Here is a 72089-nt window from a genome sequence, read left to right on the forward strand (position 1 = left end):
TCTGTGTCTGGTGTCTGAATTTGGCAAACAAATACGCTATTTCATATGTAATAGAGCGTCTGAATGTAACTAATAGCTAAATCTATCATCGATCGATCTGTAAGGCGTTTGACGTCGTTTAGACCCTGTAATCTGCGATTTAATGTTCTCAGATTTAATTTCGAATTTTCTGATTTTTGCCATTTTTGGTTTATATGATTAGATCATGATGGGTATGATATGTTAAGATCAGATTATTTGTTCTAACATGTTCTTATGTGTTAATTGAACATGGTGGATGGTTATGGCTTATGACCTTAGGTTAATGGTTTTGTTTCTATTAAATACGGCTCGAGTTCTAATTGTAAGTACATTAGATTAGTTTTTATTTTTCATTCGTGTAATGTACATGAAGACATGAAGATTTGAAGATCACGTAAGGGTAATCTCACATGGAGGCCATCCAAGGAAGCAATACAAGAAATAAGACATGTAATAGTTAGCTTGTATTTAATTTTCACCTTAGATTGACCTAGATCTTTGTCATTAGCTTGATGAAGATCACATTGGATAAAGCTATAACCAACCACGTTTATTTATTGCACTTTACATATATATGCGCATATGATGAATGTATGTGTAGAGTATTTTACAAAGATACATGCTTAATTAGATTAAGGATGTATGTATTAGATACGACACTCATGCCATGCTTTCTAAACAAAATAAAATCTGTAACGACTCAAGATTTTAAAAATGAACAAACGATTATGAGATTCTCGTGTTTATGAAACATGGAATAAAATACAAATTTTCTTTATTTCTGACATGGGGCGATTTTGTCAAAAGCGAGTTCATTGAACTTGTAAGATTGTGGGTTTTAAGCGAGACCATTGTGACTCCCTCACTACCTAGAAATCTAACCATTGACGAATATTGATTTGAATTATTTTATTCAAGGAAAAAATGGGAATCTCTTTATGATGGGATCATGATCGTATTAAAATTAACAAAACCCTAAAGTTAATATTAAGTTGATGGAATGCCTTCCAGTAAGTCCAATGTGTTAACCTTAGATCAATAATGAGTGGGTTCGCCAAAGCGAAGTACTCCCATCTATCGTGGGAGATTTGTTGAAGTATATTGATACTTTTGACTATTGGTTTTGACTTAACTAAGTTACCACAATAGGATTGTGAACTTAGAGGCATAGAGTTTGGAGAGATTTATTAGATAAATATGAACAAATATTGTTCCACCAAGCTATCCAAGAGTTATATAGTTAATTGACAAATGTTGTCTACCTAAATAATCATGTTTTAGGAGAAAAGCCAAAGCTGACCTAACGCATGGTGAAATATGAATCTTGGCTCACTAGAAAAGAAATAGAAGATATTCTTTATGAATTAATAGTTAGGGCTATTGACTTGATTAAAATAGTGGAAGATATATATTCTGTATATATATATGAATAATCACTTGAACATAATTTAACGATCATCTGTAGACTAAATTATTTTATGCACTTTAATATTATGGATATCAAATGACAAATAACGCAAATAATTTCTCTATGTAATAGTCCTTGAGAAGGATAAGCTGACATGAAATAATTTCCTCAATTGACATGGGAACTTGAGGATTGTCCTCAGGTTCAAGGATGCCACTCAAACCCCTCCCTCATTTCTTCTATATGAGAATGAAACATGTGCTGAACAAAATGCTTATGAGAAGCAAACTGATTATGCAACTGATGTTTCATGTCTCATGCTTGTAATTACGAGTGTGGAGCTTTAGAAGCAACAAGAGCATAATGATGCTTATGATATGATTGAGCACCTTCAAAGTATGTTTGAAGGATAGGCTCGTCAGAAAGATTTGAAAATAATAAGGCATCATACTTTTGCATTAATGGTAGAATGATATCCGGTTGGACCACATGTTTTAAAGATGATAGGTATATGTACCTTGATATTTTGGGTTTAAAGAATAGTCTAGAGACTCAGCTTGATTGGATCAAACAATCTTTGGACAACTTCTATTCTTAGTTTGTTAAGAACAAAAGGAATGAGATAGAAAGAACACTCACTGAGTTGTTAAGCATGTTTAGAACTGCTGAAAATAACACGGTAAAGGCATGAATTATGTTCATATTGGTGATGTACACATGGAATGCAAAAGGGAAAGGAAAGTGGACAGGAAAGGTGAAGATTTGATCTTATTCGGTGCCAAACCAAAGTCCAATCCCAAAGGGCTTTTAAAGTCTGATAGTGGTGTTGCTAAAGAAGATGATTGTCATTTCTGTGGAAATAACCAGATGATTGGAAGTTAAATTGTCGAGCTTGTTTGAAAGATCTAAAGAAGAAGACCAGCAATGGTTAAGCTTCAGGTATCGGGTCAAAATTAAAGCAAAAGTTGTTGCTCTAGTTGAAGGAACTCGATACCTAATTTTGCCCATAAGGCGAGATTGAGAACTTGATAAATTGTTATTACGTGCCTGCCTTTAGCAGATACATTAAATCAATTTCTTGTCAGAACAAGAAATGTTATCATTTTAATTAAATAGACAATAGTTGTTTATTCTATTTTAATGATAAGGCTTATAATGTTGCACAATTAGTTAACAATATATATGTTCTAAGATGACTCGAATCAAACATTATTTCTAGCAATGTCGTTAAGCCATATCAATGAGAAACGCATTTCTAAGTTACATATAGATGGATACTTGGATAAGTTTGATTTTGAATCATACGGAAGATGCGAACTTTGTCTCATTGGCAAAATGACTAAAGTTTCTTTTACCTGATCAAGTGAAAGGGCCACTGTATGATTAAGACTTATACATAATGATGTATGTGGTCGAATACGTATGATGACAATGGGTGGCTTATACTATTTCATAACATTTACTGATGGTTTCAGTAGATATAGATATGTGCCTCTTATGAAGAATAAATCTTATTCTTTTAAAATGTTGAAAGAATATAAGGCAGAAGTAGAAAAGCAAACAAGGGAAAGGTGTAAAAATTTATGATCAGATCATAGAGGAGAATACTTAAGCCTCAAATTCAAGAGTTTCTTGAAGGAGTGTGATATTGTATCACAACTTACTCCTTCTGAAACACCTCAATGGAATAGAGATTCTGAGAGGAGAAATCGTACCTTGTTGGACATAGTGCGATCGATGATGAGTCAAGTGGATCTTCCATTCAGTTTCTAGGGTTATGCTCTAGAAACGGCTGCATATACACTTAACCAAGTTCCGACTAAAGTAGTTCAAAATACTCCGTATGAGATATAGAGTGATAAATGTCATAGCATGTTATTTATGAAAATTTGGGGGCGTGAAGCGTTTGTAAAATGTTTAGCCTCTGACAAGCTTGGACCAAAATTAGATAGATGCTATTTTGTGGGATACCCAAGTGAGACTAGGGTATAGTTTTTATAATACTTCCGAGAACACGGTGTTTGTTGCTCGGGCCGTTGTATTTATTGAGGGAGAACTACTTTCTAAGAAAATCAGTGGGAAGATAATACATTTCGATGAAGATCGAGAACCATATGATAACATTGAACCAGAGTTAGAATAAGATCAAGATGTACATCAAAATGTTAAAAGTAATCATGTCCAAGAAATACAAGTTATTCATAGATCTAGTAGGATTCACCATGAGCCCGGGAGAAATTATGAATTTCTTTTGACTCAAGATGGTCATGTGATGCTTGCGGATAATGATAAGCCTCTCACCTACCGAGATGTTATGAACAGTTCAGACTCCGAGAGATGGCTAACGGCCATGAACTCCGAGATGGAATCCATGTATCAAAATAAAGTATTGAATTTAGTTGATCCACTCGAAGGGGTAAAACCTATAGGGTGCAAGTGGGTTTTCAAGAAGAAAATTGACATGAATGGTAAAGTATAGACCTATAAGACGTGACTAGTGGAAAAAAGTTTCAAACAAATTCATGGTATAGACTATGATGAGACTTTTTCACCGGTTACTATGGTCAAGTCCATCAGTGTAACACCCCCAGATCCGGGGTCGGGGATCCGGGTTGTCACGGTCTTTCTTTCCACAATATCACTTCACTTAATTAATAATAAATAACCTTATGCTGTGACCCCACACTAACACACACCACAACCCGTTATAGTCTCAGAGATGAAATTTAAATAAGTACAAGTCTTTGAATCCACAATTTAAAAGTTATTACAACCCAAAATGATTACTTGATAAATTTACAGTTAATTGCCATTATCTGCCACAAGTTATAATTATACATAATTGATTCTCAAAAGTAGATGGTCTGATCTACAATAGATCTACCTCTGCAGCTATAGCAGCTACAACATCAACGGGAAGACGCGGAACACTTCCCACGCGCTTGCGCTGGGTCTGCTGGAGTCTGGCCATCTTTCCTAACTGTTGTTGTGTGATGAAGAAATAAAGCAAGGGTGAGCAGCAAGCCCACCAAAATAATATGTATAATGATTTACAATATATGAGCCTACTCATAATACTCATGAAAGTCTTGGTCAAAAGAAATGAACCAAGTTTGATATCTTAATGCGATGAAGTCGCAAAATATTCAGTATATATATACATATATACTTTTCAAAATATTCCATGCATAAAACACACAGAGTTCCAGTGTATAACTGTATAAAAATACCGTTGCAAGGTGATCTCATATATCTAACCTTGTCTCAACATTTTTCTAAAAATCTTTGTCATGCATAAGATAATCATTTACTAGATATAAGTTTAAAAAAAATGAAGTTACAAGATACTCCAATATACTTTATATCCAAATACTACTTGAACTACCACCGTTCAAGTTATAATCAGTTTCAAAGTTCATCACCCAGATGAGACTACAAGATAAGACTTGAATAGATTCAATCTTTGAAATATCATTATAAATAATGAAGTTACGAGATACTTCATTAAGTCTTGATATATATCCATATATATATATATATATCTCATACATTTCCTGAAAATCTCTGTCATGTAAAGTATGAACAGAGTTATAATATCCAATGAATTTTGGAAAGGAAAAGAATTTTGGCATAAACCAGATATCTTGCTGATCAGGCAAAGATACCAATAAGTAACCTTTTCTACTAGTAGATGGATGAATCCCCCACCGGTCATCACCCTGGCCACATAAGGACCTTGTGCTGGACCGCCACCCGGCCTCTTACGCGTTGACGGACTGCCACCCAGCCACTTACACTTTGATAGACCGTACCCCGGCCTGTCGCTTATGCCGACTCAATTAGATGGGCTTACTTCCCGAACATTGGGCAAGTAATCAATTCATTTATCAAAACAGCAACCTTGTTGCGAATATAAAATACACCACAGAGCCGGATTCCCCAGGTTTTGAGCGAGTATTTAAATCCCCTTAAAAGGAAGATCTTAAATATAAAAATGAGTTTTGGGATCCGCTCTAACTTTTAAAAATCATTTTGAAGACTCGAAAACACTTTATAGAGTGTTTGGAGTAAAGCTGATTTAATGAAGTAAATCAGTCCCCAGAATATTTAGAAAATGACTGAATATTATTAATTAAATAATATTCCCATAAAGAATAATCTTTATAAAATAATTGAAGTAGAAGTATTAAAACTTATACTTGAAACGAGTATTAAATAACCAAAGATATACTTATATGAAAGTATTATCTTTATTTGAATAATCGAAAATAAGTTTGATTATTGACACCATATTCTTTAATAAAATAAAGAATATATTGCAGTAATAAGCGGAGTCATAATACCTCGAATGAATATTATAAATAATATTCATAAAATAAAGGAGTCATACATCCTCAAATGAATATCCAAGTAATATCCAATAATAATATAAAAGAGTCATAAGCCCTCGAATGAATATTCGAAATAATATTCAATAATAAAATAAAGTTAAAGTTATCGAATAAACCTTATTCGATTAATAGTTTTGAAAACTATGACCATATATATATATATAAGTATATATATATATATATCCATATATACAAAATCTACTCGGGATCCTCGACTCCCGGTTTTAGAAAATATTTTCACCTTTGGGTCCCTGTACTAAGGGTATATGCAAATTACCGCTATCCTCTAGCATAGGTATTATCAACTGAATCAACAGATATATATGGAAATAATACGAAACAGGCATGCATATATATATACCATAGCAGCATGCTTCAATATATTGCAACATTTGCTAATTAACCAACATGCATCTATCGCAAGATAATGCATATACATATATACATCACAACAACAGTTATAACGGGTAGAAAACTTGCCTGAGCGACTTGGGGTGATAAAAGGCTCGGAACGAGTCTGGTAACCTATAAACAACAAGTAAGTTAGAATTAAACCAAAATCACTTGTAAATCTATACTTTAACTAACTTAGACTCTAACGCTTGTTTTGCGCTCACTGATTCGCTTAAGTCACTCGGGTACCCTCGGCTCCACCATTTTTAATAATTTAACCTTTACGAGTTTTAAAGCGATTCCTTCGCGAGTGTCTTACCAACTGCCTAAAACACTTACCATAAATGTTTCATACATTAATTAACCCTTTTTGGTCTTTAACCTATGTTTCAAAGTAAGGCGAGGGAAAAAGTTTCGTTCGCGAAACGCCGTTACTTGAAACGGTCGTTTCTCCTAAACCGTGCATCGGAATCGAACGAACTACATATCAAAACGAAGCTCGTAACATGAGCTATCTAATCATGGCAGTGGTCATAATCTAGCAGGGGGTTCTCGGGTCCTAATGTTATGCACAAAAACAGTCTAAAGAAAATCGGACGTTACGACGGCTATGTTTACGCGATTTCCAATATTTTAAACCATTCAAAACCCATTCCAAATCAAACTCAAATCCAACATACAACCAACATCCATCCTCATCACATCATAACAACCCCAACCAATTCAATTTAATCATTCATACTTATGCCTAAGCTTAACTTTAATTATACTTAAGTTCTTTTAATCAAAACAACAACATTTACCAATCCAACAACATCCCAAAACTCACTAATCTCTACATACACAATCATCAAGCCTCTCATGAACTAAAATACTCATATTATGCTCTTAACATTCAATAACAAAGCTTGGTTAAGAGATTATACCTTCCTTGAAGCTTTTTAACACAACACAAGAGCTTTGAATGCCTAAAGAACCTTGATCCTTGCTTGTATCACCTTAATCTTTCATAAAAATTCAAGAAAACTAAAGTTATTTCTTGAAGGTTACTATTCACCATCTTCTTCCTTGATTTATAGAAAAAGATTGGCTTGGAATTAGAAGCTTAAACTTATAGGAAGTATGTAACTATCCATGGGGAAGCTTAGATAATTACCTTGCTAAATAGTAAGTGGTGGAGCTTGGATCTTCAAATTTTAAGAAAGAAGCCGAGAGTTAGCTTGGGAAGAAAGAGGTTTTTGTGTTTTATTTGATGAAAATGAAATGGTTTGCTTGGTTGGTTGATTTTTTGTGTTGTTTTTGGTTAATGACTTAATTAACCTTGATTTTGTGTGGTTATAATTCAACCACACTTCCTTCCCTTCTATGTCATGCCTACATCACTTTGTGATGTCATCACCCCTCCTTTGTCCTCTTTCTATTGGTTGGATGACATCACCCCCACTAATCCCTTTGATTAGCTTTTAATTGTTTGCCTAATGACCGCTGATCTGTTATACGGTTCGCTTAACTTTCGTTTTCGTTTATCGTTCGAGGGATCATACCCGGGATCTTATTACTTAGGTTCCCTTAACCTTTCTCAATACATTAAATTCCTTTTTATGATCCTCTATTATAATCCTTTAATTTAAATCCTTTTTATCCTTTACCTTATACTCAATTCTCTCCGTATCTTGTGGATTTCCGGGAAAAATCAAAGTGTTCGGAATTGGATTCTGACGATCTTTACATACACTTATATACCACATAGAGTACTAATAATATCCCATAAGATCAATAACAGAACCCCTACATAGCGTGGCATGAAAAGTTTTCTCGTTCAGCAAAAACACTATTCATAAGGGTTTCAAAATTTCTCAAAAATTGGGGTTATTACAGTCTCCCCTCCTTAAAAGGATTCCGTCCCGGAATCAGATAGAAAACAAATGGGGATACTTTCTTAGCATTATACTTTCTAACTCTCGAGTCAATTTTCCCACATTGTGGTTCTACCACCAAACTCTGCCTAGTTTGATAATCCTTCTCCTAAGCACTTGTTCCTTTTCACTCTATAACCCTTCCTGGTTGCTCCATATAGGTTACGTCGGGTTGCATATCTATGCGCTCATATGCCTCTATTTATCTGGCATCTGAATTACACTCCCTTAACATTGATACGTGAAACACGTTACGACCTGCTACATGTTCGGGGTTAGGGCTAGCTCATATGCTAACTTCCCAAACGTCTTAATATATCCAAGGGTCTAACAAATTGTAGACTTAGCTTTCCTTTCTTTCCGAACCTCATCAATCCTTTCCAAGGGATACCTATAACATTACTAGGTCCCCTATTTCATACTCTTTATCCTTTCGTGTCAAATCAACATACTTATCATGTCCATCTTGGGCTACTACCAGCCGTCCTCTGATTAGATCTATCATATCCTTGGTCTTTTGGACTACTGCGGGTCCGAGCATCTTGCGCTCTACAACTTCATCCTAACATAAGGGAGATCGACATTGTCTTCCCTCAAGGATCTCATAAGGCGACATCTCGATAATGACATATGATCTATTGTCGTAAGATAACTCAATCCGAATTAAGTGATCATTCCAAATTCTTTCAAGTCTATTGCACAGACTCTCATTATTGCTTTTAGCATTAGAGCTTCTGCTTCTCAATACCCATTCTTTTCCAGTTCGTAATCGCTACTACCTTCCGTTCCTAATATTATACTGGTTATACTTTTGCTCGTTAGCGTTCTATAACCTTTTAATAACCACGTCAACCTTAGTATCACGAATGTGTTCCCATTCCGCATACTATCACAATTTTATTACTCCTTTTTCAGTTGTTTCTATTTTCCAAAATTTGATCAATCAAATAGAAGTAAAGGAATTTGTTGAGAGATCACTATGATCATGAACACTTGTTATATCGCATAGTTAGTACAGAAGGTGGCCAGCCTTTAGTACTTGACAAGCAATTAAACAATAGCTGGTATCCTACTCGGCTTCTATCACACAGATAGATAGTCATTCGGCAATACCTCCCCTTCTGGAAGGGTTGTTCTTCTCAGCTTACTTGAAATGAAAAGAAGAGAAAAGAACGAATGGAAGAGAATTGTATATATGAAAAATATACTGCCATAAAATATCTGGCTTGGAACCTACCTCTGAACTATAGAGGTTTGTCATAGGAGAACAAAACATATGTATTTATATCAACATCAAGTATTATAGCATCGTATTTCCCATGCCTAAATATTTCTATTCCGTCCATCATTCTATGGACCCATGCTCTTCATCGAGCTTATACACAATCACCTTTGAAACTCCCTCGACATCGAAAATTGAATCTGGGATCTCATTCTATACATCATCGTTACTAGAATTCTATGCTCGCACCGCAACCTTCCTCGTATAATAATATGACTCTCTTATTGATAAGAAAGAATAATTATTCACTAGGTAGATACTCTACTTAATTAGTCTATCAATGATAACTTATACACTACCACGACCCGATTAGTGGTACTCAATCTTAACACCCATTCCAATACAACTCTCATGGTTGTAATCAGCTCATTACTCGCAGAATCATTGCTGCCTTACTATGGTCCACCACTGACCTACTGTCGTCATTCACTTTTCCATAAAATCTTAATATCTAACCATACGGAGTCCATACATCTCGTATCTAATTCTCCTAAGGAGTTAACATAACCACCAATCACAATTCATGAAGAACACTCCAAACTCTGACGTACTTTCATGACATGAAGTAGATAAAATTGCAGAAGAGTTTCAATCAAAGCAACGATAGCAGGTTAATACCATTCTTAGTCATATGCCTTAAATAGAAGACTTAACTCAAAGGTTCGTTTAGTCCTTTTTGAAACATGGTCCTGGATTATTCTCAAGATAGTACCTCCTAAGATAAATAGCCCGTTCCTGGCGATTACACGAATTAAACCTTTACCAACTACTATTACGGTTGGGTATTGCACAGTCATCAGAAGGAATGTCAATCTTCCAAACCATAATTCAACCTTCACATTTTTAACCATCATCACTGTATTCTTTTGGCACACGCGCCTATAATTATCCACTTACCTTTAAAGTGCCGGCCACCTCTTTGGCCTTTCCTGATAGTAAAATTTCCTTACAGTCAATGTCATTTTAACCACCTCCAAATAAATTTTCTACCTTATTTCCGATCACTGCTTGAGTGAAGATGTTTTCCTTAAAATCAGATGGGAAAAAGAGAGAAAAAAATATATATATATATCACCATTTTTCCATAAGTTATTGCCTCAGTCTTTAGAGGCTAATCACTGTCAAGACTGACTCTCAATCATACTTAGAACATTTTTTTTTTCTTAAGTCCTAATTGCCCTGAACAATTTCGACCATTACTGGTTCGATCCATACTTTTTCATGGTTTAACACGTGCCCCACTTGGCATCATTATAATTACGTCATATTTCCTTTATCCACATTTCTATTCTTGAGAATTTTGAATATTACCTTTTTCCTTATAAAACCTCTAAGGTTATCCTTCAATCGTTCCTCCTGTATTCCCTAGATACAGGGCATATCACAATACCATTTACTAATAGTAGAACCATTGTCTATATACTTCTGCAAAATTTCTCCACTGATTCTTAAAGGTTGTTGTTACCTTAACCCTTTCCCAATCATACTGTCAAAACTCATACTGTCCCTATTAAGGGTGACATGCCAACCTTTATGCAGTCCCCTAGGATTCATTTTAAGTTACCAATGTTCTATCCTTAATTCCACCTTTAAAAGGTACCTGCATCCTTCCACGAATAAATCAAGTCATATTTCCTTGATAGATTATCATATTCAGCATTCCCACCTCGATAGTCTATACCTAACTTCATAATAGCATCCTTATTCAAATTGAGGTCAATTCATATGGCCTCCAAAAGATAACAATGGTTATCCGCTTGTCTTGCCTAATTTGGTAACGATAACAAGGATGTTCTGGAAGATATTGGTCGTGTTCACCGTGAACTTCTTCTTAATAATTCCTTATTTACTTTTGTTGTTTATCTCAACAGTCACCTCAATGTTGGGATATCTTTCATACCTGGCGTCTCCCTTTCTGGGTATCAAGCCACCTGTCTTACATTTCACCTTCTTGAAGGTCACTTCCTTCATCCAATTTTTTCTAATTTCTTACTTCCTTATCCCCTTAGTCTATCCGCGTCTCATTATTTATCCTTCGAACTATCTCAAGGTTTCCTCAAATCCTCCCAACTTACAGGGGTAAACTATATATATCTCTTATGCCTTCAACCATCAACTTTAACTCATGGTGAATCACCCTCATCCTGACGAATGCATACTTTTCTATTTCTATTGCTCCGAGTCGTTAGGGTTTCCTCATACCCAACTCCCTTATCATACCTCAAACTCTATTGCCGTTATATTCCTTTCCACTTCAATTTCTTTTTTTTTTATTTTCCTTTCTCTTATCATTATTTCATGAACCAACACAACATAAGCATTGATTTCAACATCCCGTCATTCTGGATTCGTGCCCTTAGAACGAATCTTGATAACTTTTACAACTTAGATTCACAATTCATCATACTCGTCTGCCTTTGTTCTGGCTCTAAAGCTTTTACACTATCTTCATAACTTTGGGAAGTACTTTCCTGAAAACAATTGACTGAACTTTAATCAGTTTATTATAACCTCTGGCTCCGTGCCTTTCTTGGTCTTTCACCAGCGGGTGGCCTCTCTCTTAGGAGGGTAAGTGACAAAAACAGTCCTTTGTGGTTCGTCAATCATTTAGAATCTCAAATGATTCCTCTATTTCCTTTAGCCAGGCTCTTGCCTCGGCTGGGTCAGCTTGTTCCATGGAACTCTGAGAGCTTAGCGACTTAAAGGTCCTGAAAGAATTTCTCACCGTACTGTCTCCTCAGGGTGGTGGTTGGGGATAATAGTCTAAGTTCTCTTTAGACAGGTCCATGAATTGTCGTATAGGGGTACCATCTCGGGTCTCTTTTCCTTACTCGACTTTTTGTTTCCTTAGTATGAAATGTTTCATCCTACTCCCCATAATTGGGGTCATCTTTTAATTTAAAATCCTCATTTTCCACTCCATTATGTCATGGGTTCCTTCTATCTTGATGGCGACCTCCCTGACTATCACGTTCAGGGTTTGCTCTAAATCTTATTCCTCAAACTATGGCTCTCATCTAAGTTCTCATCCTTACGCTCTTGAACTTTCGGAACCCAAATTCTATAGGAATACCTCATTATTCCCTTATCATCTCTCTCGGTATTAATCTCATATCTATTTGTTGGCTCTCTGCCTTCATTCATCACTTTTTCTGGCACAATATGTTCCTTTCCAATAATTCGGGCTGTATTGCAATCTCAAACAGCTTTTCGGTACCGGCTCCGGTTACCTTCATATCTATTTCCATTTTTTTTTTTCAAAATCTCTTATCAACCCTCCCAAAGTCATTATCATCTTGAGTCTCTCCTTTTTACTAAGGGCATCAGCCACCACATTGGCTTTCCCCGAATGATAAAGAATCTCCCAATCATAATTCTTGATTAGCTCTAACCGCCTCCTCTGGCGTATGTTGAGCTCTTTCTACGTAAAAAGGTACTAGAGCTCCTATGGTTTGTGTAAATCTTGCACTTCTCTCCATACAAGTAGTGCCTCCAATCTTTAGGGTAAAACTATTGCCACGAGTCTAAGCTCATGGGCGGGGATATCGAATTTCATATTACCTTAATTGTCTTGACATGTACGCGATTACCTTACCGTGCTGCATAAGCACACACCCTAAGCCCTTGTGCGAAGCATCACTACACTTCACAAAATCTCCTTTTCCATCCGGCAATGCCAGCATAAGGGCCATCACCAACCTCTGCTTCAGTTCTTGAAAGCTGTTCTCGCATTTCTCTGTCCATTCGAACTTCTCAGTCTTACGAGTAAGCCGCGTTAAAGGGGCTACTATCTTTACAACTTGAACGAACCTCCGGTAGTGACCGGCCAATCCTACCTCTGGTAGTCGACCAAACCATGGTCATCAATTCATCAGTGGTCCTTTATCCAATCCTGTCAGGATACTCCATGGGATCCTCCTCAACAACTATCCCTTCTAGGACAACATCCTCAACCGCTAAATCCTCAATATCAACATCATCCGGTCCTGCATTAGGACACTCTATCGGATCCACAATCCGATCTCCAATTAGTAATAAAATATCATCGCGATGTTGCTCCTCAACCTCAGGGTTCGGAGTCCCGCTACCATATACGATAACGAACTACGCTCCTATCACGATATTTATAAGGGTTCCCATAAGGGTTTTAACTGTCAGTGCTACGTTAGGTAGCCCGACTATGAACTTGGCAAGAGTTCTTATTATCTTAGTTAACTTATTATCTTAACGTCCCATCATCTCTGAGGTTTATAACGCTTAGCTCTGATACCATTTCTGTAACACCCCCAGATCCGGGGTCGGGGATCCGGGTCGTCACGGTCTTTCTTTCCACAATATCACTTCACTTAATTAATAATAAATAACCTTATGCTGTGACCCCACACTAACACACACCACAACCCGTTATAGTCTCAGAGATGAAATTTAAATAAGTACAAGTCTTTGAATCCACAATTTAAAAGTTATTACAACCCAAAATGATTACTTGATAAATTTACAGTTAATTGCCATTATCTGCCACAAGTTATAATTATACATAATTGATTCTCAAAAGTAGATGGTCTGATCTACAATAGATCTACCTCTGCAGCTATAGCAGCTACAACATCAACGGGAAGACGCGGGACACTTCCCACGCGCTTGCGCTGGGTCTGCTGGAGTCTGGCCATCTTTCATAACTGTTGTTGTGTGATGAAGAAATAAAGCAAGGGTGAGCAGCAAGCCCACCAAAATAATATGTATAATGATTTACAATATATGAGCCTACTCATAATACTCATGAAAGTCTTGGTCAAAAGAAATGAACCAAGTTTGATATCTTAATGCGATGAAGTCGCAAAATATTCAGTATATATATACATATATACTTTTCAAAATATTCCATGCATAAAACACACAGAGTTCCAGTGTATAACTGTATAAAAATACCGTTGCAAGGTGATCTCATATATCTAACCTTGTCTCAACATTTTTCTAAAAATCTTTGTCATGCATAAGATAATCATTTACTAGATATAAGTTTAAAAAAAATGAAGTTACAAGATACTCCAATATACTTTATATCCAAATACTACTTGAACTACCACCGTTCAAGTTATAATCAGTTTCAAAGTTCATCACCCAGATGAGACTACAAGATAAGACTTGAATAGATTCAATCTTTGAAATATCATTATAAATAATGAAGTTACGAGATACTTCATTAAGTCTTGATATATATCCATATATATATATCTCATACATTTCCTGAAAATCTCTGTCATGTAAAGTATGAACAGAGTTATAATATCCAATGAATTTTGGAAAGGAAAAGAATTTTGGCATAAACCAGATATCTTGCTGATCAGGCAAAGATACCAATAAGTAACCTTTTCTACTAGTAGATGGATGAATCCCCCACCGGTCATCACCCTGGCCACATAAGGACCTTGTGCTGGACCGCCACCCGGCCTCTTACGCGTTGATGGACTGCCACCCAGCCACTTACACTTTGATAGACCGTACCCCGGCCTGTCGCTTATGCCGACTCAATTAGATGGGCTTACTTCCCGAACATTGGGCAAGTAATCAATTCATTTATCAAAACAGCAACCTTGTTGCGAATATAAAATACACCACAGAGCCGGATTCCCCAGGTTTTGAGCGAGTATTTAAATCCCCTTAAAAGGAAGATCTTAAATATAAAAATGAGTTTTGGGATCCGCTCTAACTTTTAAAAATCATTTTGAAGACTCGAAAACACTTTATAGAGTGTTTGGAGTAAAGCTGATTTAATGAAGTAAATCAGTCCCCAGAATATTTAGAAAATGACTGAATATTATTAATTAAATAATATTCCCATAAAGAATAATCTTTATAAAATAATTGAAGTAGAAGTATTAAAACTTATACTTGAAACGAGTATTAAATAACCAAAGATATACTTATATGAAAGTATTATCTTTATTTGAATAATCGAAAATAAGTTTGATTATTGACACCTTATTCTTTAATAAAATAAAGAATATATTGCAGTAATAAGCGGAGTCATAATACCTCGAATGAATATTATAAATAATATTCATAAAATAAAGGAGTCATACATCCTCAAATGAATATCCAAGTAATATCCAATAATTATATAAAAGAGTCATAAGCCCTCGAATGAATATTCGAAATAATATTCAATAATAAAATAAAGTTAAAGTTATCGAATAAACTTTATTCGATTAATAGTTTTGAAAACTATGACCATATATATATATAAGTATATATATATATATATATTTATATCCATATATACAAAATCTACTCGGGATCCTCGACTCCCGGTTTTAGAAAATATTTTCACCTTTGGGTCCCTGTACTAAGGGTATATGCAAATTACCGCTATCCTCTAGCATAGGTATTATCAACTGAATCAACAGATATATATGGAAATAATACGAAACAGGCATGCATATATATATACCATAGCAGCATGCTTCAATATATTGCAACATTTGCTAATTAACCAACATGCATCTATCGCAAGATAATGCATATACATATATACATCACAACAACAGTTATAACGGGTAGAAAACTTGCCTGAGCGACTTGGGGTGATAAAAGGCTCGGGACGAGTCTGGTAACCTATAAACAACAAGTAAGTTGGAATTAAACCAAAATCACTTGTAAATCTATACTTTAACTAACTTAGACTCTAACGCTTGTTTTGCGCTCACTGATTCGCTTAAGTCACTCGGGTACCCTCGGCTCCACCATTTTTAATAATTTAACCTTTACGAGTTTTAAAGCGATTCCTTCGCGAGTGTCTTACCAACTGCCTAACACACTTACCATAAATGTTTCATACATTAATTAACCCTTTTTGGTCTTTAACCTATGTTTCAAAGTAAGGCGAGGGAAAAAGTTTCGTTCGCGAAACGCCGTTACTTGAAACGGTCGTTTCTCCTAAACCGTGCATCGGAATCGAACGAACTACATATCAAAACGAAGCTCGTAACATGAGCTATCTAATCATGGCAGTGGTCATAATCTAGCAGGGGGTTCTCGGGTCCTAATGTTATGCACAAAAACAGTCTAAAGAAAATCGGACGTTACGACGACTATGTTTACGCGATTTCCAATATTTTAAACCATTCAAAACCCATTCCAAATCAACCTCAAATCCAACATACAACCAACATCCATCCTCATCACATCATAACAACCCCAACCAATTCAATTTAATCATTCATACTTATGCCTAAGCTTAACTTTAATCATACTTAAGTTCTTTTAATCAAAACAACAACATTTACCAATCCAACAACATCCCAAAACTCACTAATCTCTACATACACAATCATCAAGCCTCTCATGAACTAAAATACTCATATTATGCTCTTAACATTTAATAACAAAGCTTGGTTAAGAGATTATACCTTCCTTGAAGCTTTTTAACACAACACAAGAGCTTTGAATGCCTAAAGAACCTTGATCCTTGCTTGTATCACCTTAATCTTTCATAAAAATTCAAGAAAACTAAAGTTATTTCTTGAAGGTTACTATTCACCATCTTCTTCCTTGATTTATAGAAAAAGATTGGCTTGGAATTAGAAGCTTAAACTTATAGGAAGTATGTAACTATCCATGGGGAAGCTTAGATAATTACCTTGCTAAATAGTAAGTGGTGGAGCTTGGATCTTCAAATTTTAAGAAAGAAGCCGAGAGTTAGCTTGGGAAGAAAGTGGTTTTTGTGTTTTGTTTGATGAAAATGAAATGGTTTGCTTGGTTGGTTGATTTTTTGTGTTGTTTTTGGTTAATGACTTAATTAACCTTGATTTTGTGTGGTTATAATTCAACCACACTTCCTTCCCTTCTATGTCATGCCTACATCACTTTGTGATGTCATCACCCCTCCTTTGTCCTCTTTCTATTGGTTGGATGACATCACCCCCACTAATCCCTTTGATTAGCTTTTAATTGTTTGCCTAATGACCGCTGATCTGTTATACGGTTCGCTTAACTTTCGTTTATCGTTCGAGGGATCATACCCGGGATCTTATTACTTAGGTTCCCTTAACCTTTCTCAATACATTAAATTCCTTTTTATGATCCTCTATTATAATCCTTTAATTTAAATCCTTTTTATCCTTTACCTTATACTCAATTCTCTCCGTATCTTGTGGATTTCCGGGAAAAATCAAAGTGTTCGGAATTGGATTCTGACGATCTTTACATACACTTATATACCACATAGAGTACTAATAATATCCCATAAGATCAATAACAGAACCCCTACATAGCGTGGCATGAAAAGTTTTCTCGTTCAGCAAAAACACTATTCATAAGGGTTTCAAAATTTCTCAAAAATTGGGGTTATTACAATCAGGATTTTGTTAGCAATCGTTGCTTACTTTGACTATGAGATTTGGTAAATGGATGTCAAAACTGCTTTCTTATATGGGAGCCTTGAAGAGGATGTATATATGATACAACCTGAGGGTTTTGTCAATCCAAAGTTTGCTAAGATAGTTTGTAAGTTGCTTCTATCTATTTATAGATTGAAGCAATCCTCAAGAAGAATGAATATTCATTTTGATGAAACGGTGAAAAAGTTTGGCTTTATTCAAAATGGAGATGAACCATGTGTTTACAAGAAGGTTAGTGGGAGCCATGTGACATTCATAGTATTATGTGTAGATGACATATAACAAATAAGGAATGGTATACCTTCTCTACAGGCTGTTAAGACTTGGTTGAGAAATAGTTTCTCGGTGAAAGACTTAGGCGATGCTACCTATATATCAGGGATTAAGATCTATAGAGATAGATTGAAGAGATTAATTGACCTGGTCGAAGTACATACATTGATAAAATGTTGCATCATTTTAGGATTCTAACAAAGAAATGATATGTTTCGATGTCTCATGGGATAGTGATCTCAAAAGATAATTTCCCCCTAAATCATTAGATGATAAGGGCCGTTTGAGAAAGCTCCATATGCTTTAGCAATTGGATCTATAAAGTGTACAATAATATGTATTTATCCTGATATCTCGTATGCTTTGAGCATGACGAGCAGATACCAGTCTAATCCAAGTGAGGGTCACTGGATAATTTTCCAGAATATTCTTAAGTACTTAAAGAGGACTAAAGATTTATATTTGGTGTATGGAGAAGATAGGGAACTGGTTGTAAAGGGTTACACTGATACTAGTTTCTGAACTTAATTTTTGGACAGACAGGGATGATTACGTGTTTATGTCTGTTTTATGTTTTGTCTATATATAAGTGATGTTAGTTGGAATAGTTCACATCAAGAATATTGATGATTCTATAAAGGATTCCGAATATATTGATATTTTTGAAACAGCCAAAGGAGACTGTTTAGGCATGTCCTTAGACGATATCACCTTATTAATGAGATTAATGATCAAGGAGATATAAATGTAAAGTGCATAGTAATGATAGTGTTGCAGACTCAGTTACTAAGGTTTTGTCACAGCAGAAGCACGGTGGTCATACTAGTTCCATGAGTATTAGATGCATGGGTGATTGGCTCTAGTGCAAGTGGGAGATTGTTAGTGTTTGTGCCCTAGAGATAACACTATGATGTTTTAGTTTAATACATTAGGATTATTAATGTTTATGTTCTATCTATTATTCACTTTATAATATATTAATTCTTAATTTACTGCGATATAAATGTTAGATTAATAAATGTCCTTGGAATATGATATGCAATTCTATATCTCCAAGTCTGTGACTTAGAAATGAGATTATGAGAATAGTATCAATATTCCTAAAATTCCCTAGTCGAGTATTATTATTAAGGGACAATAATAATGCATTAAGACTGGTGTGTTTGTTGGCTGATGATCACATCTCATTGATCATAGGTATAGTGATACTAAAGTAAAAAACACAGGCATATGTAAATGTACATGGTGTTGGACAGACCCGATGTGAGATTCTACATGTCTATTGTGTCATAAGTAATTCTCACAGTGATAATGATGTAATGGTCCTTACACCCGAAGTCATTATATTTCTATACTAGAATTAAAATACATTGATTCCATTAAAAGTTATCCTTGACCGTGTAATGATAAAAGTGGACATTGGGTAAATTATGAATCGTATGACAAATATGAATGATCTAGATGTGATTTAACCCTCCTATTTTAGGAGTGATATTGTTGGCCTCTTGTGTGAGCTCTACTATGAAATGCGTGACCACACTTAAATATTGATTTGATATGATAGTCTACTCATTGATCAAGAAAACTTGAATTAAACTATGATGAGGATGACACATTATATGTCTCTAGTTTAATCTATAATATTTGGTTAAAGGGATTATATTACATTATACATTATTCATGAAAGGTTTAATCGATCACCGATTTAATTATTATTACTTGGGTAGCAATGATGTATTACTAGATGCCACTCATTATTTATAATTTAAATATGAGATATTTAAATTATTGCCAACATAATAATAACCTATAGGGTCGCACAAAGAAATCATGGAGGAATATTTAATTCAAAATCAGATTTGAATTAAAAAAGGAAATTTGAATTATTTATTATTAATTAAGTTGGTCTTAATTAATGGGAAAAATGAATTTCGAATTTGTTTATTATTAAATCCGAAATTCAGTTGTTATTTAGTATTTGAGTTAAACTTAATTATTAAATAAATAGAATTTCATATTTTAATAAACTCTAACTTGGATTAGAGTTAGGACTATTTTTGGCCTCTCTATATAAACATCCTTGAGGCTAAAATTAGGGTTACATTTTTATTAGATAAAAACATAAACCCGAGCAGCTTAAGGTGAGAGAGTGAGAGAGGGGAAAACAGGTCCGTTCTTGGTGCTAGTACACACCTTCTCTGTACCAGCTTTCGTGTGGATACCTGTACGGCGTAGATTGTTATGGGTGGTGTTCAAGCTAGGATCTCCTTTTGACAACCATAATCGTAAAGCTTCTTAGGGTAAACAATCTGATCTAGGAATTAAATATCAGTTTTTCGCATGGATCCTGGGGTGGGTTTCGAAAATTCTGATTTTTCACATTTTTAATTACTGTTTCCGTTGCGTTTATGTGCTTGAAACCCAACACTAAAGAGATAGAATCTATCACAACTTGATATTCTTGCTAAAACAGTTTCTCTTTTTCTGCATCACTGACATTCATTGACTCACTAGCAATGGTCTCCATCCTTATTTCTCTTGTACCTGCTTTTCTCTCTGTTTTTGTATCGAGGGCTCCCCTTGGCTTCCCACCATCACACCCTCACCTTCACCTACTAAGGTGGGACTCCACTCACTCACTTTTGCCAAGCTGGAAGAAATAGCTTGCAGAGTTTCACTCATTTCCTCTCCTTTTGCCTGAGAGCAACTCACCCTCTAACTCTATTCACTCCCTTCCCTCAATCCTAAGAGTGACTGTACAACCACTAGATCATATGCACTTGTAACTGAAGTTGCAATTGGGAGTGGTGCAGTGATATTCAATAGATGAGAAACATCCGTCGAAATAGTAGTTGAAATTTTCAACGGATGACTGTTGTTAAGCACATCCGTCGAGATACAGTCACTAGTAGACATATGAAAAATATCCGTCGAGATAGTAGAAATGATAGAGTTTGGAGTAGAAACTATTGTTGAATCTGTGGTGATTGATTTGAGATTATACACAATATTCTCAGTAGAATCAGAAAGAAATGGCAAGTGAGCCAACAAATCATCTAAAAGATGATGCTCACTTGCTTGAGATTTTGGCTTCTCTATGGGAGTTAAAGATGGAGAATCAGGAATTAATGTGTAAATCATGTCCACATCCAGAGAATTGGTGGGTGAGTTTTGAGTGTAAGGTGCTTCTATAACTAAAGATTTTGGCTATGACTCCATATTTATTGGAGCCACATCAATCTGACTTTGAGAAGGTGCATGAACTGAGTCTTTGACTGCAGCAGGCACAGTGTGTGCACCCTGTGTATCCCCAATGGTTTTTGATTTCTTCTTTCTGACATAAGTTTGGGGTGAGCTTGTGTCCCTAACACTTTTGGCCTGTGCTCTTGGCTGTGAGCTTTGTTCAATAGTCACATCCTTATAGGAGGATGCAACGAGCAATGAGCTAATATCCTTGTTAAGCACTACAGTTTGTTGGGAAATTGTAGTGTGGCTAGGCTGGGATGCACTCACCTCTCCATCCTCATTCTTAGGACTTCTTTGATGATCACCCTATCCCTCACCAGCCTCACTTCCCTTCACACTCCCCTCTTGGCTTTGTGTGGATTTTACAACTAGTTTCTTTTGGGAGAAACTAGATGGGGCTTTCTTTGATTTGGATTTGGAGATTTTTGATTTTGTGGCTTGGGTAGGCATCTGTTTGGTCACAGTCACAGATGCAATTACCACAGTTGATTGCAAAGAAGTGATAGGTTGAGAAGTAGTAGGGACAGAAACATTTACCTCACTTACCTGAGGTTGTTCCATGATAGGCATGTACACAAGAGGAACATTCTTGTGGTGATTTGTCCTGTTTAGATCAGCAATAACTCTTCTCTCTTGGACCCAACAAGCTAACTTGTTTGTTGGGTTCTTAATAGAGAGATTCTCGAAAACAAAATTAGCTAGCATCATAAAGAATCTAGCATAATAAATATTCTTAGACCTCTTCTTAATATCCCCTAATTTACTCCCTAATTCATACATAACAGAAGTACTAAAATTAAAGTACTTATCACTAAGGAGCATATAAAGCATGTGAACAAGTGAGTAAGATACAACATCAAAATTACTCACTTTGCTAAAAAAATACTTTGATAAAATAATCACACAAGAAACTCCGTTATTTTCTAAGGCCTAATCTTCTAACTTCACCTAACTTAGTGGCAGTTAGAGCATAACCCATAGAGACTAGCATGTTACTCACATCAGTGTCTGTGTGAGGAGCAAGTGTGTTATTTTCAGGCAATTTAAAACACTTTTCAATAGTATCACAATTAATACAGTGTTCAGTACCTTTGAGAGTGAAGGTAATAGTTTTGTCCTTAGAGTTGAACAATGTTGTAGTCCAAATTTCCTCGACAACTTCACAGTAGATGGTTGGGGGCTCAAGTATGGCATAACTCAATTTTTAGTTTAGTATGAAGTCCATCATCTTGTGATAATCTTCAGATGCCGAAATTTGCTTGTTCACCAGAGCTACAAAGTTGTTCTTTTCATAGACAAACCCCGTTGAGGACAAGATTTTAACTATGGGTGCCATTGATGTGATTGAAGTTAGTTGCAGAAAGATAGTATTTGCTTTGGAGAAGAAGAGAGTTAGAGAAATTGCTTAAGAATGATAAAAGTGAAAAATAGAAATGAAATTAGCTTTTATACTTACTCAGAAATAAACTGTCAAAAATTAAAAAGTAAATAAATTAGCCAATCAAATTAGCCCAAAATAGTCGTTTCAAAAATAAAGGAAACTGTCAAAATTCTAAGATTATCCGTTGAAATATACATACAAGATGTAAGTAAATTCGACGGATGATGCTCAAAATTAACAACTAAGATTGAGTGCAATTCGACGGATAATGATAAACGTACCTAGAGTAATAATTGATATTTCTACGGATAATAAAATTCAACGGATGTTCATTTTCAACGGATAATGAACATCCGTCGAGATATAAATTCTGACTTAGCCAAAACTTTATCTTTGACATGAAATATCAAATTTTACTCTGGTTGTATTATAATTTACTTAGACATATATATAAATTAATAGTAATTAAGCATACCTAACTCACTTACCAACCTAGTGAAGGTGGATTCATCAAGTGGCATGGTAAAGATGTCTGCAAGCTGCTTCTCACTTGGAACAAAATGAAATTCCACAGTACCATTCATAACATGCTCTCTAATGAAGTGGTACTTGATGTCAATGTGCTTGGTCCTTGAATGTTGATTACAGTGGCACTTGTGTTGTCACAGAAAATAGGTATCCTATCCACTTATAGACCATAGTCCAACAGTTGATTTTTCTTCCATAAAATCTGAGCACAACAACTACCAGCAATAATATATTCAGCCTTAGTTGTAGAAGTAGAAACTAAATTTTTCTTTTTACTGAACCGGGATACTAGCTTATTTCCTAGAAATTGACAGGATCCTGTTGTACTCTTTCTATCAATTTTGCAACATGCATAATCTACATCTGAATAACCAGTTAGATCAAAATCGGAATCTCTAGGATACCAAATGCCAAGTTTTGGTGTTCCTTTGAGATATCTGAAAATTCTCTTAATAGCTATGAAATGAGATTCTCTAGGATCAGCATGAAATCTAGCACAAAGACATGTAGCAAACATTATATCTGGCCTACTGGCTGTTAAATATAAAAGTGAGCCAACCATGCCTCTATAACTTGAAATATCCACAAACTTTTCAGTAGTGTTTAATTCAAATTTAGTTGCAGTGGCCATAAGAGTTTTTATAGATATGCAATTTATTAGGTCAAATTTCTTCAAAAGATCAAAAATGTATTTGGTTTGACTGATGAATATTCCATCACTAACTTGCTTAACTTGTAAACTAAGAAAGTAAGTTAGTTTTCCCAACATGCTCATTTCATATTTACTTTGTATTAGTTTGACAAACTTTTTACAAAGTTTTTCATCTGTAGAACCAAATATAATATCATCTACATAAATTTGAACAAGTATACTAGAGCCATTAACATTTCTAAAGAATAGAGTTTTGTCAACAGTACCTCTTGTAAAGTGATTTTCTAAAAGAAAATTTAACAAAGTATCATACTAGGCTCTAGGTGCTTGCTTCAATCCGTAAATTGCTTTCAAAAGATAGTAGACATATTCTGGAAAATTTGGATCTTCAAAACCAGGAGGCTGACTAACATAGACTTCCTCCTCCAAATCTCCATTTAGAAAAGCACTTTTAACATATATTTGATAGACCTTGAAATTGGCATGGGCTGCATAGGCTAAGAAGATTCTGTTGGCATCAAGTCTTGTAACAGGAGCAAAGGTTTCATCAAAATCAATTCCTTCTTGTTGACAGTAGCCCTTAGAAACTAATTTATCTTTGTTCCTGACTATTATGCCATTTTCATCCATCTTGTTTCTGAATACCCACTTAGTGTCAATATGATTCTTTCCTTTAGGCTTGGGTACCAGCTTCCATACTTTGTTTCTTTCAAATTGGTTTAGCTCCTCCTGCATAGCTAAAACCCAATCAGGATCTAACAAAGCTTCCTTTACCTCTGAGGCTCTTCCTGAGATAGAAAGTTGCTATATAGACATTCCTCTTAAGTTGCTTTTCTTGTCTGCACTCTTGAAGATGCATCACCAATGATCAGTTCAAATGGGTAATCTCTAGTCCATTTCTTCTGTTGAGGTAGATTAGCTCTAGATGAAAAGGCCTCATTGTTGTCTTGATATGTGACAAAGTTTTAATTAGAAGAAACATCCCCTGAGTTTGTGGATCTTTGACTTGTAGCTGGGGTCCTTTCTGATTGTGATCTGTATTGGCCCTCAATTTCTATTGATAGTTCAAAGGATGTTGAGTTTTTCCTTTCAACGGATGATACAGTCTGTCTTTCAACAGATGATGTACTATGACTTTTGACGGATGTTGAGTTGTGTGCTTCATTGATTGTAGAATTTTCTGCATTGTCCTTAGATATTTGTTCTTGATCACTTTCATCATCACTCTCTTCACAAATCATCTCAACATTGTCAAATTTGAGACTTTCATGAAAATCTCCATCTTGCAGTCCCTCAATCTTTTTATCATCAAACACAACATGTAGATTCCATAATAATTTTGGTTTTGAGATTGTAGATTTTATATGCTTTTCCAACTGCATATCCAATAAAAATGCCTTCATCTGCTTTGGCATCAAACTTCCCATGCTGATCAGTTTGATTCCTTAAGATATAGCATTTACAGCCAAAGACATGAAGAAAGTTTAGTATTGGCTTCTTATTCTTGAACAATTAGTAGGGTGTCATGCATTTTACTTGATTAACCAAAGAAATATTCTGAGTGTAGCATGCAGTATTTACAGCTTCTTCCCAGAAATATGTTGGTAACTTTGATTCTTCTAGCATTGTCCTTGCAGCTTCAATATGAGATCTATTTTTTTTATCCACCACCCCATTTTGTTGTCCGTTGAAAACTCATGCATGATCCCATTCTCTTCACAAAATGATCTAATCACAGAATTCTTGAACTCAGTTCCATTATCACTCCTGATTCTTCCTACTTTGAAATCCGGATGATTGTTGACTTGCCTTATGTGATTGATGATCATTTCACTAGCTTCATCTTTGGATTTTAGAAAATATGTCCAAGAGAACTTGGAAAAATCATCCATAATTATTAGGCAGTATATTTTCCTTGAGATGGACAATATATTGACTGGTCCAAATAAGTCCATGTGCAATAGTTGCAAAGGTTCTTCAATTCTTGAATCAAGCTTCTTTCTGAATGATGCTTTGATTTGGATTCCTTTCTGACATGCATCACACAGTCCATCCTTTGAGAATTCCACTTGAGGAATACCTCTTACCAAATCTTTCCTGACTAGCTTATTCATAGTCTTGAAGTTAAGGTGTGATAGCTTCTTGTGCCATAGCCAACTTTCATCTTGACTTGCCCTGCTAAATTGGCAAGTGATAGATTCAGCATTTGATGAGTTAAAATCAGCTAAATACACAATCCCTTTTCTCACTCCAGTGAGAATCACTTTGTTGCTTCTCTTGTTGATAACAACACAGGCTTCAGAATTAAATATTACTGAGTTGCCCTTGTCACAAAGTTGGATGATACTTAACAAATTATGCTTGAGTCCATCCACTAGGACAACTTCCTCAATGATGACATTATCCTTTGAAATCAAGCCATATCCCATAGTATAACCCTTGATGTAATCTCCAAAAATGATACTTGGACCAGCTTTCTCCTTGAACTTAGTGAGCAGGGTAGAATCTCCAGTCATGTGCCTTGAGCACCCACTATCCAAATACCAAAGATTCTTTTTTATTTCCCTGCACATAATAAAATCAAATCAAGTTGATTTTGGTACCCAAGTTTCCTTGGGTCCTATTTTGTTAGCCTTTTTCTTAGGTTTCTTAGGCTTGTCCTCATTTGACTTAGGTATTAGAAGTTCATCCTTAGTCAATTGAGTGGAGTCCTTGAAACCATTCATCATTGCAGAATTATCATGCACAGGTTGATTAACATGGAAGGGCATATTCTGTGCAAACATGTTATTCTGGAATGGCATGCTAAATGGCATTTGTGGAATACTAAATGCAACATAGTAAGGATTCTTAGCAAATGACATATTAGCAAACTGTACATTCAAATTATGTGCAGGCCTAACAGTTACAGGCATTGTAGACATGCTTGGAAATGAAGGTGGTGCAGACATGGGAGCAGACATAGCAAGTTTGCAATTAAAAGACAAGTGATTAACACTACCACACTTAACACAGATTTTTCTTGTGCATATTTATCAGTTGTGTAGTTGTTATGGTTGTTAATTCCTACCTTCCCATTTCTATTATTTTTCCTTTTAGATTCTGCTTTTACTTCAATTTTCTCCAATCTGTCTTTCAATTGCTTGATAGACAGATGCCCTACATTGACTCTCTTTTTCTTGTTCACTTGACTTGTTTCTCCTGGAACAAAGTTCTTTGAAACTGATCCATATTTCTCATTTAGCTTAGCTAGTTTAGCTTTGCTAATAGGCTTTTTCTCACTCAACGGATGATCCTTTGGATCTTTCGACGGATGACATTCATCATCCGTCGAATCTACATCCGTAGAAAGTCCTTATACCAAATTAGAATCTAGTTTCTCCTTGCTCTTTTTCCAGGCTTCATCACAGAAGGATTCTATACCTTGAACTTTAGTACTTTGAGCATGGACATCTCTAGATGATTTTCATGCCTTAATTACTTCATGTTCTCGTTCAAGCTGCTTTCTTAAAATCTCCTCTTTCTTTAAGGATTCAGTTAGTTCATCTTTGTAAATCTTGCATTTAATCTTTAATTTTTCAAACTCAACAAATTGAGTCTCTAGCACATTATTTCTTTCACTTAAAAACAAATTGTTCTCTTTAAGTTTGGTATTTTCTTTAGTGAGAGGCTTGAGTGTGACACGCAGATGGTATAATTCACTAGACATATCATTTATAGCATCATTACACTCAGCTTTAGATAAATATGCTATATTAGTGGTGATTACCTGATTATTGGATGAACTGACCCCTGTTTCATCTGATTTGGCCATAAGTGCTAGATTGACATAGCTTGTATCTTCATCCTCATCTAATCCATCTGCAACCCAGTCATTTTCTTGTGTGATGAAAGCCTTTTCTTTTTGTTTGAGTAACTCGAAGTATTTATGTTTGTAATCAACAGACTCAAACTTCTTTTTGCCAGAATCAAATTTTCTGCATTCAATAGAAAAATGACCTGCCAAGCCACACTTGAAACATCTTATCAACCATGTTTCTGTTTGACTTGGCTGCTCCAAAATTCTTCTTAAATTTGAGCTTGGCAAATATCCTGGATAGAAAAGCAAGATGCTCATATATGTCATCTATGTCATCTTGACTAAGATTGTCTTCATGTTCAGCTACTAGCCTTTTTACCTTTCCTTCACAAACTCTGAGGTTTGGTGCAAATTCAACAGTTTCAACCTTTGTCTCCTTCTCCTTTTCTTGCTTAGCAACTAATACAATGGATCCTTCCTTCTTTCTTCCTTTCTCCATCTTTTCATCTTGCTCTATTTCAAGCTCATAAGTCTTTAGAATCCCATACAGTCTATCCAAGGTGAATTCCTTATAATCTTAAGAATTTCTCAATGAGACTGTCATAGGCTTCCATTCCTTTGGCAGATATCTAAGGAATTTGAGGTTTGAATCTTTTGTTTGATAGATCCTTCCATGAAGTTTTAGAGCATTCAGTAATTTTTGAAATCTAATGAAAATGTCAGTGAGTGATTCACTTTCTTCACTGTGGAAATGCTCATATTGCTGAATCAATAGTTGCATTTTGTTTTCCCATACTTTCTCAGTTGTGTCACATATAACTTGAATTGTGTCCCATACATTCTTAGCAGTTTTGCAGTTTATGATGTTGTCAAACATGTCACCATCAACACCATTAAACAAAATGGTCATGGCCTTTTATCCTTATGAACTTGTTCAATATCAGGATCAGACCATTCTGCTCTAGGCTTTGGGACAGATGGTCCATTTCCTATAGCAGCTCTCATAGGGACATGTGGACCTTTCTCAATGCAGTCCATATGCTTCATCTTGAGATAGGAGATGCAAGTTCATCTTCACTGTCCAATGATGATAGTTATCTTTGTCCAGAAATGGAATCTTTACTCCAACATCTTTTCTGCTCATCTTGTTAGTTGTTGTGATCTTTAAACTCTTTGTTCTTCAAGTGCTTTCTATGATACCAATTATTATTCCCAAATAATATAAACAAGAATTACAGAAGGGCGGTTGAATGAAATTCTGGCTTCTTTTGGATTTCAAGAACGGTTCTACTACAAATAAATAACTGTGTTTGATTTTGCAATAGTGCGGAATGAAAGTTAAGTAGAAATCAAAACACAAAGCATTTAAATACAAGTATTTAAGAACTTTCTGGTGGATTGAACTTTTCCACTAGAGATATATGTTAAGTAGAGAACTCTGTGTTACAAAATGTACATAGCTGCTTACAAGTTGAACAATAAGAACAGAGAAATTCTTTACAAATTTTGCCTTATCTATTTTTCTGGTAAAATGCTTACTAACTTGGATACTATCCAACTTGCTACCCTTGGTTTATATATCACCAAGTTACATGATAAAAAGACAAGATAATAAGATAAATTATTTCTAGTCTAATTTTATGTTTCTATACTTCTCTTTCCAGCATCTTTGAATATCTTCAGTTTAGCATGAATGTGGAAATGCTTCTTTATTCTCTAAAACCTGAATTAGGCTGCCACATTCCATTTGTATGCAACCAACGCATGTGACTGTCAAGTCACTATCAACTGCTCTTTTGAATCTCATCTTCCGTTGAAACTTAGATTGATCATCCATTGAAACTGAGGTTGATCATCCGTCAAGACTTATGTTGATCATCCGTTGAAACTTTGTGAATCATCCATTGAGACTATCATCTTAACATTTGACTCCATTTCATTTATACAAGATTACGAGGCATCTAGTAATTACAGTTAACCATCCTATCTTGCATATCAATCTAGTAGTCAATATGACTTAAACATTCTACAACATCTAGTTCACTAAGTTACTTTAAGTATGCAGAAATGTGCTACTAATCTTATTGTTACATAAGCTACTCTTTCAACGGATGTTGAACTAATCATCCGTTGAAAGCTACAATTTCACTTAAATAAAATCTACTAAGTATTTTGTTCAAGTTATCATCAAGTACACAACATATTCCTAACACTATCACCATGAATGATCTCCTTGTAGACTATATTAAAGGACTTGTTAACATCACTCAAGAACTACTTCCCACAGATATGTCTAATCAAGACTATCAAGAAATTCTTTTGTCCTACAAAGAAGATGTTAAAGATCAACATACAAATATTGCAGATGAAGCTGAACAAGATGGTAATGTAGATTTCTGGCTATCAAATGACTTCAGCATTGAGATGGAAAAAGCTTTGGCCAGATTCAAAAAAGAATACGTCACAATTTTGAGCAGCAATGCCAAAACACCTACTCCACAAGAGGTATATGATACCATCATAGAAATCTACAAAGCACATTTAAAAGCTTTCCACTTTATTGGAAGAGCAATTGAGATGACTCTAGATGGTTATCAAGGGAAGATCAAGGAGATTACGGGTGCCAGAATTGATGAACTTGTGCCATCACAAATAGAGATAAAGAATAAATTCAATAAATTTGCTCAAAAGATGGTCACTTTCAGTCTAACTGGGGTTGAGACTAGCATCAAACATCTCAAAGAATCATTTCTGCCCTTGCATGATGTTATCCAAAAACAAATATCAAGCACAATGACATCAAGGTCAAATAGGATCAACTTCATAAGGCTAGATATGAGCCTTCAGTCTTGATGATGATGGAAATTAGAAGGATGGTGCAGGACATTTTTGGTACAACTATCTCTATAACATCTACAACTGTTCCTTCCACCTTTTCATCTCACCAAATTCAAGTTCTCCAAACTCAATTCAATGAAATTCAAGCATCAAATGCATCCTTGACATATCAGGTCTCTCAACTAACAACTCTTGTCCAAATTCAACAGCAAGACATCAAATCCTTGATAGACTCCCAAAAATATTTTTAAATTCAGACATGTGTGTTTTTGGGAGCTATCATGGGTGCATTGAAAGTCCCTCTTTAGGAAACTCTCCAAATGGTAAGGACCCAGATTCTTCATACTTTCAATTTTCCTGCTACCAAGCCAAAGAGGGAAATGATAGAGCTCAAGCTAAAATCATGTCAAAATAAGGATGATATTGGAATTGAAAGACTCAGAATGACAGCTAAAGGCCCTTTTCTTGACAAGGAGTTTGGTGATTTTATTGAGGGCCTAAGAGTCTCACTCAACCTCAATCATTTCTCTTACAAGAAAATTGTAAACAACAATATCAATTTCCTTAGAGTGGTACTAGTCATTAAATAAATTTTAAAGGAAAAGAGAATTATGGTGAATGTAAATGACTTTGGAGTTGATAGGTGCATGCAAGTATCTCTCTCCCTCTCTCCTTTCTAAGATCAAGAAGAGCCTCAGAACTGGATATATTCATCAATAAAGTCAAGGTGATGAGTCTAGAGGACACTCTTTTGCTACATGAACTAAAATCAGGTCAACACGAAGATTTTACTGAAGCCTATCTGAAACCTAGAAAAAGAGTGGCATACATATGCCCTAACACTAGGAGACGCAGACACTTTCAAATACCTAAGCATTATGTCATGACAAATAAGAAGCTAGTGATGACTATTGAGACTGAGTTGAAGACCAAAAAGATCAAGACAAATAAGGATGTTGATATGATCAAGATCTTTGCAAGATACTTGAAAAATGCAGATGCCATGCTACCACAAACCAAAATTAGATAAAGATGATGACTTGGATGAAGATGAGCAAAAGAAAGATGAACACAAATCTTTTGGCATAAATCTAAGTCAATCACGAAAAAGAAGTAGGAGTCATAAGGAAGCAAAATGTAGCAAGAATGAGCAGAAGAAAGGTAAAGATGAAGACAAGAAAAAGGGTAGAGGAGATGATAAAGATACCAAGAAAACACCTAAAAGCCAAGTATTCAAAACTATACAAGCCTCAACCCAAATCCCTAGCCAAACACAAACTCAAGACATTCAAATCTCAAAGCCTAAATATCTTTACAAACTCACAGCCAACTCCCTACTAAAAATACCTATTCAAGCCAATCAAATCTTTCTGAAGAAACTGTCAAAACCTCCATCATTCAACCCAACAACCAAAACTCACTTCAAGTCTACTAGAATAAAACCAAAGCAAATAAAAGTTGAAATTTTTGTTCTATGGAACTGTTGTGCAAAACATGCATGTACTATAACAAGACTAAGTCAAATTAACAACCCTATGAATTAGCTGTATGATAATCTAAATTTGTATTTTATATTGTATTACTTGAGTCTGTAAAAATGTCAAAGATTAGACTGGAGTATTATTCTGTAAACAATCTCAAGTCTAAGAATAAACTCTAGAAGAAGTGTAACACCCCCAAATCTGGGGTCAGGATTCTGTAACCCTATGAATTAGTTGTATGATAAACTCTGAAGTCTAACCTTCTATAAATTTACATTGTCTAAATACAATTTCATTACCTCATTACTAATTTCCTTGTATTGATCACTCTTACACCTCCAAATTTTTTCAGCTGGAATCTCACCACTTTTGCTGTCTATTAAAAGCTATTCACTTTTGTCCTCATTTGATACTGAAAGAAATAAGAGTTCACAAAGCAAAAGTGAGCCAAAAATGCCCAGAAAGTATCATAAATAGTTTCCAGGTATCAGATCAGAAAAACTCCTGGAAACGATTATTGAATGATTTTAAAAATGTTTTTATATATTTAAATAGTTAAGCGAACAAAACATCGACCCTCATTAGCCTTTATTCATAAACCACATTTTTTTGTAAAAGAACAGTGAACGTTTCAATATTTCATTCCTTAGAATCAAATCTTTGTTTGATCCTGTAATTATGAACTATTCAAGAAGGAATGTCGTTAATGGCGATCAACAATAAATTAAATTGGACACTAGAAACCAACATATGCACTATAACCTGCTGATCAGTTAGGATACAGTGCAGATCTATACCCAACTGCATAGACCCAACCAACATATGGGGTACCCAGGCAACTATGGCCTAATAATCAAGGAACCAGCCATTTATGGCCCTTAGGGTCCAGCTCATCACCGGCCTTCATCGTAACCATCCAGTCCGTGGAGTATTTTGATGTCAAATCACTTTGATTTCAAAACATCCCAAATCAGGGTTCGCAAATAACCCGAACAAATGGGTACTTGCTCAAGAGATCAATCGATAATTAAGGAACAAGATCAAAAAGTACTTGCATAAATAAGAGTAATTGCAGCGAAATATTAAAACATTTAACTATTCTGAACTTAGAATAGGAACGAATAAATATTTACAGTATTTTAGGAGAAAGGTTAGGAATACTTGCCTCAATTGATAATCCTCTGATCTTTAACTAGCTGCCATACACTCAGTCTTGTTGCATATGTATTTTCCTTGACAGGCTACTTGACCTTTCTTATCATTTACCCTTTTAGATTTATCTTTATTCTGAATCCACTCATTTCATTACTACACGTAATCAGGCTTTACTTCTACAATCCATGTCTGGCTTTGAATGCCTCACACTATGTGTATCTATCATAAAAGATACCATTTAATTAACTGACAATATATAATTGTCTAGTCTATACGCTTATCATTATCGTCTACCCGCCCGATAATAACAAATGAGGATCACATCTCGCACAGATAACGTTTAAAAGACATGTTAACTCACAATTCACATAACACGTATACATAAGTCACATAATCATGTTATTCATATAACACATAGTCACATAATTCATGCAGCATATAAGTTGAATCGTCAAAAGATAGATCTCGATGCATCTAGAATTGAAATCGGGTCAAAAAGAGTATTTCATCGATCAATAATCGACTTAGAATGATTCATAAAATAAATGACCTTTTGATACAAAAGAATTTAGGTCTCGAAAATATTTTTAGTAGATGTAAAATATTTTTCTGAGTCTAGAGGCATTCGTTTCGCATTCAACGGACGAACGGTTAATTTATTATGAATAAAATAAGAATAATTCAATTAATAATGATATTAATTGAATTTTAAATACCTTTATATAATTTTAAAGGCTCAAAATGATTTTTAAATCATTATTTGCCTTAATTATAAATAATTATATTTTATTTATCTATTTATACAATTAATTAATTAAATAAATTAATTAATCAATTAATTAAATCCATAAATAATTAACTAAAATAAATTATAAATAATTAAATCAAATTTAGATTTTTGAAAATAATAAAGAAAATAATTTCTGAAATTAAAATAATTTAGTTAATCATTTAAAATAATCAACTAAATTAATTTTTGAATTTAAAATGAATTTTCGGAATTAAAAATAAGAATTTTGAATTATTTTTAAAATAAAACCGCACAAACAGTTTTCAGGAAAGGAATTGGGGAAAAAACAGATCAAGACCGGATAATTTTCCGGGTTGGGATTCGGGTCAACTGGGTCGGGAAGAACCGCCAGAATCCGGCCGGAACTTCCCAGACTCCGGCCACCGGAACTCCGACCCCGGCGACGACCACAACCTTGAATCCAGGTCAAATCACCTCCGTTTGATTCGGTTTTTGATCTAAATCAGTTCTAGAGATCTTCCCAGACATGATTCTAACATCCGAACTCTGAAATGATCACTGCATCTCAAATTCTGATCAAATCGAAGCAAAATCCGATTGCTCTGATCAGAAAATTTGATTTTGACAAAGGTCGAAGCCAAACCCGGCGTATGATAGCTTAAATCGAAGCTGAGAACATTTAGAATCGAACACAACGATTTAAACAAGCCAACAAACACAAACAAACTCATAAAATCAAAAGTAAAAACCAATAAAATTCAATACCTCGTTTATACTACTCCGGGGTTTAAAATCAACAATTTTATATACCAATCAACTGCAAATTAGGTAATAAAGCTATCCCTAATACTAGAATCAACAAACGATCAAGAACAAGAAACCCCCAAATCAGCTATAAAACCTAAAATTATAAATTGAAAAATTATCTATCCTCGAATTGATTTGATGATACAAAATGATAGAGGCTGATCTGCGATTTATTTTGGTTACTCATACTTGAAATTTGGAAATCAGAATCACCTTCAAATGATCAATTGATTCTCAAGAACACCAAGAACAAATTTTCAATAATTTTCAGAAAATCAAACCTCAATTATTATATGTTATTGAACTCAATTTTTGACATATAATATATCAAATTGACCAGAAAAATTTTACCTACATGATGGAATCATCAAATCATATCAACTACATCAAGAACAAATTTTCATAATTTAATCTTTAAATTATTTTAATTAAAACAAATAAATAAGAAAAATACCTTAATTACTGCATAAAAACAGATGATTGATTATGAAAGTAATTTTCGAGAGTTTCGTTTTGATATATTGCAGGCCCGAATCGGAGTTCGATAACGTCTTCGTTCGTGCATTTGATTCTCAAGAACATATCGTTTTTAGGGTTTTTCTCTGTAATTACTATATTTTTTACTGGTTGTAAATGTTAAAACGAATAAAATGAAATAAGAAATATGATATTTATATTTACGGAATATTGGTTCGTTCTGGATCATTTTGGATCGATAAATTAGTTGTTTAGCCGTTAAGTAACTGCAATAACGATCCGATTTGATATTAGTTTTGGATAATTATCCCAACCGGGCTTTTTGTAAAACACTTTATACTAAAATAATGTAATGTTATCCCGCCTTTTAAAAATACGAGTTTCGTTGATTCGCCGAAATAATTATCGTATCAAAAATCTTTCGCCGGGCCGCGCACGGGTCAAACCGTAATCCGGATCGAAAAAGTCAAAATACGGAAAATATCTGGAATTACCAGATTAGGTTAGGAAGGAGTTTTCGGAAGAGTTTCGGGTTGTAAAACCGGTTGAAGTCGGACGATTCCCGGCTTTATAAAATAATTTTGTAATTATTCAGAAAATAATTAATAAATTCATAAATCATCATAAAATCATATAACACTCCAAAATTACCAGAAAAATACCTTAATTATCTATATTTTATTCTGGACATATTAAAATTAACATGCTCACATTTTATTATATACAAACATCCAAATATTATTATCAATCATCAGATAATTCACCAAAAATTCATATAATATTCACATAATAATCATTTATTGATAAAAATAATTAGACGTTATGTCCCGGATGTTACATCCTTCCCCCTTAAAAATATTATGTCCTCAGAATCACACTAAAGAATGATATTGATAATTTTTAAGTATTTCACTTTCATTTTCTCAGGTGAATCTTTCAATTTTACAACTTTTCATAACTTTAATGTACAATATCAATCATTCCTCAACGGCCTCTCGCTAACATCATATTCTATTTGTTGCTCGTATAACTCAATTCAAATCTCCATCTTTTATATATAATGGAGTTAAATTACTCCTCCTGAGTATACACATATAAACCTTCTATAAATCTGCTATACATACGGCGGTGAAGCCAACTCACTTACACTCCCCTTACCTATTTTACTATCTCAAAAGGATGAACATAACATATATTAATTTTCATTTATTAATTGTCTTTTCTTTCCTAATACTAGTAAGTCGTGCCCATGAATGTTCCAATAGTTACTGGTTGTTGAACCTCATTCCCATATGTCTCTTTGTTCAATTAATCCAGTCTGTTATCGCTTCTGATCGCATTCAAAGCTCTTTAATCGTTCCCGTAATCTTCTTCTTTATATGTAGATGATGTACTGAGACCATGGCGTATTTGAATTCTGACGTTGACTATGATATTTTTCCAATTAACTTTCTTATAAACTCTCAGGTCTCATCACTTTAATCACAACTCAACCGTCTCTTACCGACATCAAATCTATTAATTACTCACGTAACCTGAATCAACCTTCATTTTATACATAGGGAGCTAAATTACCCTTCTTAGTCATATACATTTGAACATCTTATGAACTCGTCATGCCTGTAACAACAAGGCTAACTCATTCATAATCATTCTATCTATCTCATTGTCTCAATAGACTAACTTAATTTATACTAATCTGCTTCTCTTTCTAATTCTAATAATTTTTGTTCATGAACCTTCCATTTTCCCTGACTGTTCTACTTTACTTTTCACGTCTCCTTCCATTCGATTAGTTTGGCCTATGATCATTTTCAATCGTATTCGAGAACCTTTAGCTGGTTTCTTGTACTTTCAATCCGTCTGCGCCCGATATACTGAACCCATGGCGTCTGATGCTTCGAAATGTTCTAAATCTATTCAAAACAAAAAATTAAAGGAAAATCTCGACAATTGCATTTAACTCACCACTTTGTAGTATACTTCAATTTCTTTTCAATCACTATCAAGTATATTCATCGAGTGAGAATCCTTTACTATCTGAAAGGAAATATTAGTTTGGAATGGAATGAATCATAATTTTATTCAAAACCGAACTCTTGGTACTAATACTTATTTTGTTGTCATATCAAATTAGATATCAATATGAACTTTGATTCTCACAACATTCCATACTGAAATAAACATCAATCATCTATATTAATACCACCTTTGATATCTAACAACAAAGTGAGTATCAGCATTATCTAGAAACCGGATCAAAACCTGTTATTCAATTTCTAACTTTTCCAATTCTTTTATCCACTTCCCAGTAATCTTAGTGATATTCACTCTTTCTTTTCTTCTCAAGACATCTGTCCCTGAATGGCTCTTGCTTGATTGGTAATTAACCATACTTCCATAGCTCATAGTTAAATAACCAGAGTTCATACCTTTGAAGCTTAGAACGCAGTTGCTAATCTTTCACCCTTCACATGCATATCTTCAAGTGTTCAACTTGGTCTTAGTTCTTGAATGGGCGAGGATGTTATTAATAAATATAATTACACTATCCAATTACTCCTTATACACTATGCTCATTTATTCTTCAGACTTACAATTTCTGATAATCGATGCGTGACTTCATACCTCCCTTCTCTTTTCTCCATGATCACTTTTGTGTATAGCATGATGTACTCTTTATTTCATTATTCTTTCATTCCACATTTCTGAAGTTTTCCTTCACTCAATATCTCATTCCTGCTGGGTTATACGATACAGGGCTTTTGACACCAGCTCGACTCTGTGCAGTAACCAATGAGAAATTCTTACCTCATTTTCTGAGGTAACCTTGGTAAATCATTAGAACCTTCGGGGCTTTGCTTTAATTCTAAAAAATTCAAATATGAAATTTATTGTAACATTCTTCTTTAACAGTTCGACACTAATACCTTGGTTTAATCTCCCCTGTTTGCACGCATTCTTTGAATGAAATTTCTATCTTCAATTATCGGCGTTTCACTTCATTCTCCTATCAATTCTGACACAGCTGACGTTCATAACTTGCTTATATCCTGGATTATTTTATAAAATTTCTTTATCATCCTTTTGATTCCACTTCTTTTCTTATTTAGTTCATCATTCTCATTACTCATTAACTCTTTTAACATAAGGAATGTTTTTTTCTTGATAATATTAATATGTGCATTATTAGCTAAGCCATTTCTGAAGTTAATAAAAGGCTTTTATCTATAATATTTAAGTTCTTACTGACAGAATTATCAAAATTCATCGATAGTTATTTTCTTAGCCTCACTTAAATCATCATTGATCGCATATTTGGCTTTTTCCAATTGATCAACATTTTTTTTCCTGAGTTCACATGCGGACTTCGTTAGTCTTCGTTTTACATCGGATACTTGGATTTACGAGCTTTCTAAAACTTTTATTCAATCGCCATTCGATATGGGTATACTTTCAAGTCCTTCCTGGAACGCTATTACAGATGATAGAATCTCTTTGCTTTATCTTGAACCTTCAGTTCTTGAAAATATTCTTCTTATTAGCATGTACCAATTACTTTTTGTTCCTCTTGTTTATCGAAAAGGGCATATTCATCTAGACAAAATCTTGCACATGTCTGCAGTAACATCAAACTAATTCTACTAAACTTTTGATTTCTACTAATGCCATTACTTCCTTCAACTTGGTAACCGCTTTGATTTCGGATCTGAAAATCATGTTAGAGCTTCACTCAATCTAATTAGAATCGATCTCCATGTAGCTAACCATTAGTTGGTAAAGTTGATCAATTAACTCTTTTAACTGATCACTTAAACCAGTGCTGACTAGCTAACCGGAATCAAAGACCAATTATATAAAGTCGGTTTGGGCATAATAACTTTCTCAAGAACCAAGATCGCAGTTACTTGGAGTACTGACAAGAACGACAATATATATATGTATATATATATATATTTATCCTTACATGTAGGGTAATTTTTGAAAATTTGGGCAACACTTCCCCTATATCATTGACTACCAGTCGGACTCAAGTCGATACCATCAATCTACCAAATCATCCACAATCATATCCATCCACTTCCATCAACCAAATTCATCCATTCACCATAATTCAACTATCTCATTCTGACCAGCATTTGTATGATTAATTGGCATAACATATATCTTTTTGAAATGAGACTAAGGTCTTAAACCAACAATGATTAATATAACCACACTTTTCTCAATTCTTTCAGAATATTACAAAATTTTATTAGTGAACTTTAAAATTTATCTTGTTGTTTCTAAAAACTTTATTTCGCAAGTCATTTAATTTATCTCTTACCATTACTAATTGGGTATAGTTACTTTTGAAAATTATGCCGCATCCTTCAACGAACTACACCAATCCTCCTTCTTTGACGATACATACTCAATTTCATTAGTGAGTCTGTTGATCTTTTAATAACCACGCAGGGTCTTAATTATTATCATCACCATCATGTGAAAATTCCCTCATCAGTTTGTTATTTCTTAAAAGGTCTCACAGTCGAATCACCATTACTTTATCTCCACTTATGTTCCCGTATCGAACTTTCATCACCGACCCGGTTATGGGTACTAAATTCACCATAACCTATTTACTCAAGGTAGAGAACTTCACAATTTATTAAAGAACATGTTCAAAATTTGTTTGCAATTAAGATTTCTTTGATCTTGAATCTTCACGGCAAATATCTTTCCACGATGAAGGGATGCTTCACTTATTAATTGCATGTCTGAGTCAGTGTTCAAAATTCCCTTGATCTCCGATTGTTGTCCCGACATTCGTTCGCTTTGCATACAGCCTTACTTCATTATTTTATAACTAATTTATTTGTTACGGTTCGCTAACTATTCATTTCACGTCGAAATCCTCTGATTTGAAGCGCATCATGTTAACGCAATCTATCGTACTGGTGAAATCCTCGCAACACGAACAACTGTCTGACTTGATGTCTTCGCCACGTCCATGTTATCGATGAATTCCTTCTTCCTTACTCACTGATGTCCACCATTTATCGGTTTGCAGTCGTATCTATGTTTGTTGTATGATTCCACGCCACACTATTTCATTTCTTTTGAAATCATCGGAGAACAGACTCTATGCAAGAGGAGAGTTTGCGAATATGACTTTGATTGAAAACTGAATAAGGAATAACAATGCCGCAAACGATTGGGAGAATTTATAATTCAGTAAATTGAAGGAAGAAAAATGAGTGAAGATTTAGATGTGAATGAGACAACCATATTTGTACACAAGATGGCCAGTCTTTCATACTATATGGCATACAGCACATGATTAGGTGGCGTCCCACCTGACTCTTCATCATTTCGACAAAGCGTCATACCACAACACTATTTGTCTCAATCAGGAATCAGTAATTTGAGAAGAGAAACAATTCGGAAGGAATACAATAAATTTTCTTTCGTCTTCGCTTCCTATCATTTATCCACAGAAGAAACTCATACATATTCAAGAATCAAGAAGAACATATTCTATTGTATTAAGAGAAAGAATATCGATGTTGATCACCTTCCACGCTTCACCTACGTATGCCTTCAGAAACCAGTCGAATGAGAGATTCACAGTTTAGGTCACATTATAACTTCGAAATGTTATCTGGAAATGCCTCCACATTAAATGTTTTAATGATTTGATCATAATCACGTCCCTACAAAATTTATAATTATTATTTCCGACTTCTTCTATGCCACGTAGAATAACAATCGATCCCGCAACGCTTTAAATTTGTCGATTAGGAATATTATCCTTTGCCAATCATCTAAAAGAGTCTTCTATTTTCTTCAATCATCCTTTCTCCATTCGAATTACAAATCTTGTTAAATTTTAATAATTTCGTGAATTGGGTAAATAATATTTTAACATGTTCATTCAATTGTTGGTATTATTTAAACAAAGATTACTTTCATCTTTCACAAAAACTTTAAACTTTCTCCCTGCTAGGGGGTCTACTTAGTCCGTCGAACTGACAACACTGAGTCTATATCCATTCTTCTTTCTAGGTTATTTTCTACTCGCACTTATTAGTCAACGAAGTTTCATTTACTATTGTATATCATTTAGTCGCAATTCTACCGTAATGCTGACATCTGGTACTATCTCCGACATTCTTGTCATCATTCTTGACGCTATGCTTACAACCATGCAGGCGATTTGACGTTCGGTCTATAGATAGGGTCGCACCTTCTTGCTAGCCTTACTTATACCTAATAAGGTAAATATCATTCTTCGCACAGCGCCCGGTATGTGATAATAATCTTTTCGCAACGGTGGTGCCTTTGCAGCTTGCAACTTTGGCCCTTCATCAGCTCCCATCAACTCATTGCCTCCAACGTGGAGCTCGTTCTATTACCTAACTCTAAGTTAAATCGTACCAAAGCTCACCTAGCCTCTCTTTCACAAGTTCTCACAAGAATCAATCACATTTTTTACAAAACCGCATGAAACGTAGGGTATCATATCCAGTCTCCGTCGATCTATCAATTCCTCATTACTGTAGGATCGAAGAACTCAATATACCTATAGCGTTGATATTCACTTTACACTTCCCTCAACAATTCTGGCTTACCAATTCCGTATCAGACCTGCTAATCATCATTCGCACTCAATTCGAGTATGCCTAGGGTCTTTCCTATCTCATATGTCCTATCACTCTTATCTTCCTCACCTATTCTTATTTCAATGACCAATAACCTGTAGCTCTGATACCAACTGTAACACCCCCAAATCCGGGGTCAGGATTGGGTGTCACTACACAACTTTAAACAATAAAAACCTGTATATTAAAATAAATATACAGATAACCCCTCATTATTCAGGATCGCTTACAGGTTATAGTATGAAACACGAATATAACCTTCTATAAATTTACATTGTCTAAATATAATTTCATTACCTCATTACTAATTTCCTTGTATTGATCACTCTTACACCTCCAAATTTCTTTAGCTGGAATCTCACCACTTTTGCTGTCTATTAAAAGCTATTCACGTTTGTTCTCATTTGATACTGAAAGACATAAGAGTTCACAAAGCAAGAGTGAGCCAAAAATGCCCAGCAAGTATCATAAATAGTTTCCAAGTATCAGATCAGAAAAACTCCTGGAAACGATTGTTGAATGATTTTAAAAACGTCTTTACATATTTAAATAGTTGAGCGAACAAAACATCGGCCCTCATTGGCGTTTATTCATAAACCATATTTTTTTTTGTAAAAGAACAGTGAACATTTCAATGTTTCATCCCTTAGAATCAAATCTTTGTTTGATCCTGTAATTATGAATTATTCAAGAAGGAATGTCGTTAATGGCGATCAACAATAAATTAGACTGGACACTAGAAACCAACATATGCACTATAACCTGCTGATCAGTCAGGATACAGTGCGAATCTATACCCAACTGCATAGACCCAACCAACATATGGGGTACCCAGGCAACTATGGCCTAATAATCAAGGAACCATCCATCTTTGGACCTTAGGGTCTAGCTCATCACTGGCCCTCATCGTAACCATCCAGTCCGTGGAGTATTTTGATGTCAAATCACTTTGATTTCAAAACATCCCAAATCAGGGTTCACAAATAACCCGAACAAATGGGTACTTGCTCAAGAGATCAATCGATAATCAAGGAACAAGATCAAAAAGTACTTGCATAAATAAGAGTAATTGCAGTGAAATATTAAAACATTTAACTATTCTGAACTTAGAATAAGAACGAATAAATATTTACAGTATTTTAGGAGAAAGGTTAGGAATACTTGCCTCAATTGATAATCCTCTGATCTTTAACTAGCTGTCATAACACTCAGTCCTGTTGCATCTGTATTTTCCTTGACAGGCTACTTGACCTTTCTTATCATTTACCCTCTTAGATTTATCTTTATTCTGAATCCACTTGTTTCATTACTACACGCAATCAGGCTTTACTTCTACAATCCCTGTCTGGCTTTGAATGCCTCGCACTATGTGTATCTGTCATAAAATATACCATTTAATTAACTAACAATATATAATTGTCTAGTATATACGCTTATCCTTATCGTCTACAAGCCCGATAATAACAGATAAGGATCACATCTCATTCAGATAACGTTTAAAAGACATGTTGACTCACGATTCACATAACACGTATACATAAGTCACGTAATCATGTTATTCATATAACACGTAGTCACATAATTCATGCAGCATATAAGTTGAATCGTCAAAAGATAGATCTCGATGCATCTAGAATTGAAATCGGGTCAAAAAGAGTATTTCATCGATCAATAACCGACTCAGAATGATTCATAAAATAAACGACCTTTAGATACAAAAGAATTTAGGTCTCGAAAATATTTTTAGTAGAAGCTAAATATTTTTCTGAGTATAGAGGCGTTAGTTTCGTATTAAACGGACGAACGGTTGATTTATTATGAATAAAATAAGAATAATTCAATTAATAATAATATTAATTGAATTTTAAATACATTTATATAATTTTAAAGGCTAAAAATGATTTTTAAATCATTATTTGGCTTAATTATAAATAATTATATTTTATTTATCTATTTATAGAATTAATTAAATAAATAAATTAATTATTCAATTAATTAAATCCATAAATAATTAACTAAAATAAATTATAAATAATTAAATCAAATTTAGATTTTTGAAAATAATAAAGAAAATAATTTCTGAAATTAAAATAATTTAGTTAATCATTTAAAATAATCAACTAAATCAATTTTTGAATTTAAAATGAATTTTCGGAATTAAAAATAAGAATTATAAATTATTTTTAAAATAAAACTGCACAAACAGTTTTCAGGAAAAGAATTGGGGGAAAAACAGATTATCAAGACCAGGTAATTTTCCGGGTTGGGATTCGGTTCAACCTGGTCGGGAAGAACCGCCAGAATCCGGCCGGAACTTCCCAGACTCCGGCCACCGGAACTACGACCCCGGCGACGACCACAGCCCTGAATCGGGGTCAAATCACCTCCGTTTGATTCGGTTTTTTATCCAAATCAATTCTAGAGAGCTTCCCATACATGATTTTAATATCCTAACTCTGAAACGATCACTGCATCGCAAATTCTGATCAAATCGAAGCAAAATCCGATTGCTTTGATCGGAAAATTTGATTTTGACAAAATTCGAAGAACGATTCAACAATTTTATATACCAATCAACTGCAAATCAGGTAATAAAGCTATCCCTAACTCCAGAATGAACAAACGATTCAAGAACAAGAAACCCCCAAATCAGCTATAAACCCTAAAATTATGAATTAAAAAATTATCTATCCTCGAATTGATTTGATGATATAAAATCATAGAGGCTGATCTACGATTCATTTTGGTTATTCAAACTTGAAATTTGGAAATCAGAATCACCTTCAAATGATCAATTGATTTTCAAGAACCCCAAGAACAAATTTTCAATAATTTTTAGAAAATCAAACCTCAATTATTATATGTTAATGAACTCAATTTTTGACATATAATATACCAAATTGACCAGAAAAATATTACCTACACGATGGAATCATCAAATCATATCAACAACATCAAGAACAAATTTTCATAATTTAATCTTTAAATAATTTGAATTAAAACAAATAAATAAGAAAATACTTTAATTACTGCATAAAAACGGATGATTGATTATGAAAGTAATTTTCGAGAGCTTCGTTTTGATATATTGCACACCCGAATCGGAGTTCGATAACGTCTTCGTTCGTGCATTTGATTCTCAAAAACATATCGTTTTTAGGGTTTTTCTATGTAATTACTATATTTTTTACTGGTTGTAAATGAATAAACGGATAAAATGGAATAAGAAATATGCTATTTATATTTACGGAATATTGGTTCGTTCTGGATCGTTTTGGATCGATAAATTAGTTGCTTATCCACTAAGTAACTGCAATAACGATCTGATTTGATATTAGTTTTGGACAATTATCCCAACCGGACATTTTATAAAATACTTTATATGAAAATAATGTAATGTTATCCCGCCTTTTAAGAATACGGGTTTCGTTGATTCGCCGAAATGATTATCGTATCGAAAATCTTGCGCCGGGCCGCGCACGGGTCAAACTGTAATCCGGATTGAAAAAGTCAAAACACGGAAAATGTCCGGAATTACCAGATTAGGTTAGAAGGAGTTTTCGGAAGAGTTTCGGGTTGTAAAAACGTAAAAACGGTTGAAGTCGGACAATTCCCGGCTTTATAAAATAATTTTGTAATTATTCAGAAAATAAATAATAAATTCATAAATCATCATAAAATCATATAACACTCCAAAATTATCAGAAAAATACCTTAATTATCTATATTTTATTCTGTACATATTAAAATTAACATACTCACATTTTATTATATACAAACATCCAAATATTATTATCAATCATCAGATAATTCACCAAAAATTCATTTAATATTCACATAATAATCATTTATTGATAAAAATAATTAGACGTTATGTCCCCGATGTTACAAGAAGATCACACCTCAGAGAAATTGTGAAGAAACTTGGAGTTGAATAAGTATCTTTTAGGAAAAATATTCTAAGTTAAGATATCTACAATCCACAGATCAAGTCATATAAAGAATTCATTCAAGAACTCCAGAATGACTTATCGAGAAGTCCAAAACAGCTTATAGAGAAGTCTCGGAGATATCGACAAGTCAAAATATCATTAGAGATCTCAGAGATATTGACAAGTCAAAATGCCTATAGAGATCTTAGAGATATTGACAAGTCATTTATGCATTAGAGAACTCAGAGATATCGACAAGTCAAAATGGGGACATGAAGATTGGAGATATCGACAAGTCAATTCTCTCATTAGAGATCTCAGAGATATCGACAAGTTAAAATTCCTATAGAGATCTCAGAGATATTGACAAGTCATTTCTCCATGTAGAAGTTTGGAGACCTCGATAAGCCAAGTTCACTTATAGAGAACTCATAGACCTCGACAAGTCAAAACACTTATAGAGAAAGTCTCGCTAGATAGTGGCTTGCAACTAATTTTAATAGAGACATTTGATAATGTAATGTATAATAACATTATCAACTGTGACACATCCAAATAGATCTGGGAGAAGATAGATATTCTGTGTGAGGGAACCAAGGAAGTTAGGTCAAACTAAAGGAGGATTTTGGTATCTCAGTATGAGGGTTTCATGGCTAAACCTAAAGAAATTATAACTGAAGTTTTTGAAAGATTCAATAAGCTGATTAATGACTTGCAGCTTTATGACAAATACTATGAGGCTGAGGAGGTTAACCTGAAGTTTTTGCTCACCCTTCCTAACCATTTGGAACAGAAGATCTCAGCTATAAGAGAAGGGAGAGACTTGAGCTGAATGACACCGAAGGTTTTATATGGTATCTTAAAAACCTATGAATTGGAAATGATTCAAATAAAGTCTTTAAGAGATGGTCAAGGGCATATTGTTGATGGATAAAGTGCTATAGTGGTTAATGACAGCCAGTCATCTGATGATGTTAGGTCAGACACACTGTAGAAGGGGGTTGAATACAGTCTTTACTACAATCAAATTGAATTAAAGAATAGAAGTAACAGAGCACAGATTTTATTCAACACAATAAACTCTGTTACAATATGGAACTGTCCTCTCTCATTGATGAACAAATTATCACGAGAGCTGCTAGGGTTACAATGAATAATATTTTTGATAATGATAACACGTATAGTGTAAACCCTATGTCTGTGTTTATATACTACACAGTTATAAGATAATCTTCTAATTGATATTCAATATAATTCTGCTTCCTAAAATATATCAATCAGTTATCTTTTCTTCCAAGTATTCTATTCTTCATAGAATTCCTTCTTCATGCATATTTCTTCTTGCGTTTGTCTTGATCTTCTTTCCTTTCAATCAGCCGCCTGCCTTATCTGAAAGTCTCCTTAAGTCCTGATATTATCTCCTGATAAATATCTCCTGATAACTTAAGTTCTGATAACTTAAGTTCTGATATCTTAAGTCCTGACTTCAGTATAAGTATTGATTTCCAGTTAAGTATTGATTTGTCCTGTTAGTTAAGATCTGAAAACTAAACACAAATCATATTACACATGACATCACAAATATATCTAACAATCTCCCCCAACTTGTAAATTAGCATAATATACAAGTTCAACAGATATTTGATAATATCAAAAACATTAAGTACAAATGCATGAGAATTTGACTAGATAACTACAACTTACAGTCCTTGTAGCTTTACCATCTTAAGGTCTGATAACAGCTTCAGTCTGTATACACTTCAGAATTTAAGCAGTTGTAGATCTTCGCCTTGGCTTCAATTTCTGATCTCTTTGATGTTAGGAGTTGTTCTGAGATAGTTCTTCAACAAACATCTCTCAGAATATTCAAGTTCATTGACCATCCTCCTTTTAGCATTTATCAATTCAGCTGTATCTTCACCAGTTTGAAAAATAGCTGCTCTGAGATCATTTATCTTAGCTTTTCTTATGTCCTGATCTAGTCTGATCAGATATGCCTTGTCAGACTCTAGATAGAATTCCACAGCCTTATAACCCCGAAAAGTAGTTATGATCTTAGCAGTGTTAGGCTTCATTTCAACAATATCACCTTTGTGATCTCTGTACTTGGGACAATATGGGCTGTCAGTCTTTACAGAGTAAAGCTTCTTCTGTCTTTGAATTTGTGACTTTAAATAACCTGTAACACCATCTGTTAATCTATTTTTCACTTGAAATAGGAATAGAACATGTTCCATTTCTTCAAAATACTTCAATGGAATATCATTTTGCCTGATATGGAATACCCTTCCATCTGTCATAAAATATAACAAGATATGTTCTTTCAAAACAGAATGGTAAACCATTTGTACATATTCAAGTTGATTCAATCTTTCAGGAGTTGCTCCTACTCCTGGTTCACTTAAGGAAGTTGGATCACTGGTAGTGTTGTGTATTCTCCTTTCATCAGAACTACCCAATCCAGATTTATCTCTTGCTTCCTTTCCTGTAACAACTCTTGCTTCAAAACCACTTGATGTAGTCTTCAAAGGTTGAGTTAGTTAGTTTAGGAGTATCTTTGAAGGTTTAACATGAGAAATGTCAGAGGTTTCCTTTTCCTTAACTTCTTATATCAAGCCAACTTGAGTTATGTCAGAGGTTGCTTGCTTCACTGTCATATCAGAGTTTACTAAGTCTTGATTCTGAACAATATGAGTCATGTTAGAGGTTGTTTGAGAAATCTTCTTTTGCAACAGAGTAAGACTAGTATCTTCATCATCAATTATTTCTTCATCCATGACTGGCATATAAACCTTTACAGGTTCATCAACTTTTTCCTTGCCCTTGGACCTTTAATCTATTTCCACTTGTGATTTGGCTTTGGTTGCCTCAGAATTTGTTCTTTCCTTTATCACAATACCCTTAGGCTTTGGAAATTTCTTCTCAACAACAGAAGCTTTAGATTTTGTCTTGACACTTTCTGCTTTGAGTCTAGCTTCTTCTTCCTTTAGACTCTCAAAGTCCATTCCTGGATTTTCTTTAAGAAATAATTTCTTTGAAATTTCTTCATCAAGTTCCAGATGTTCACCAGAACTTATCATTTTACCAGTATCAGAACTTATTCTTCTCCCAGTATCAGAATTTGTTCCTTGACTTGAAGTTCTAGCTTTACTTGATGAAAATCCTTTGCCTTGACCTTGACCTCTACCCTTATCAGAGTTTCCCTGGTCATCATTTCCATCATCCTTTCCCTTCAGTGTCTGAATAGATTTGCATTTGGACTTAATCACTTTCTCCCCCTTTTTGGCATCAGCAGGTAAAAGAAGAGAGACAAGCAATTCCACTGAGGATTGGATCTCATTGAGTGTAGTTTGCTGAGAAGCTTAATTCTTTAGAATTTCATCAATCTGAGTTTGTTGCTTTTCCTGAGTTTTCTCAATTTAGGCAATCTGTCAAAGACTGGCTTCAAATATCTGTTCTTTTCAAGTTTCACATTAATATCTTGCTGGATCAAGGTTTCTTGAATTTTGTTCACCTTGGCATGAGTTGTTGAGTGTAGACCTTGAAGGTGCCTAGTACTCAATGCAGTAACTCTCAGCTGTGCCTTAAAGTCATCATTTATCAGCATTTCATCAGCTTTTGCCAGGTGCTCAGCAAGAATCTTTTCAGAAGGAACAAAACTAACTGTGTTCCATTCCTTAGTCCACTCCTTTCCTCTAGGAGTTTCACTCCAAGGTACTGGCGCTTCCCCTCTAACAAACTTCTTGACTAAATCAACTTTATTAACTGTTTGTTGAGGTGCATGTCCTGATGGACCAGCTGCATCAGCATCTAAATTAGTTGCAGCTTCACCAGTAATATCCTCATTGGCAGCATTAGAACTTGTAGATCCTGCAGTATCAGCATCCACTCATAGAATAGCAGTATATGAGGCAATCGAGGTTTCAACATCATCCTCTAAATTCTGATCTGCAGCTAGGTTCTTATCAACATCCAAAATTGGTGTTGTTGGTGGAGTGAATTGAGTTGCTCGAGCTTCCAAGTATAGAACCTCAGGCACCATCAAGTTATGAATATCAATTTCAGCACTTGTACCTGGGTCTTCAGTATGTACTTGTTCAATTATAGGTGACACAGGAGATGTAGGCACTCTGTCTTGAGCAGTTTCTGGTTGTGCAGAAGGAAGTGATTCAATAACAATTGGTTCTGTTGGGATCAGAGATTCCTGACCCCCTTCTTTAGCTGCTTCCACTTCTTCTGAATCTGACTCAACTGTGTCCCTGTGAGCTCTTTGCTTTTTCATTTTCTGCAAGGGTGGAGACACTGTAGGAGCTTTATCATTAGGATTTAACTTTTTAAGCCTTTTGAGAGGCCTAGAACTCCCAGTTACAGTATCTTTCTGAGAAGAGATCTTCTCAGCTTCTACAACAATAGGTTCTGATATAGGAACCTGTTCCTCAGTATCTGATTCATCTCTCAGAATCATTTTCCTCCTCTTCTGTTGAGACTGAGGCATAGCCTTTCACCTCTTTGGTTTAGAAGATGAAGGCTTCACAGGATGTGCTGAAGGTTGAGGTTGAGAAGTTTGAGGTGTTTGTGTAGAAGTGGTAGGAGCTGATGGTTGAGGTTCTTATGGTTGGACATCAGGATATAATTCAGTATATTTAACTGGATCATAGGTTATTAAGGCTTGTTTGACAGATAAAGGAACTTGGAGGGTGTTGTGTATATATTGTGTACTTGATGATTTCATGAACAAAACACCTTGGTAGATTTTACCTAGTGAAATTATGTAGCACTCGACGGATAAGGTTTATAGTCCCGATGGATGACACAATATAGTCCCGATGTATGATGACTTATTATCCATCGAGTGAGTAGCTTATGTAACAATAAGTCTGTAGCACATTTCTGCATACATATTGTTTAGAATCTGTAGTAGTACTTAAGTCATGTTGACTTTAGTTAGATACGTAGAATATGTTGATTAATTGTACATAGATGATGTCTTGTAATTCTGCATAAGTGAAATGAAGTCAAGTGCCTGATTGCTACCCGATGGATAAACAACAATGAATTCGACGGATGATCAACAACCCGACCGATGATCAATAAGTCGACGGATGATCATGAACCAGACGGATAAAGAATTCAAATATCTGTTGACAGTGAAAACACAGTCACATGCGTCGAGTGGATGCAAATGGAATGTGGTAGCCTATTCAACTGGGTTTTCGAGAACAAAGAAGCATTGCCATTTCCATGCTATTATGAAGATATTCAAAGATGCTGGAATAGAGAAATGAAGTAGCATTGTAATAGACTAGATAGTTTTTGTTTTATTATCATGTCTCATAACTTTGTAATCTTGGTGATATATAAACCAAGAAGTAGCAACTAAGAAACTATCGAACTAAGCAACACAGAAGAGAAACATTTGTAAGCAGAATTCTTAGCATTTCTATGTACTCTTAGTTGTTAAATTGCTGTAAGCAGCTGTGAGCATTTTACACACAGGGTTCTCTCGATATATAATATATATCTCTGGTGGAATCATTCAAATCCACCAGAAAGTTTTTAAAGACTCTTGTTTTTAATTACTTGTGTTTTGATTCATTTAAGTAACTATTCCGCATTGTGCTAATCAATTCACTTATATATATACGAGTTAGAACATTTTTAATCAAGAAAAATTTTCAAGAATTCCATTCAACCCCCTTTCTGTAATTCTTGTTACATTGTTAAGGGACTAACAATTGCTATCAGAGCAAGCTCTTAACTTACAAAGAGTTTAAAGATAAAAACAATACAGCAAGATGAACAAGAAGGATGTTGGAGTCAAGATCCCTTTTCTGGATAAAGATAATTACCATCATTGGAAGGTAAAGATGCATCTTCATTTGCTTTCTCAAGATGAGGCCTATGTTGACTGCATAGAAAGAGCCCCTCATGTTCCAATGAGAGATGCAACTGGAAATGAGCCATCTGTCCCCAAGCCAAGGCATGAATGGTCTGATCCTAACATTGAACAAGTCAGGAAGGATGAAAAGGCCATGAATATCCTGTTTAATGGAGTTGATGGTGATATGTTCGACAACATTATCAACTGCAAAACTACCAAGGATGTTTGGGATACAATACAGATCATCTGTGATGGCACTGAGAAAGTTAGAGAAAACAAGATGCAGCTACCGATTCAGCAATATGAGCATTTTCATAATGAAGAAAGTGAGTCTCTCACTAACATTTTTAGTAGGTTTCAAAAACTGCTAAATGCTCTAAAGCTGCATGGAAGGGTCTATCAGACAAAAGACTCCAATCTGAAATTCCTTAGATCTCTTCCAAAGGAATGGAAACCAATGGCAGTCTCATTAAGAAACTCACAAGATTATAAGGAGTTTACTTTGGAGAGACTGTATGGCATCCTGAAAAAGTATGAGCTTGAAATAGAGCAAGATGAGAGGATGGAGAGAAGAAAGAAGAAAGGAGGATCCATTGCACTAGTTTCTGAGTTGGAAAAAGAGAAGGAAGTGAAGATGGAAGCTGTTGAGTCAACTTCAAGGGTCTGTGAAAGCAAGGGCAAGGGGCTTGCAGTAGAAAGTGAAGATTCTTTGAGCCAAGATGACATGGAAGACATTGATGAACATTTAGCATTTCTTTCCAGAAGATTTGCCAAGCTCAAGTTCAAAAAGAACTTTGCAGCAGCCAAGCCAAATAGAAACACAATGGATAAATCAAATTCAAATGTTTCAAATGTGGCTTGGCAGGGCACTTTGCCAGTGAGTGTAGGAAGTCAGATTCCAGTAAGAAAAAGTTTGAGCCTGTGGATTATAAGCAAAAATACTTTGAGCTGCTCAAACAAAAGGAAAGGGCTTTCATTACATAAGAAAATGACTGGGCAGCAGATGGTCTGGATGAAGATGAAGATGTCAGCTATGTCAATCTAGCCCTAATGGCCAAGTCTGATGAAACAGAAATAAGTTCTTCAAGTAATCAGGTAATTACTACAAATCTTGCACATTTATCTAAAGTTGAGTGTAATGATGCTGTAAATGACATGTCTATAGAGTTATATCATTTGCGTGTTACACTTAAGTCTCTTACTAAAGAAAATGCTATAATCAAAGAAAACAATTTATTTTTAAGTGAGAGGAATAATGTGCTTGAGTCTCAGTTCATTGATTTTGAAAAGTTAAGAATTGAGTGTAAGATTGCCAAATAGGAATTAACTGAGTCCTTGAAGAAAGAAGAAATTTTGAAGAAGCAGCTCGAACGTGAACATGAGGTGATTAAGGCATGGAAAACATCTAGGGATGTCCATGCTCAAATCACCAAAGTTCAAGGAATTGAGTCTTTCTGTGATGCAGCCTGGAAAAAGAACAAAGAGAAACTAGAACCAAATTTGGTGGATGGAGTGCTAATAGATGTAGACTTGACGGATGATGAGGATCATCCATCGGATAACAAAAAGGGTTATCCGTCGAATGATGAAAATCCTCATCCGTCGGTTGTGAGCAATCCTATCAGTAAAGCTAAACTTGTTAAGCTGAATGAGAAGTATGGATCTGTTTCCAAGAACTTTGTTTCAAGATAATCGAGTCAAGTTAAGAAAGGAAAAAAGGCTAATGTTGGTCACATGACTGTCAAACAGTTAAGTGACAGACTTGAAAAGATTGAGGTAAAAACAGAGGCTAAAAAGAAAAACTATTGGAATGGTAAAGTAGGGATTAACAAACACAACAACTACATACCTGATAAATATGCTCCTAGAAAAATCTGTGTCAAGTGTGGTAGTGTAAATCATTTGTGTGTTAATTGCAAATCTGCCATGCCTACTTCCATGTCTGTGCCACCTCACTTTCCTAACATGAATGCCATGCCTCCCATGCCTATGAATGCTATGTCTACACATAATACGAATGCACACTTTGCTAATATGCCATTTGCACCTAATCCTTATTATGCTGCATTTAGTATGCCACAAATGCCATTTAGCATGCCCTACTGGAATAACATGTTCACTAATAACATGCCATTCCCTGTTGATTATAATATGCATGATAATTCTGTTGTAATGAATGTTTTTAAAGGCCAAACTCAAATGACCAATGATGAATCTGATATCCCTAAGTCAAATGAGATAAAGCCTAAGAAACAGAAAAAGAAAGCTAATAAGGTAGGACCCAAGGAAACTTCGGTACCAAAAGCAACTTGATTTGATTTTGATGTGTGCAGGGAAACAGAAAGAATCTTTGGTACTTGGATAGTGGTTGTTCAAGACACAAGACTGGTGATTCTACCCTGCTCACAGAGTTTAAGGAAAGAGCTGACCCAAGTATTACTTTTGGAGATGACAGCAAGGGTTATACTGCGAGATATGGCTTGATTTCAAAGGATAATGTCATCATTGAGGAAGTTGCCTTAGTGGATGATCTCAAACACAATCTGTTGAGTATCAGCCAGCTTTGTGATAAAGCAAACTCAGTAACTTTAAACTGAGAAGCCTGTGTTGTGACTAATAAAAGAAGCAACAAAGTGATTCTCCTTGATGTGAGAAAAGGAAATGTATACCTAGTTGATTTCAACTCATCTAATGCAGAATCTGTTACTTGTCTTCTCAGTAAAGCAAGTCAGGATGAAAGTTGGCTATGGCACAATAAGCTATCCCATTTAAACTTTAAGACCATGAATGAGCTGGTAAAGAAAGAACTAGTTAGAGGCATTCCTCTATTGGAGTTTTCTAAGGATGGATTGTGTGATGCCTGCCAAAAGGGAAGCAGATTAAAGCATCATTCAGGAAGAAACTTGATTCAACAATTGAAGAACCTTTGCAGCTGCTACACAAGAATTTGTTTGGACCTGTCAATGTGTTGTCCATCTCAAGGAAAAGATTTTGCCTAGTAATTGTAGATAATTTCTCAAAGTTCTCTTGGACATATTTCCTAAAATCTAAAGATGAGGCTAGTGAAATCATCATCAATCATATAAGGCAAGTCAATAATCATCCTGATTTCAAGGTTAGAAGAATCAGGAGTGACAATGGAACTGAGTTCAAGAATTCTGTCATGAGAGTATTTTGTGAGGAAAATGGGAAAATCGCATGAGTTTTCAGCACCAAGAACTCCACAACAGAATGGAGTAGTGGAAAGGAAGAACAGATCACTTATTGAAGATGCAAGGACAATGTTTGAAGAGTCTAAACTGCCAACATATTTCTGGGCTGAAGCTGTAAATACTGCATGCTACACTCAGAATATTTCTCTGGTTAATCAAGCAAGATGCATGACTCCCTATCAATTGTTCAAGAACAAGAAGCCAACTCTAAATTTTCTTCATGTCTTTGGCTGCAAGTGCTATATTCTGAGAAATCAAATTGATCAAAATGGGAAGCTTAATGCTAAAGCAGATGAAGGAATTTTTGTTGGATATGCTGTTGGTAAAGCATATAGAGTCTACAATCTAAGAACCAACATTGTTGTGGAATCAATACATGTTGTGTTTGATGATAAAAAGATTGAAGGACTTCAAGATGGAGATTACCATGAGAGCCTCAAATTCGACAATGTGGAGATGGATAGTATTGATGAAAGTGATCAAGAAACAGTATTTAAGGATAATGCAAAAAAATCTACTACAAATAAAGCACAAAACTCAACATCTGTCGAGTTGCATAATGCTTCATCCGTCAGGAGGCAATCTGCGTTATCCGTCGGGAGATAACCAGCTTCATCCGTCGGTACTCAAAATTCACCATTCGTCGGGTTATCAAGAGAAGCTGGAAATCAAGATAGATCACCTATAGAAAGTTCCCCTTTCTCAAATCAAAGATCCACAAACTCAGGGGGAGTTTCTAACAATCAAAACTCAATCACACATCAAGACAACAATGAGGCCTCTTCATCTAGAGCTAATCTACCTCAACAAAGAAATGATAAAAGATCACCCCTTTGAGCTCATAATTGGTGATGTATCTTCTAGAGTTCAAACAAGGAGAGCAACTCAAGAAGAATGTCTAAATAACAACTTTCTTTCCAAGGAAGAACCAAAGAAGGTAGAAGAAGCTTTGTTGGATCCTGATTGGATTTTAGCTATGCAGGAGGAGCTAAACCAATTTGAAAGGAATAATGTATGGAAGCTGGTGCCCAAGTCTAAAGGAAAGAATCCAATAGACACCTAGTGGGTATTCAGAAACAAGATGGATGAAAATGGCATAGTAGTCAGGAACAAAGATAGATTGGTTGCTAAGGGCTATTGTCAACAAGAAGGAATAGATTTTGATGAAACATTTGCTCCTGTTGCAAGACTTGAAGCCATCAGAATCTTCTTAGCCTATGCAGCCCATGCCAATTTCAAGGTCTATCAAATGGATGTCAAAAGTGCCTTTCTGAATGGAGATTTAGAGGAGGAAGTCTATGTCAGCCAACCTCCTGGTTTTGAAGATCCAAATTTTCCAGAACATGTCTATTATCTTTTGAAAGCACTTTATGGACTGAAGCAAGCACCTAGAGCCTGGTATGACACTTTATCAAAGTTCCTTTTGGAAAATCACTTCACAAGAGGTACTGTATATAAAACTTTATTTTTCAGAAATGGTAATGGCTCTAGTATACTTGTTCAAATATATGTAGATGATATTATTTTTGGCTCTACAGATGAGAAACTTTGCAAAAAGTTTGCCAAATTGATGCAAAGTAAGTGTGAAATGAGTATGATGGGAGAACTGACTTACTTTCTTGGTTTACAAGTTAAGCAAGTTAGTGATGGAATATTCATTCGTCAAACTAAATACATTTTTGATCTTTTAAAGAAGTTTGATCTAATGGATTGCACATCTGCAAAAACTCCCATGGCTACTGCAACTAAGCTTGAATTAAACACTACTGAAAAGTCTGTGGATATTTCAAGTTAAAGGGGCATGGTTGGCTCACTTCTGTACTTAACATCTAGTAGGCCAGATATAATGTTTGCTACATGTTTATGTGCTAGATTTCAGGCTGATCCTAGAGAATCTCACTTAATAGTTTTTAAGAGAATTTTCAGATATCTCAAGGGAACACCAAAACTTGGCATTTGGTACCCTATAGATTCTGGTTTTGATCTAACTAGTTATTCAGATGCAGATTATGCAGGTTGTAGAATTGATAGAAAAAGTACAACAGGAACCTGTCAATTTCTAGGAAACAAGCTTGTGTCCTAGTTCGATAAAAAACAAAATTCAGTTTCTACTTCTACAGATGAAGCTGAATATATTGCTGCTGGCAGTTGCTATGCACAGATTTTATGGATGAAAAATCAATTGCTAGACTATGGTTTGCAAGTTGAAAGGATTCCTATTTTCTGTGATAACACAAGTGCAATTGCCATCACTGAAAATCCAGTACAACATTCAAGGACAAAGCACATATATATCAAGTACCACTTCATAAGGGAACATGTAATGAATGGTACTATGGAACTACATTTTGTTCCAAGTGAGAAGCAGCTTGCAGATATTTTTACCAAGCCACTGGATGAATCCACCTTTTCAGGGTTGCTAAGTGAGTTAGGTATGCTTAATTATTCTTAAGTCTTTATGAGATAATTTGCAAGTTGTTATGCAGCCAGAAATTTAATTGATTTTTCAGTCTTGGATGAAATTTTGGCTAAGTCAAAATTTACATCTTGACAGATGATCTTTATCCATCGAGTTTGATCATCCGTCGGTATATTATTCGCTAATAAAAATCAATTATTTTTCTGGAATATTTTATGACGCGACGGATAACAGTTTATCCTCATCCGTCGAATTGTCTTAATCTTAGCCATTAATTTCCTGAACATTATCCATCGAGTATGCTCACAGTTTGTAAGAATAACACGACGGATAATGGGTGGAATTTTTACAGTTTATTTTTAAACGGCTATTTTAGGCAATTTCTATTGGTTACTTTATTTTACTTTATTATTTTTAACAGTTATTTTTGAGATAGTATAAAAGCTTATTTCATTTCAATCGCTTTTCTTTTATCATTCCCAATTCAACTGCTCAAATTTCATTCTCTCTCAAAGCACTACGCTCTTTCTCTTCAAGCTCTTATTCTCTAACAATGGCATATATTGTAAAGATTATGTCTCAAACTGGGTTCATTTATGAGAAGAACAATTTCACTGCACTAGTGAACAAGGGTATTCAGCAATCTGGTGATTATCACAAGATGATGGACTTTGTGAAGAATTGCAAGCTCAGGTATGCCATGCTAGAATCACCCACAATCTTTTGTGAAGTTGTTGAAGAGATATGGACCACTGCTACATACAACTCAACAGATAAGACAATCACACTCACCATTAAAGGTAAAGAATTCTGTATTAAAAGTGATGTTATAAAAGCATGTTTCAAGATTCCTGATAACACTGTGACCTCTCCACACACTGACACTGATATAATCAATATGCTTAATTCCATGAACTATGCTCTTTCTACTTCTAAGTTAAGTGACATTAGGAGAATGGGTCTTAGGAAAGAATGGAGTTTTATGTGTGATGTAGTAACAAAGGTCTTTTTAGGTAAAATCAGTAATTTTGATTCAGTAAATATATCCATGCTTAACATGCTCTACATGCTAGTTACAGATAAATTCTATAATTTCAGTGACCTTGTCTTATTTGAGTTAGGCTTTAAATTAGGAGAGTTAAATAAAAGAGGTAAGAATGTGTATTATGCTAGATTCTTTATGATGTTATCTAACCACCTCTGTGAAGAGATTGTGCTTGAGAACCCAAACAACAAATTAGATTGTTGGGTTCAAGAGAGAAGGCTCATTGCAGATTTGAACAGGGCCAATCATCACAAGGATGTGCCATTGTTCTATTTTCCTGTAATGCAAGCACCTCAGGTAAGTGAGGTAAGTTCATCTATCTCTACCACTATTCCAACCTCACTAATTTCTTTGAGTTCCAGTATGGCTATGGCAACTCTGTCAATGAACAAACAGTTGCCTACCCAAGCTACCAAAACTGCAATAATTCTCAAACCCCAATTAAAGAAAGCCCCCTCTGGTATCTCCCAAAAGATGCCAGTTGAAAAATCCACTAAAACCAAATAGGGGAGTGTAAAGGAGAGCAAGATAGGTGAGGGAAGGGGTGAACATAAAACAAACCCTAAGGATAAGGATGGAGAGTTGAGTGGATCCCAGCCTAGCCACACTGCAGTTTCCCAATAAACTGCAGTACTTAAAAGGGATAAAAGCTCATTTCTAGCTGCATCCTCCCAGAAGGATGTAGTTATTGAACAAAGCTCTCAACCAAGAGCACAGGCCAAGAGGGTTAAGGACACAAGCTCACCCCAAACTTATGCCAGAAAGAAGAAATCTAAAACCCTTGGGGATGCACAGGGTACACACACTGTGCAAACTGGTGCTAAAGACACAGTCACTGCACCTTTACAAATTCAGTTTGATGTGGCTCCAATAAATGTGGAGTCACAGCCAAAATCTCTAGTCATAAAAGCACCTCAAACACCAAACTCACCAACAAATTCTCTGGATGTGGATATGATAAACACATCAATTCCTAATTTCCCTTCTTTAACTCTGTTGGGGAAGCCAAAATCTAGTGCAAGTGAGCATCATCTTTTAGATGATTTGTTGGCTCACTTGCCAATTCTTTCAGGAACTATTGTATCATCTATGCCCAAAATATCTTCAATTAGCACAGAGTCAACAATAGTTTCTTTTCCCAGTTCATTCATTTATACTCTCTGGATGGATATTGCTCATCCGTCGAGTAGTGATTGTATCCCGACGAAAAAGTTTAACAGCAGTTATCCGTCGGATAGCAAAACCACTCACTCGATGGATATCACTCATCCGTCGAGTATCTCTGCACAGCTTCAAACTTCATTTATTTCAAGTGTAGAAGATTTAGTGGTTGTACAGTTACTCTTAGGATTGAGAGAGAAGAGTGTTTTGAGTGAGAGTCTGGGTTGCTCCCAGGAAAAAGGAGAGGAAATGAGTGAAACTATGCAATCCATTTCTTCAGGATTGGCAAAAGAGAGTGAGTGGAGTCCCACCTTAGATGGTGAAGGTGAGGGTGTGAGGGTGGGGAGCCAGGGTGAGAACCTGATGCAACAAAAGAGAGAAAACGAGAAAAATGCAAGTACTGGAGCTATAAGGATGGATATAATTGCTAGTGAGTTAATGAATGTCCAGGATGCAGACAGGGAGGGACTATCTCAGCAACCTAAAGCTGTTATAGATTCCACCTCCCTTGATGCTAAGGCATTTACTCACCCTGTTTCAGCTTATCAACTTCTAGCTGAATAGGGCAATGACAATGCAGAAAGGATGCTCAATCTGGTGCATACCACTCAGTCTATGCTAAGAGCCAAAGATGCCATCACAGCTTTGCCTTCTACAGCTGGTGATGTGGACTATGAGACTGGTGGTTCAGCTGATTTCTTTGGAGATGGGAGTGGGGATAGTGAAGATGAGGCAACGGATATAGGGGGAGAAGTAGGTTCAAATTCAAGATCAGGTATGCCATCATGGGCATTTTCAAAGCACTGTGATGAGCACTACTTCAAGACAACCCTGATCCAGCTATCAATCAGACAAACACTTCTCTTCAAACCACTACTAATGCCAGCACCAAGAAGCTCCATCAGGCACATCTAGCATCCCTGCAACTTCAACAAATCCAAGGCTTCCAACATGCTAGGGATGTAAACACCATGAAGGGTGATATTGAGGAGATGAAGAAGGCCATTACAGACAAGATGGATTCTAAACTTCCAGAAGCTACAATGCTAGACATCAAGAGGCAATTAAGAAAAAATTATGATCTTGCAACCAAGATAGATGCCTTGGACATAAGAATGTCATCCATGGAAGCATCTTTAACAGCCATTCATCTTCATCAAGCCCAACAAACAGATTTGCTTCAGAAATTGGTGGTTGCTCAAACCCCCTCCTCTAAACAACTTGATGATAACAAAAAGGGGGAGAAAGGACCAAGTGAAGGGGAGAAGTTTCAAATTCAAATCAGTAAAGTAATTGTGCCTTCAATTACTATCTCAAAGCCACCAATTACAGACAGTATTGATCTGATCAATGCAGCAGCAGCCAACATAGGAGCAGCTGATAAGGAGAAGTTGAGTTTAGTCAACTGGGAGAAGATTGATGAGGAAATACAAAAGAAGTTTGAACTAGTCAAGGAGCCAGTTAAGTCAGCCATCCATCACTCACAAGTCAAGCAAATTATTGTGAATGAGATGAGCATGAACTATCTGGAAAGGAGACAGTCATCCTGCATCAAATCTCCAAAGGCTGAAATAATTCTGAAACCAAGGGTGAACTACTCAAAATCATCATTGAAGAACCCTTTGGATACTGTGTATGAGACACCTAAGCCTGATGAAAAGAAGCTTCTGTCAAGGTTAATTGCTTTCTACAAAGATCCACCTGATTCAGCTTCTAAAAGGAGAATTGCTAAAATTTTTAGGAATGGGAAAGAAATTTGTGTGGTGGCTGGACATCCTCAATTTGCCCAAGCAAAGAGAGAAGAAAAGGCTAGATTGAAGCTGGAAAAGAAGCAAGCTACTCTAGATGCCAAATAGACTAAACAAAAGAAAGAGCAAATTGCTATCTTAGCCAAGCTACATGCTGTAAATTCATCACAATAAATTCCTTCTCAGCCATATGATGTTATTGAATCAAAGAAGCAAGTTGAACAACAGAAGAAATCTCCATGAATCAAGGAATTGGCTAAAAGAACTAAAAGGAAACTAGACATTATTGATAAGGAATTGGAGAATCAGTTTCCCAAGGAATCCACTCGAACTACAACTCAAGCATCAAAACCCTCTGTGGTATTTGAAGATATCAAGGTGGTGGATCTTTACCGGAACATCCATGGTGAACCTATTGTGCCTAAGGATGAACCAGTAGAATGGGAGAACATACCAATTCCTGACTTCTATTTGTCAATCTTTAACAAGCCAAAGAGAACAAAGTCAAGAGCGGTCAAGAAAGTGAAGCTGTCTCCTCTCAAATCCAAATCAATAGTCAAAGCTCAATCTAAAGTCAATAGGGGAGATTACATGTACTTATGTGACGTTAAAAAATTTTCTGATCTAAACCTCTATCAAGATGAACTAGATGAAGTGAGAGGAATTGATGCATACAGAAACCTACCTGAAAGGTTAGTGTTCAAGTACAAATGAGGAAAGGAGATTCAGTGGCCACTTCACAGGATCCTTCAAGAAAGCCAAGCTGTACTGATTAAAGTTTATTCATCCTTCAAGAAGAACTTTGGGTTCAAAATTACTGCAAGAAGATTAGTACTGAAGAAGATTGAAGAGCTAAGGAGTGTTAGAGCTAAAGATGCACTCCCAAAGACTCTAATTATCCCTTACACAGGGAGAAGAGTACATCTAAGGCCCTACTGGCTGATGGAGTTCAAGGATGACAAAGGAGTGAGAAGATTTTTCAGATTAGAAGACCAATCGAGCATCTCTAGCAATGAGACTCTTTTGAAAATACAAGGAAAGCTAAATCTCTCGGAATCTGATGAACTGGAATTCCACAGGCAGCTCCAAAATCAGATTGATGAAAACAACAGAAAGCTTGGAAAGCGATCCATACCTTCAAGGAACTAGATAAATCTGCTCAGGCTAGAGGAGCATCTTGAAAATGACTGTGAGCAAACTTTGTACATTTTGTTAATTGAAGCACTTTTCAGTATTATCTAGTATCTTTTAACAGTTGGATTTTTAAGGTGTTTTGTTATCATCAAGTGTCTCTTAATTTATGGCTACAATTCCAGTAAACATAAATTGGGGGAGATTGTTGTGTATATGTTGTGTACGTGATGATTTCATGAATAAAACACCTTGATAGATTTTACCTAGTGAAATTATGTAGCACTCGATGGATAAGGTTTATAGTCCCGACGGATGACACAATATAGTCCCAACGGATGATGACTTATTATCCATCGAGTGAGTAGCTTATGTAACAATAAGTCTATAACACATTTCTGCATACACATTGTTTAGAATCTTTAGTAGTACTTAAGTCATGTTGACTTTAGTTAGATATGCAGAATAGGTTGTTTAATTGTACATAGATGATGTCTTGTAATTCTGCATAAGTGAAATGAAGTCAAGTGCCTGATTGCTACCCGACGGATAAACAACAATGAATTCGACGGATGATCAACAACCCGACGGATGATCAATAACTCGACGGATGATCATGAACCCGATGGATAAAGAATTCAAATATCTGTTGACAGTGACAACAAAGTCACATGCGTCGAGTGGATGCAAATGGAATGTGGTAGCCTATTCAACTGGGTTTTCGAGAATAAAGAAGCATTGCCATTTCCATGCTATTATGAAGATATTCAAAGATGCTGGAATAGAGCAATGAAGTAGCATTGTAATAGACTAGATAGTTTTTGTTTTATTATCCTGTCTCATTACTTTGTAATCTTGGTGATATATAAACCAAGAAGTAGCAACTAAGAAATTATCTGAGAAATAAGCAGAGAAACATTTGTAAGCAGAATTCTTAGCATTTCTCTGCATTCTTAGTTGTTTAATTTTTGTAAGCAGCTGTGAGCATTCTGCACACAGGGATCTCTCGATATATATTATATATCTCTAGTGGAATCATTCAAATCCACCAGAAAGTTTTTAAAGACTCTTGTTTTTAATTACTTGTGATTTGATTCATTTAAGTAACTATTTCGCAATGTGCTAATCAATTCACACTTATATATATATTCGAGTTAGAACATTTTTATTTCAAGAAAAAGTTTCAAGAATTCCATTCAACCCCCCTTCTGTAATTCTTGTCATATTGTTAAGGGACTACGATTGGTATCAGAGCAAGCTCTTAACTTACAAAGAGTTTAAAGATCAAAACAATACAGCAAGATGAACAAGAAGGATGTTGGAGTCAAGATCCCTTTTCTGGATAAAGATAATTACCATCATTGGAAGGTAAAGATGCATCTTCATTTGCTTTCTCAAGATGAGGCCTATGTTGACTGCATAGAAAGAGGCCCTCATGTTCCAATGAGAGCTGCAACAGGAAACGAGCCATCAGTCCCCAAGCCAAGGCATGAATGGTCTTGTCCTGACATTGAACAAGTCATGAAGGATAAAAAGGCCATGAACATCCTGTTTAATGGAGTTGATGGAGATATGTTTGACAATATTATCAACTGTAAAACTGCCAAGGATGTTTGGGATACAATACAGATCATCTGTGATGGCACTAAGCAAGTTAGGGAAAACAAGATGCAGCTCTTGATTCAGCAATATGAGCATTTTCATAATGAAGAAAGTGAATCTCTCACTGACATTTTTAATAGGTTTCAAAAACTACTAAATGCTCTAAAGTTACATGGAAGGGTCTCTCAGACAAAAGACTCCAATCTGAAATTCCTTAGATATCTTCCAAAGGAATGGAAACCAATGACAGTATCATGAAGAAACTCACAAGAATATAAGGAGTTTACTTTGGAGAGACTGTATGGCATCCTGAAAACTTATGAGCTTGAAATAGAGCAAGATGAGAGGATGGAGAGAGGAAAGAAGAAAGGAGGATCCATTGCACTAGTTGCTGAGTTGGAGAAAGAGAAGGAGATGAAGATGGAAGCTTTTAAAAAACTTCAAGGGTCTGTGAGAAAAAGGGCAAGGGGCTTGCAGTAGAGAGTGAAGATTCTTTGAGCCAAGATGACATGGAGGACATTAATGAACACCTAGAATTTCTTTCCAGAAGATTTTCCAAGCTCAAGTTCAAGAAGAACTTTGGAGCAGCCAAGCCAAATAGAAACATGGTGGATAAATCAAAATTCAAATGTTTCAAATGTGGCTTGGCAGGGCATTTTGCCAGTGAGTGTAGAAAGTCAGATTCCAGCAGGAAAAAGTTTGAGCCTGTGGATTATAAGCAAAAATACTTTGAACTACTCAAACAAAAGGAAAGTGCTTTCATAACACAAGAAAATGACTGGGCAGCAGATGGTCTGGATGAAGATGAAGATGTCAGCTATGTCAATCTAGCCCTAATGGCTAAGTCTGATGAAACAGAAACAAGTTCTTCAAGTAATCAGGTAATTACTACAAACCTTGCACATTTATCTAAAGCTGAGTGTAATGATGCCATAAATGACATGTCTACAGAGTTATATCATTTGCGTGTTACACTTAAGTCTCTCACTAAAGAAAGTGCTAAAATCAAAGAAAACAATTTGTTTTTGAGTGAGAGAAATAATGCTTGAGTCTCAGTTCATTGATTTTGAGAAGTTAAGAATTGAGTGTAAAATTGCCAAGGAAGAATTAACTGAGTCCTTGAAGAAAGAAAAAAATTTAAAGAAGTAGCTCGAGCGTGAACAGGAGGTGATTAAGGCATGGAAAACATCCAGGGATGTCCATGCTCAAATCACCAAAGTTCAAGGAATTGAGTCTTTCTGTGATGTATCCTGGAAAAAGAACAAAGAGAAACTAGAACCAAATTTTGTAGATGGAGTGCTAACAGATGTAGACTCGACGGATGATGAGGATCATCCATCGGATAACAAAAAGGGTTATCCGTCGAATGATGAAAATCCTCATCCGTCGGCTGTGAGCAAGTCTATCAGTAAAGCCAAACTTGTTAAGCTGAATGACAAGTATGGGTATGTTTCCAAGAACTTTGTTTAAGGAGAATCGAGTTAAGTTAAGATAGGGAAAAAGGCTAATGTTGGTCACATGGCTGTCAAACAGTTAAGTGACAGACTTTAAAAGATTGAGGTAAAAACAGAGACTAAAATGAAAAATAATAGAAATGGTAAAGTAGGGATTAACAAACACAATAACTACACACCTGATAAATATGCTCCTAGAAAAATCTATGTCAAGTGTGGTAGTGTAAATCATTTGTTTGTTAATTGCAAATCTGTCATGCCTACTTCCATGTCTGTGCCACCTCAATTTCCTAACATGAATGCCATGTTTCCCATGCCTATGAATGCTATGTCTACACAGAATATGAATGCACAGTTTGCTAACATGCCAGTTGCACCTAATCCTTATTATGCTACATTCAGTATGCCACAAATGCCATTTAGCATGCCATACTGGAATAACATGTTTTCTAATAGCATGCCATTTCCTGTTAATAATAATATGCATGATAATTCGGTTGCAATGAATGGCTTCAAAGGCTCAACTCAGATGACCAAGGATGAATCTGATGTCCCCAAGTCAAATGAGATAAAGCCTAAGAAACAGGAAAAGAAAGCTAACAAGGCAGGACCCAAGGAAACTTGGGTAGAAAAATTAACTTGATTTGATTTTGATGTGTGCAGGGAAACAGAAAGAATCTTTGGTACTTGGATAGTGGTTGTTCAAGACACATGACTGGTGATTCTACCCTGCTCACAGAGTTTAAGGAGAGAGTTGGCCCAAATATTACTTTTGGAGATGACAGCAAGGGTTATACTGTGGGATATGGCTTGATTTCAAAGGACAATGTTATCATTGAGGAGGTTGCCTTAGTGAATGGTCTCAAACACAACTTGTTGAGTATCAGCCAGCTTTGTGATAAAGGCAACTCAGTAACCTTCAATTCAGAAGCCTGTGTTGTGACTAATAAAAGAAGCAACAAAATGGTTCTCACTGGTGTGAGAAAAGGAAATGTGTACCTAGCTGATTTCAACTCATCTAATGCAGAATCTGTTACTTATCTTCTCAGTAAAGTAAGTCATGATGAAAGTTGGATATGGCACAAGAAGCTATCCCATTTAAACTTTAAGACCATGAATGAGCTAGTAAAGAAAGAACTGGTTAAAGGCATTCCTCTAGTGGAGTTTTCTAAGGATGGACTGTGTGATGCCTGCCAAAAAGGGAAGCAGATTAAAGCATCATTCAGGAAGAAACTTGATTCAACAATTGAAGAGCCTTTGCAACTGCTTCACATGGATTTGTTTGGACCAGTCAATGTGTTGTCCATCTGAAGGAAAAGATTTTGCCTAGTAATTGTAGATGATTTCTCAAAGTTCTCTTGGACATATTTTCTAAAGTCTAAAGATGAGGCTAGTGAAATCATCATCAATCACATAAGGCAAGTCAATAATCATCCTGATTTCAAGGTTAGAAGAATCAGGAGTGACAATGGAACTGAGTTCAAGAATTCTGTCATGAGAGCATTTTGTGAGGAAAATGGAATTTTGCATGAGTTTTCAGCAGCAAGGACTCCACAACATAATGGAGTAGTGGAAAGGAAGAACAGATCACTTATTAAAGCTGCATGGACAATGCTTGAAGAATCTAAACTGCCAACCTATTTATAGGCTAAAGCTGTAAATACTGCATGCTACACTCATAATATTTCTCTGGTTAATCAAGCAAGATGCATGACTCCCTATCAATTGTTCAAGAACAAGAAGCCAACTCTAAATTTTCTTCATGTCTTTGGCTGCAAATGCTATATTCTGAGAAATCAAACTGATCAAAATGGGAAGTTTGATGCTAAAGCAGATGAAGGAATTTTTGTTGGATATGTTGTTGGTAAAGCATATAGAGTCTACAATCTAAGAACCAACATTATTGTGGAATCAATACATGTTGTGTTTGATGATAAAAAGATTGAAGGACTGAAAGATGGAGATTACCATGAGAGCCTCAAATTCGACAATGTGGAGATGGTTAATGATGACAGTGATGATGAAAGTGATCAAGAAACAATGTCTAAGGATAATACAGATAAATCTACTACCAATGAAGCACACAACTCAACATCTGTCGAGTTGCATAATGCTTCATCCATCGAAAGGCAATCTGTATTATCCGTCGGGAGACAACCAGCTTCATCCGTCGGTACTCAAAATTCACCATCCGTCGGGTTATCAAAAGGAGCAGGAAGTCAAGATAGATCACCTATAGAAAGTTCCCCTTTCTCAAATCAAAGATCCACAAACTCAGGGGGAGTTTCTAACAATCAAAACTCAATCACACATCAAGACAATAATGAGGTCTCTTCATCTAGAGCTAATCTACCTCAACAAAGAAAATGGACAAAAGATCACCCCTTTGAGCTTATTATTGGTGAAGTCTCTTCTAGAGTTCAAACAAGGAGAGCAACTCAAGAAGAATGTCTATACAGTAGCTTTCTTTCCAAGGAAGAGCCAAAGAAGGTAGAAGAAGCTTTGTTGGATCTGATTGGATTTTAGCTATGCAGGAGGAGCTAAATCAATTTGAAAGGAATAATGTATGGAAGCTGGTGCCCAAGCCTAAAGGAAAGAATCCAATAGACACCAAAAGGGTATTTATAAACAAGATGGATGAAAATGGCATAGTAGTCAGGAACAAAGCTAGATTGGTTGCCAAGGGCTATTGTCAACAAGAAGGTATGGATTTTGATGACACGTTTGCTCTTGTTGCAAGACTTGAAGCCATCAGAAACTTCTTAGCCTATGCAGCCTATGCCAATTTCAAGGTCTATCAAATGGATGTCAAAAGTGCCTTTTTAAATGGAGATTTGGATGAAGAAGTCTATGTCAGTCAACCTCCTGATTTTGAAGATCCAAATTTTCCAGATCATGTCTATTATCTTTTGAAAGCACTTTATGGACTGAAGCAAGCACCTAGAGCCTGGTATGACACTTTATCAAAGTTCCTTTTGGAAAATCACTTCACAAGAGGTACTGTAGATACAACTTTATTTTTCAGAAATGTTAATGGCTCTAGTATACTTGTTCAAATTTATGTAGATGATATTATTTTTGGCTCTACAGATGAGAAACTTTGCAAAAAGTTTGCCAAACTGATGCAAAGTAAGTATGAAATGAGTATGATGGGAGAACTGACTTACTTTCTTGGTTTACAAGTTAAGCAAGTTAGTGATGGAATATTCATTAGTCAAACTAAATACATTTTTAATCTTTTAAAGAAGTTTGATCTAGTGGATTGCACATCTGCAAAAACTCCCATGGCCACTGCAACTAAGCTTGAATTAAACACTACTGAAAAGTCTGTGGATATTTCAAGTTATAGAGGCATGGTTGGCTCACTTCTATACTAAACAGCTAGTAGGTCAGATATAATGTTTGCTACATGTTTATGTGCTAGAATTCAGGCTGATCCTAGAGAATCTCACTTAATAGCTATTAAGAGAATTTTCAGATATCTCAAGGGAACACCAAAACTTGGCATTTGGTACCCTAGAGATTTTGGTTTTGATCTAACTGGTTATTCAGATACAGATTATGCAGGTTGTAGAATTGATAGAAAAAGTACAACAGGAACCTGTCAATTTCTAGGAAACAAGCTTGTGTCCTGGTTCAGTAAAAAGCAAAATTCAGTTTCTACTTCTACAGCTGAAGCTGAATATATTGCTGCTGGTAGTTGCTGTGCACAGATATTATGGATGAAAAATCAATTGCTAGACTATGGTTTGCAAGTTGAGAGGATTCCTATTTTGAGTGATAACACAAGTGCAATTGCCATCACTGAAAATCCAGTACAACATTCAAGGACAAGGCATATAGATATCAAGTACCATTTCATAAGGGAACATGTAATGAATGGTACTGTGGAGCTACATTTTGTTCCAAGTGAGAAGCAGTTTGCAGATATCTTTACCAAGCCACTGGATGAATCCACCTTTTAAAGGTTGGTAAGTGAGTTGGGTATGCTTAATTATTCTTAAATCTATATGAGTTCATTTGCAAGTTGAAATGCAGCCAGAAATTCAATTGATTTTGCAGTCTTGGATGAAATCTTGGCTAAGTCAAAATTTACATCTCGACGGATGATCTTTATCCATCGAGTTTGATCATCCGTCGGTATATTATTTGCTAATAAAAATCAATTATTTTTCTGGAATATTTTATGACTCGACGGATAACTGTTTATCCTCATCCGTCGAATTGTCTTAATCTCAGCTGTTAATTCCCTGTACATTATCAATCGAGTATACTTACAGTCTGTAAGCATAACACGACGGATAATGGGTGGAATTTTTACAGTTTATTTTTAAACGGCTTTTTTAGGCAATTTCTATTGGTTACTTTATTTTACTTTATTATTTTTATCAGTTATTTTTTTGAGATAGTATAAAAGCTTATTTCATTTCAATTGCTTTTCTTTTATCATTCTCAATTCAACTGCTCTAATTTTATTCTCTCCCAAAGCACTTACTCTCTTTCTCTTCAAGCTTTTATTCTCTAATAATGGCACCTGTTGTAAAGATTATGTCTCAAACTGGGTTCATTTATGAGAAAAACAATTTCACTGCACTAGTGAACAAGGGTATTCAATATTCGAGTGACTATCACAAGATGATGGACTTTGTGAAATATTGCAAGCTTAATTATGCCATGCTGGAATCACCCACGATCTTTTGTGAAGTTGTTGAAGAGATGTGGACCACTGCTACCTACAACTCTATGGATAAGACTATCACACTAACTGTCACACCCCAACTTAAACAGCAGATTAAATATAGCTATTACAACATTTTAAAAGAAATAACATAACCAAATCCAAGATCTTACAGTTTAGGGTTTGGAACAGCCCAACACTACCAACTACTACATCTGATTTTAAATACCGAGTCCTCACACAAACTACTATCACTTATTCTACCTGAGCTCGAACATAAGCATCAGCATCACAGGTCTTACGAGCAGTCTGCTTGAATTTAACCATAGCTGCTAGCTGTAATATCAGGGTAAAGCAAGGAGTGAGCCAAATGCTCAACAAGTGCTAAACAATATGATACAAAACATAAATCGAGATATACATTAAAGAATTACAATGGAAAGACATAACCACTGATAATGAGGGATAAAACTTTGGGTGATGGCATCATTTTGTTTGTATCAAAACAATTTCAAAATCATACTGTTTAATCAAAATCATTTTATGACGCTACGGATTACAGCCGGTGATCAGCCGCGAAGTAATCCTGAACCTCGCTGGCTTCTAAAACATTAATGGGAATCTCTAGGCAACTTTTAAGCCTAATATAAGTGTGGAAAGGACTCGCGTCTCAGTCCAGATCCACTATTCAAAGAAAACATTTATCCCCCTTTGGGACTGAAAACCCACATTTTATTTATTTCAAAAACTGATGCCGGATTATAACAAAATCTCTTTTTACAGTAAACATCTTTATCAAGGGATTATAGATCAACTCGAAACACGGGGAAATGGTACTAACTCTTAGAGCCATGAATCACAAAACTATACTCTATTAGGGTAACTGAATGGTTTTCATATATCGAAGTTTGGACAAGGGAATTTAGTGAGGCTATTGGATATCATGAAGGGAAATGCCAAATTGGGCTTAAAGCAATGGTTTCTCATCAAGGTTCAAGTGCTGGATCATCAAGGAGGTAAGCTTCATGAATATTAAGGGTGTTAAGGTATGAAGAAATGATTTTTAGCTCAGGATATATCAGAATTGTCAAGCTTTAAGATAAGAAAGAGGGGTATCAATCAATGAGGAATCACTTTGATAAGTATCTAACTTTCAGGGTTCAAGGTAAGGTTCTATAGGGGTTCAAGTATCAGGATGAGATATCAATACTTAGGAATCATCAGCATGTTAATCAAGAAAATCAACCAAGAGTTATAACCGCCCTTTTCTTTTATCATGGCATTCGAATTACTTTAATATACTATCATGATAAGACTACTTTGCAATACGTACTCGAGGGTTCATGGCATCTCTATATAATTCAAAGATAAACATAAGATACGCTTGATTTAATATATCAAATGACATAGGATAGTTGCAGCAATGTATGAACTATTAGCAGTAAATACGAAGGACAAGTTGAATCACTTGCCTTGAGAAAGGCTGGTCTGGTCTGACTGGTAGGAGCAACTGGAGCTTCACTCGACCTTTATGGCAAGTTTTCCCTTGTCTCGAGATCCTACATAAATAATAACAATCTTCATTATAATATACTCTCACCAACTAAACCTATTTACAACCCGAAATTAAACACGGATGGTACTCAGGCCTATATGCACTTAATTTTATATTCACTTTTAAATTACAATTGTACACACATAGCCACATAATCACATATCATATATTAATACCAAATAACACCATATACACCATAATACAACACTAGGCTTGGATGATCTTGACTCACAACTTAAGTCACTTGGTCGCTAAACTAGACAAAGTCTTCAAATTTTGGCTTCCAAACTCGATGTGCCTTTACTAAACTATCCAAAACCTATTGACCCTCACTTGTGCCTTTTGCTCTACTGACCTTATACTATCTTAAAACTATGGTGGTCAACCTAAATCTCACTCCTAAGTGTTCTAAAACTATGTGATAAGTGA

The sequence above is a fragment of the Apium graveolens genome, chromosome 10, assembly GCF_009905375.1.
Source record: "Apium graveolens cultivar Ventura chromosome 10, ASM990537v1, whole genome shotgun sequence".
NCBI lineage: Eukaryota > Viridiplantae > Streptophyta > Magnoliopsida > Apiales > Apiaceae > Apium > Apium graveolens.